At 40.0% G+C, this 62,349-nt stretch overlaps 2 protein-coding genes and 1 non-coding gene across 4 annotated transcripts; 1 reads left to right on the top strand and 2 right to left on the bottom strand.

Annotated features, from left to right (window-relative positions):
- Positions 1–4,123: 4,123 nt before the first annotated feature.
- On the bottom strand, positions 4,124–25,979 carry bmt2 (base methyltransferase of 25S rRNA 2 homolog). 2 transcript variants are annotated; one of them, XM_034176009.1, is made up of 5 exons: positions 25,764–25,979; positions 16,709–16,850; positions 15,393–15,521; positions 6,064–6,178; positions 4,124–5,777 (listed from the first exon to the last, which is right to left on the bottom strand). In XM_034176009.1, exons 1-5 carry the CDS (start codon positions 25,921–25,923, stop codon positions 5,145–5,147), a joined length of 1,179 nt encoding a protein of 392 aa, XP_034031900.1. In that variant the 5' UTR covers positions 25,924–25,979; the 3' UTR covers positions 4,124–5,144. The 2 variants fall into 2 exon arrangements, with proteins under 2 accessions (XP_034031900.1, XP_034031901.1); XM_034176010.1 differs by lacking the exon at positions 25,764–25,979 and adding an exon at positions 20,392–20,625.
- A 5,181-nt stretch (positions 25,980–31,160) lies between these two features.
- Positions 31,161–41,322, bottom strand: LOC117514883 (RNA polymerase II elongation factor ELL-like). The gene is made up of 11 exons (XM_034175459.1): positions 41,185–41,322; positions 39,783–39,830; positions 39,158–39,284; positions 38,488–38,643; positions 36,561–36,808; positions 35,278–35,402; positions 34,099–34,250; positions 33,340–33,403; positions 32,246–32,417; positions 31,367–31,411; positions 31,161–31,274 (listed from the first exon to the last, which is right to left on the bottom strand). The coding sequence occupies exons 1-11, from the start codon at positions 41,320–41,322 to the stop codon at positions 31,161–31,163; spliced, it is 1,389 nt and encodes a 462-aa protein (XP_034031350.1).
- Positions 41,323–46,614: 5,292 nt separating this feature from the next.
- Positions 46,615–46,729, top strand: LOC117516426. Its single transcript, XR_004562404.1, has one exon. It is a non-coding gene; the product is annotated as a U5 spliceosomal RNA (small nuclear RNA).
- Positions 46,730–62,349: the final 15,620 nt, after the last annotated feature.

Genomic DNA, 62,349 nt, shown 5'->3' with positions numbered 1-62,349 from the left:
TGAGGGAAGCTGGTGTCGCCAACCAAACAGTCTCCCCTAAAAATTGGTCCTCCCTGTCTTCACTGTGCATGCATCATTTCGGAGCGTCAGCAGCGATTCACTGATTATTACCTTGTTTCTGCTTAAAACTGCACTCCAGTCATTTCCACATAAATTAAACATTATTTCATAAAAGACGAAGAGAGCAATCAGAGCACCACAGCAGCGCGAGACTCACTCTCTACACCCAAAGAGATCAAAGGGAATAATGTGATTATTAACCATCAGATGACAAATTAAAACCTCTTAAATCATTCTAAAGTCAGCTTTAAGGAGAAGCAAGGCGATAATCGGTGAATTGCTACTGACGCTTCGAAATGATGCATGCGCAGTGAAGGCAGGGCATTTTTCATTAAGCTGATCATTGTGTGTGCAATTAAATTAGTCTATAATGGGCTACAAAAATGTCTTTCAAATTTTCAGACAATTTTAAAGAACTTGTTTCGTGCAATAAACAGTACAACCCTAAATTTAGTTTATTTTTTTAAGTGAATGAATCCCCATACGTGATACAAAAAGTCAAAATTGACTTTATTTCTTAATACCTTACAACAGCTATGAAAACTTGGAATTTGTGACCAATTTCACAAAATTCTAAACCCACTTATTCCAGTTAAGGCAGGGGTGGTGACCAGGCAGTTAGTGTGCTTGTTTCCAGTGAGGAAGGTTCCTGTTTCAAAGCCACCCCAGCTCATTCTCTGTGTGGAGTTGCATTAGAAAGGGTATCTGGTGTAACACGTGTGCCAAAATCAACACTCAGATCCACCTCGGATCTGCTGTTTTCAACCCCGAGTGAAACAAGGGAGACGTTAAAGGGACTTACTTTTATTCCATTTAAGGGTTGGGGCTGGAGCCTATCACACAGGGGTCACTGGGCAAGAAGTGGGGTACACTGTGCAAGGGGCGACACATATAGAGACAAACACATTCGCACTAACACTGACGGTGAATTTAGTGTCACCAATTCACCAAACCTGCATGGCTTTGGAAGTGGGAGGAAGTCGTAGCACCCAGAGTAAACCCACACAATCACAGGGAGAACATGCAAACTCCACCCAGAAAGGACCAGGTGGGAAGCGAACCTTGGACCTTCTCACTGTGAGACAGCAGTGCTAACCACCAAGCCACCATAGTAGTTGCTTGCACACAGCTGGTAAAATAAGTAAATTGAACATGTCACTATTTTTCTCAGCAAATATATTTCTAAAGGTGCTATTGATGTGAAATTATCACCAGATGTCAGTATCAACCCAAGTAATCCACACATACAAAGAAATCAAGCCATAGATGTCCATAATTGTGTAATAATGTGAAATGACACAGGGAAAAAGTACTGAATACCTTAGGGAGATGCAAGAAGGCATGGAAAGCCAAGACACCAGCTGAAATCTATCACTTATTAGAAAGCAATCCTGTCCCTTGTCACTGCAAATTAATATTGACTGGTTGAGTACCAACTAATGGCCTCTAAAAAGGTGTCTTATTACCAAGGTGTCACACAAGAAACATCTCATGATGGGTAAAGGCAAAGCGCTCTCAAGATCTTTGCAACCTTATTGTTGCAAAACATACGAATGGTATTGGTTACAGAAGGATTTCTAAACTTCTGAACGTTCCAGTGAGCACTGTTGGGGCCATAATAAGGAAGTGGAAAGAACGTAATTTCACCATAAACAGGCCATGACCAGGTACTCCTTGCAAGATTTCTGACAGGAGTGAAAAGAAGTATCAGAAAAGTTGTCCAAGAGCCAAGGACCACTTGTGGAAAGAGCAGAAATTAGCAGGTACAATTGTTTCAAAGAAAACAAGTAACCTACTCTACCGCCACGTATGGACACTCACCACACAAGACTCCATTGCTGAAGAAAAAGCATGCTTGTTTATAGTTTGCTGCAGAACATTTAGACAAGTCTATGACATGTAAGCCTCTTCGGCTGCTCCCTTGTTTTGCACTTGGGGTCGCCACAGCAAATCCAAGGTGGATCTGCATGTTGAACTGGCATAAGTTTTAGACTGGATGCCCTTCCTGATGCAACTCTACATTACATGGAGAAATGTGGCAGGGGTTGGCTTTGAAATGGAAACCTTCCACACTGAATTGCTAGAATAGCCCAGCCAGTCACCTTGAATGACTTGACTTGAATCCGGTAGAAAATCTATGGAAAGAACTAAAGATCAGAGTTCATAGAAGTCCACGGAACCTTCAAGAATTGAAGACTGTTTTTGTGGAGGAATGGGCCAAAATCCCACCTGAGCAATGTGTGGGACTAGTTTCTCCATACATGAGGCCTCTTGAAGCTGTGGTTACCAACAAAGGCTTTTGTACAAAGTACTAAATAAATTTTAGCGAGCATGTTCAATACTTTCCCCTGTGTCACTCAATTGTATTACACATAGCTTATTTTCTGTACTTGTTTTGGTTTCTTTGCATGTGTATAGATTACTTTGGTTGTTACCGACGTCTGGTCAAAAATTCATGTCAATAGCACCTTTAGAAAGAGATTTACTGGGAAAAATAGTGAAGTGCTCAATACTCATTTCACCCTTATTTTTATACCAACATATTTTATATTAACATATAATGTACAGTGGTATATGTTGTTGGAAACCTTTTGTGATCAACAAACTTGTCACTCTCTGTATGTGCTGACAAATATAATGTATTTAAAACACAGCACCAGGAAAAGTCAAATTATCTGCCCTTGAAGATGTTGGACCAGAAATCTTTCCCATCCTGCACTTCTTCATATAGTGCGTTACCAATGTGTGAAGTTTCACTGAAATCCATAAAGTTGTTTAGGTTCCCCGCTTACGCGGTCCCATCATACAGTACCCTTGCGTTTACAAGACTCGTGTACACAGCGATGGACGCGGTGCTTGCCACACACCTTTTTTTTTGGTAAAAATTAACACTACTGACTGACTAAGCAGTTAATCTGCCTTCTATATACGTAACAACCTGCTTTAGGCTATTTCTTGTCCTGTGGCGCAACTAAAAAAATAAAAAATAAAAAAAGGTAAATTACACAATTTTTGGTTATTCAAAAATAAACATACAATATGTAAGAAAAACAGACACATTAGGTCTACAATTATTTATAAAAGAAATACAGCCATACGATAAGCACATATTCATTTCTGAAAATCTCCACAAAGATAAAGATGAACCATCTCATGCAAACAGCTAAAAATTGGAAGACAAAAGCACCAATTTGTCAAAAAACCTGCTTCTTAAGGTCGAAATTATTCGCCTTTCAGTCACCACGTGTTTTAAAAACATTAAAGTTTGGAAGTAAAAATACCTAATAGTCGCTTATATTTTTCAAGTCTCAAACTTGTTTCTGTCCCCGTTCCTACAGGGGGCGCCTTACCTCGTGTGTCACCGCAAACTAGATTATTAGGTGCGTCTCACCAAAAAAGCGTCTTGCTGACACCAAGACAATTATGCAGTCACAGCGTTGTGTAATTGAGGGAATGTTTAACGTGAAACACGGCATAAGCTGTAAAGGTGGCTGCAAAGCTATTTGAAGAATATTTCCCCTTTAAATACTGTAGACAGTATGATGAAATGTTTGTTGGTGATTAAATCGTACTAAGACGCGGATTAATTGGAAAAATAAGATGGAACAGCAACATCACACAAAATTTACATCAACACAACAAACGCTTTTTGTTTGATATTAGTGCAGTGACAGAGCAGAACTCAACATGTAGATAAACGTCTGGCCAGTGAAAACCTGTACGTTTTCTTTTAGTATTAGGTACGATTTGTCTGTCAATGTTTGCTTTCAGCAAAAAACTGGAGAGACAAAAAAAAAAAAAAAGAGAAGGCACCGTAGCATCACTGACAATACATTAGGGGCCCATCCCACTGGCGGTAAACCGGTTACAACAACATAACTAGTTATGACACCTTCAAGATAAAGTGCCACTGACATGAAAAACCTCAGCTTAAGTTTCACCTTCATTCTCACTTGCAAACTCAATCACGCCAGGGACAGAAACGCACCTTAACGTGGTAGTGTCATTAGGTAAAGATACGATATCCTCAAGTCAGAGCTCGCTTACTATTGCTAAAAGTTGTCAACTATTTCCGTACTTAAGTGCAAATATCCGTCGAAAATTATCTGACTGCGAAGAGCTCAGATGTAGTTTTTTTTTTTTTTTTTTAAGACGGATGACATATTTTCACAGTAACATTATAAAATGGTGTCCTAGGTCACGGGTGCTATATTGGATGTGGGGCACTGCTTTGCAGTTTTTTATCGTTTGTATACTAAAACATCCTTAACATTCACTAAGAAACACATCTGTGTTAATATCAGACAACCACCAGGAGGGGGGTGGAGTGAAATACCTACTCTGAAACACTCGTACCTTCTTAAAAAAAAAAAGTAAATGGCAAAGACAGTTACAATTTCACATTGGTAAACCTAGTAATACTTCTACTATACAGCTCTGAAAATGTTTAAATGCTACAAATATCACTTTGTTGGAAAAGATACACAAACCATTCAGAGATTAGTTAAAAGGGCACTGCCACACATTTACACTGGACAACACCAATGTTTTGACTGTTTAGTACACACTATATATTTGAAAACAATCAACTTTTTTGTTTTTCCTGGTTAACTGAAATCACAACAGCAATATAATAAAGTCAAGTTGCAGGACTGTCAGAAGCAAGCGCACCAGTTGTTCCGTCTCAGTCTCTCCAGTGCAATCAAACACCTTCCAGGCTGCTTGGGGTGCTGGATTTGGTTTAGGCAGCCTGTCGTACTAACTTATTCAAAGTGAGACTGAGCAGACAATGCAGATCAGGTGACTTTTGTTATTGACAGCTGTTCAGACATGAGAGGATAAACAGATACATCTTCAGGGCTCTTCAGAAAAAAAAATCCAACTATCAAAATACATCCATTTCAGTATCTTGTTTGTCTGTGTGTGCATGTACGTGCAAGAGAAGAGCACAGACATCGGCAAACTCTTCTCTTTCACACTGTGCAAACTGCATTTTATGAGGAGAGGGCAGAGAAGAGGGAAGAGAATGCAGCAGGTTAAATTTGGCAGCGCAGCAGTTGAAGGGGTGCAGACAGGTGGCTGGTCTAGCTCTGCAGCAGGATGGGGTCCTCCAGTTCCTGGAAGCCAGGCACCGAGCTGCTCTGGCTTTCTCCGGAATCAGAATCATACAGCGTGTCGGGGAGCTCGGTGAAGCCCCAAGCCAGCTGGTCATCCTCGAGATCAGAGCGCACCTGCTCAGGCATGTCGGCACAGTCTTCCTCCTCAGTGGAGTGGAAGTCCTGAGGGATGAAGAGCATCTCGGGGTAGTTACGAGACACCAGGTCGGTGGTGGTGGCCACAGACACCTTACGGAACGCAATCAGGTGCATGTGGGAATATTTGACGTATTTGTAACGCTTGAAGCCCAGCGACTCCACTGCCACGCGCCAGCTGCGCATCATGAGCGCGTGGCGGTTTTGATGGGAGGAGTCGGGCGTGATGATGAGCAGGAGGCCGTGCAGTTCCAGCAGCTCGTGGGCCTTCTTGCAGCAGATCCAGCGTTGGTATGGTGAGGGGAAGTAGGAAAGGAGCAGGGAGAAGACCACCACGTGGAAAAGCTGAGCTGGCAGAGCGTCGATAGGGTTGTGGAGATGGCGGAGGAAGGTCTCTACGGCATCACCCGCCAGCTGGAGGGGCTGCTGGAGCTGAAGGTTGAGGAAGTCACACTTGTACACACTCTGAAGAAAGAAGATGGGAATTTTAGCACATAATTTTGTTCCGCATGAATCCCATTTTTTCCTCAGCTGCAAACATCCAGACACTTTTTGTACTGCTTTCTGCTGAAACTGTTTAAATCATTTAACCGCAACACTCACACAGGACAACTCACTTCTACGTGTGCACTCGACAGTACTGAGCCACCAGAAACAAAATAAATAAAGAAAACCCTGTGTGTTTTAATCATAAAGCAAATTAAAAACAATTCAAACATGCCATCAAACCAACGAAGGATATAACTCCTACCTCAACTGCAGGCACAATGTCGATGCCGACTGTAAGAAACTCATCAAACTTCAAGAAAGGGTTGAAGCAGCTTCCTACATCAAGAAGGCGCATTTTGCCCAGCGTGGGTATTGAACTGTAACACAAAATTGGAAGAAATATTAACTGTAGAATTGTTATAGTTCACAGTGCCAACTTTTTGTGTACAGTGGTCCCTCACTATAACGCGGTTCACCTTTCGCAGACTCGCAGTTTCGTGGATTTTTTTAGTCCAATTTTGCATGCTTTTTTTTTTTTTTTTTTTTTTTTTTTAACAGTGCATTGTGTTCTGCGTCCTCATCAAGCAGGCCAGTCACGGCACCGCGAAGGGAGAGTACGCGTATTGTGTCCTGCGTGTCTGTTTATAAGAATCTTCTCGCCCAGAAGAAAAAAAGAACGCCAACAACTACCCATAACTCTGTTCTTCACTCAGAAAAGGACACCTGCACCGAGGTGTCACTCAGTGGAAAAAGACGCGACAGCAGAGTGGCGCCAGGATGCAGAGGCGCGATCAGAGGAACTGAAATACTGGTCAGTCACTATTAATAATTTCTTATGTGTCCAACCTCGTAGGTTGACTGTTAAAATTTAATTCCTTAGTTCTAAAAGCCATCATATTATTTATAGGAAAACGTTCTATTTTTATTTCTCAAACAAATGTTTGGGCCTGAAAACAGGTTGGTCTTATTTTTCTACTAAGGTTTGAACTTTGAGTGTGTTTACACACGAGAGAAAAGTGAGAAAATGTTAATGCCTGTTTGAGAAAAGTGTATAAAGTGTGTAGTGAGGGGTTTTACAGCCTTAAAACGTCTATAATAAGTGTAAAAAATAACGCTGACTACTTTGCGGATTTCGCCTATTGCGGGCTATTTTTAGAACGTAACTCCCGTGATAAACGAGGGACCACTGTATTTCTATAATAATCTGAAACCTGTTCATATGGGTGGGGAGGTAGTCAAGCACAGACAACAGAAGGCCTACAAAATTTTGATACTCTGATAGAATTCCCTCTTTTTCTCCAATTATGAAAAATCTCCAAAAATGAAAAATAAAGAAAAGTTCTTATCTGACATTTTGCCGAGATGTTTCCACAATACATAGGGCAGAACGAGAGCAACATATTTGACATTTTTATGTCCAGCACCCATGTTCTTTCATATATGAATAAAAATAACACATACAAAAATAAGGTGTAGTCACACACGACTGGTAAATCATGAGGCCACAGAAAGCCATTTAACCATAGATCAATGTTTCTCAAACTGTTTCAAACCAAGGACCACAGAAAAAAAACATCACATGGACCACCAAACTCCCCAAATATCCCAAAACGTCACCACTCCAAGATACAAACTAATATTGATAGCTTTAAAAAAAAAAAAGGGTTTGTTTACTCAGTCACATATATGCCAACTATCTGTTAGACTTTAGAGTTATTTTTAAACAGTTTGAGAAACACTTAGAATGTAATTTAAAATGTGATTTGTAACAATATACTCACAAACGACTAGGGGTCACTCACAGACAACCAGTGCTCCACAGACTACTCTTTGAGAAAGACTGCCATGGATCAACAACCCCTGGGGTCTGTTCCATAAAACCAGGCTTATTTTATTAATCTGTCTTATAAACCAGACTAATGAAATAAGCCTGGACTCAGCTTTTTCACACTGCAAGGTACATTACTACTCATTTTGCTCCTGTTCACTCAAACTAAAACAAACAGGATGCTACGGGATGGTTCATGATTCACATCCCATCATGTGTAGCCCCATGGGCTGTAGAGGAGATGAGTGGATGCAAATGGAGGGGATGTTGCAGGAAGGATGTGGTTAACTGCTTCACCTCACTGAGCTGAAGTAGATCCTGCTCCTGTAAATTCTAGCATGCATGACTCTTAAATGAAAGACTGTAAGCTGATTAGTGTAGTCCATGCCATGTTCACGACCCACTTAAAACACACACACTTTGATTTGCAGTTATTCAGATTACACTCTATGTAAATAGTAAAGTGGAGCTGAACAGGCCCCAAATGCACTTGTACACTGTCTTAAAGAGTAGATCATGAGACAGGGCCTTGAGTGGTTTTGTGTCATGAAGTGCACACATTTTCATTATTTTAGCCACACAAAATTCATCACCAAGAACAGCAAAATTTGATTATTTATTTTGAGACATCCTCACAACATCTCAATCCCCTGACATTTCATTATGCTATACATGGAACAGCTGGAGCTACAGTAGTGTTCAGAATAATAGTAGTGCTATGTGACTAAATAGATTAATCCAGGTTTTGAGTATATTTCTTATTGTTACATGGGAAACAAGGTACCAAAAGATTCAGTAGATTCTCACAAATCCAACAAGACCAAGCATTCATGATATGCACACTCTTAAGACTATGAAATTGGGCTATTAGTAACAAAAAGTAGAAAAGGGGGTGTTCACAATAATAGCAATGTGGCATTCAGTCAGTGAGTTCGTCAATTTTGTGGAACAAACAGGTGTGAATCAGGTGTCCCCTATTTAAGGATGAAGCCAGCACCTGTTGAACATGCTTTTCTCTTTGAAAGCCTGAGGAAAATGGGACATTCAAGACATTGTTCAGAAGAACAGCGTAGTTTGATTAAAAAGTTGATCTCCAATGCTTTAAAATGGACAAAAAAAAACAGAGACGCGTGGAAGAAAACGGAAAACAACCATCAAAATGGATAGAAGAATAATCAGAATGGCAAAGGCTCACCCATTGATCAGCTCCAGGATGATCAAAGACAGTCTGGAGCAGGGCTGTGAAATCTCAGCGGATCCGCGAGATTCCGCGGATTTCTTCATGGGGAGGGGGGTGGGATGTTAGTGATGTACTCTTTAATCGTGATCAGCACTGAGTTTTTAAAATGCTTATCGCAAAGCGTTCTCTTTTGTTACAACATCGTGCAAGTTTTCTAAGTCTGCGGACACTCATCTGTGTGTTACAGATACAAATCAGTTTCCTCGGATCTGCGGAGATTCGCAGAGGAAAAATGCCACTCAAAGCGTAGCTGTTACGACAGTTGTCATAAAGCAGGACTGGTTGGTTGCTGCGGTGACGCTGTGTGGCTCCTGTGCGGCGCTTAAGCTAAACTTAGCATGTGGATATCCCAAACTTTTAGAGCTTTCAAGTTTTTAAAAGAAGATTTATGCAGCATGTCTGTCACGGACCGACATCGCACAGAGAGAAGATGGCAAGAAAGGTTGTTTGAAAAAGTCTTTTAAGGACAAGAATCCGTGGAATCGTCGCTGGCTTCATCAACACACCTGAAAGATAAAAGAAATGGGAAAAGTGAACTGTGTTCTCTCAGGAAACATGGTAAGAATTTTTCTCTCCCTGGAAAATAAACATTCTGCTGTTCAAACAGGATTTTAGACAAGATTATGTGACTTTTTTCACTAATCTAGCCTTTCTTTCATTGTAAAATAGACATTGTGGCTTAGAATGGATTTAGGCTGCATGAATTTACACAAGAATATGTGACTTTTTACTATAAGGTATGTTATTGATATTTTACCATGATTTTCCAAATATTCTACAAGCTTTAGCTGTGGTTTTTGAAATGCTGTAACAGTCTTTTCAGTCTTCATAAATTTCATGTAGCTTAACTGTTCTGAGTTAATGCATAATTTGGTTTACAATTAAAAAGAAAAATCATTCCAGGTCTTACTTCCATGTTATATTCTGTTATTTCAACATCATCATTGACAGGTCAAATAAAAGGTTGAATACAGGATCATTTAAATATCGACTAATTTTGAGATTTGTTCTTCCAGGAGATGCTGAAAAAGTATCATTAGATAAAAATTAAAATCTGGGGCCCCACAGGGCCCTAGACCCCGGCTCCTGGGGAGCTGCCCCCCCCCTGCAAATTTTCCTCGGATTTCACAATTTAACCCTGGTCTGGAGTTAACTGTAAGTGCTGTGACAGTTAGAAGACAAAGAAGCCAAAGTTAGAAGCCAAAGAACACATCAACTGTCCTAAAGAGAAATGGAGGAATATTTTGTGGACTGATGAGAGTAAAATTGTTCTTTTTGGGTCCAAGGGCCGCAGACAGTTTGTGAGATGACCCCAAACTCTGAATTCAAGCCACAGTTCACAGTGAAGACAGTGAAGCATGGTGGTGCAAGCATCATGATATGGGCATGTTTCTCCTACTATGGTGTTGGGCCTATATATCGCATACTAGGTATCATGGATCAGATTGGATATGCCAAAATACTTGAAGAGGTCATGTTGCCTTATGCTGAAGAGGACATGCCCTTGAAATGGGTGTTTCAACAAGACAATGACCCCAAGCACACTAGTAAACCAGCAAAATCTTGGTTCCAAACCAACAAAATTAATGCCTCGCAGATGTAAAGAAATCATGAAAAACTGTGGTTATACAACTAAATAGTAGTTTAGTGATTCACAGGATTGCTAAAAAAAGCAGTTTGAACATAATAGTTTTGAGTTTGCAGCGTCAACAGCAGATGCTACTATTATTGTGAACACCCCCCTTTCTACTTTTTTTTTTACTAATAGCCCAATTTCATAGCCTTAAGAGCGTGCATATCATGAATGCTTGGTCTTGTTGGATTTGTGAGAATCTACTGGTACCTTGTTTCCCATGTAACAATAAGAAATATACTCAAAACCTGGATTCATCTTTTTAGTCACATAGCACTACTATTATTCTGAACACTACTGTATATTTGAATACAGTATCACCTGCAAAACCAGGCACTTTACCCTCATTATAACATACCAGTTTAATTCAAATCAAGGTGCAATTATTTATTATTTAGTGATGAATGTCAATGTGCTCACAGACAAGAAAAAGCTTACTGTCACTGTACAACAGCGCCTCTGTGTCATATGTACCAGATCATTAAAATGACATAACATGATGTGAGACTGGTGTGAGACTTTGAAGTTCTGATAACCTTTGGTGTAAATAATGCAGTACACTGTACTGCACATTGGTGGTACTGTGCTTGAGTGGTTCTGGTCCTATCTGACAGACAGGATGTTTTCTGTGAATATCGGTGGCTTTGAATCTTCTGTAGTCCCTTTGTCATGTGGTGTTCCACAGGGCTCTATCTTGGGCCTTTGTTGTTCTCTTGCTTCTCTCTCGTTGTTCGCTTCTGGGGACTATTTTTAGAGGACATGGAATTTCATTCCACTGCAATGCAGATGACTGCCAGATTTATTTGCCTGTGACTCAGAGGGATGTTCAGTCATTGAAACAGCTCCTGACATATTTAGAGGATATTAAAGCCTGGCTTGCCTTGAATTTTCTAAGTTTTAATGAAAAGAAAAATGTGGCGGTTTTTGGACCGAGTAGTCTTTGCGAGCCCTCTGCTGTCAATTTGGGACCCCTGGAAGCATATTTTAAACCGGTAATTCTTAATCTTGTTTTTAAGATGGCTGGTGATCTTAAATTGGACAGTCAAATTGCAGGGGTGGTGAAATCTGTTTTTTTAATCATTTGAGGCATTTGGTAACAGTGGAACCTTTTCTTTCCAGGCAGCATTTTGAGATGGCTAGTCATGCTTTTGTGTCATCACGTTTGGATTACTGCAATTCGCTCTATGTGGGAGTAAATCAGGCACTTCTCTCCCATCTGCAGTTGGTCTAAAATGCTGCAGCGCTGCTTTTGACATGAGCTCAGAGGAGGGAGCATATGATTCCTGTCCTGGTCACACTTCACTGGTTGCTGGTTCATTTTAAAATTCTTATGTTCGTTTTTAAGTTGCTCCATGGTTTAGCTCCATCTGACCCTTCTGGCCTTATTCAGCCTTATGTACCTAGTCGGTCTCTCAGGTTTGGCTGACCGGCTGCTCCTGCAAGTGCCTAGGTCGAAGAGAAAGCTCAGTGGTGACAGGGCTTTTTCAGTTGTTGCTCCCAAAATGTGGAACAGCTTGCCTCTGGGTGTTAGGGAGGCACCCTCATTGGTCATTTTTAAAGTTCGTTTAAAAACCTATCTTTTGTCCTTGGCTTTTGACACCAGTGAGACTTAGTTTAATAATCTTTTTATTTTTTAAATTGCATTTTAGTGGTTCTTTTTATTTTATTGTGTTTTAACTTGTATTATGTTTATAGTGTATAGCACCTTGTGTCAGTGCTGGCTGTTTTAAGGTGCTTTATAAATTAAGTTGGTATGGTACATGGACACATTATTTCACCATTGATGATTGATGTCTCATTGCATAGCCCTTTGTCATTTTTATTTATTTTTTTTTCTCATCAAAGAGTCAGTCTTAAAAAAGGTGCACAGTGACATTTTTCAAACTGGAGTTTTAGATGTTTTGGGGTTCGTCTTCTCATTAGTGCTAAAAATGAATGTAACTGGTGCAATACTGATTTATACTACAAACACAGCCTAACCGGCTGTGTAATATTATTGTGTGCCGCATGCTAACAACACAAGAAGAAACTGTTCCTGTCGCCACTGGACTGGCAAAAATGTCATGAGAAGCATTTGCCAGAATGTATAGGATTCCAACATACGGATAAACAGATAAACAGAAACTTTTGGAGGTGACCGATTGCACAGTTAGCTGGTTCAGTCAGTAGCGCTGCACTCCACTGAGTTATGACAAGACGACTGTCGATGAGGGGCGTTCATCCAGCAGCAACAAGTGGTTTAATGTATTTTTGTTTGCCCCGTAAAATCACATCATGTAGCCAGAGCATCTGTGATGATGCTTGTATTTTAAAGCAATTTTGCACCAATTATACTGAGTAAAAAGATGAACCCCAAAATATCTAAAAACAGAGCCCAGGTGGAAAAATGGCAGCATTCCCTTTTAAGGACGACTGGAGTTTGCAGTAATTTTATTTTATTTAAACAGGGACAAATACATTAAATATCATTTCATATGAAATATAAAACAGATGTCATGCATGCAGGTTTCTAACCAAGGCTACCCCTGTCCCTGGTTAGGCTTTTAATATTTAAACAAAAGGATTAAGAACCAAGTTAAAACAGTAGAGAATATAAAACATATGAAGACCAAAGCAATAACACAAAACAGATAAGAGGAGGAAGCGAAAATAGCACAATAAAATATTTAAGTCAGTATTCACTGACTTTTTAATTCAAAGCAGTGTCACATTGCAGCACAATGTGTTCTGGAGAGGATAGTGGACATCAATGATTTTCCATCGGAGGGTTAGAGAAGACTTTCCGATTTCATAAGTGTAATACATTTTGTTCAACAGTGCTGATTCAGGGCAGCATGGGGCTTAGTGGTTAGCACTGTTGCCTCATAGCAAGATGGGATCGATTCCCATCTGTGGCCTTTCTGTGTGGAGTTTGCATGTTCTCCCCGTGTTTGCGTGGGTTCCCTCCGGGTGCTACAGCAGCTTGTGGCTTATCTTATATGAATATAGCATCTCCCTGCAGCTCTTGATTAAGTTTTGTTCAAAATAACATTAGCTTGAAATCAACAAAGAGCTTAAAGTGGGGCAATGTTTGTCCTCCTTTTTTGGTCTCTTAAAAAAAATACAATAATAATAACAACAAAAACAGCAATAAATGTTTTCACATTAGGTAGTGATCCTGCTTATTTCAGCAAGACCATGCCATGCCACATTCTGCACGTGTTACAACAGCGTGGCTTCGTAGCAAAAGAGTGCAGGTACTAGACTGGCCTGCATGCAGTCCAGACCTGTCGCCCACTGAAAATATGTGGCACATTATGAAGCTGAAAATATGACAATGGTGACCCCTTCCTGTTGAACAACTGAAGTCATACATCAAGCAAGAATGGGAAAGAATTCCACCTACAAAGCTTCAACAATTAGTGTCCTCAGTTCCCAAACACTTAGAGTTTTGTTAGAAGGAAAGGTGATGTAACACAGTGGTAAACATACCACTGTCCCAGCTTTTTTGAAACGTGTTGCAGGCATCCATTTCAAAATGAGCAAATGTTTGCACATTAAATATCTTGTCTTTGTGGTGTATTCAATTGAATATAGGTTGAAGAGAATTTGTAAATCACTGTATTCTGTTTTTATTTACATTTTACACAACGTCCCAACTTCACTGGAATTGGGGTTGTATGTGTGTGTGTAAAGATGCATTTATGTATCTGTGTTTATGTGTGCATACATTTCTTATTTTTATAAAGAGTGGGTATTTCTAAGCTTTGCTTCTGTCCTCACCCTTTCGGTTACAGGGTATGTTGTTGAGTTGTTTTGTTATCAGTTTTTGTTATTGTTGATTTGTGTGCCGAATAAATTCATTCATTCAAGTCTACCTGGAGTAAATTTAGTTGATTAGCATGATTTGGAAAGGTACACATCTGTGTACATATAAGGTCCCACAGTTGACAGTGAACATCAGAGCACAAACCAAGCATGAAGTCAAAGGAATTGTCTGTTGACCTCTGAGACAGGATTGTCTTGAGGCACAAATCTGGGGAAGGGTACAGAAAGGGTTCAGATCCACCAGGAGACTCTTGCAAGAGCTGACCGCCCATCTAAACTGAGCGATCGGACGAAAAGGACCTTAGTCAGGGTAGTGACCAAGAACCTGATGGTCACTCTGGCAGAGCTTCAGCATTCTTCTGTGGAGAGATGAGAACCTTCCAGACGGACAACCATCTCTGAAGCAATCCACCAATCAGGCCTGTATGGTGGAGTGGCCAGACGGACGCCACTCCCACGGTTTTCTGCAACACAACACTGTACAACTGTGCTCGCTTGCCCCCTCTCTCACTCTCTCTTTAGAATGCTGAAACAACAACTGGAATGTTGAATGCTTGTGAGTATATGGCAATGTTTTCTTCTTTTTTTGTTTGTGTGTGTGTGGGGGGGCACACAACAGACTCTCAACTTTGCGATCCGATGTAACGAGCCCTGACAAGACAGCAGTGTGTCCCTCTGTACGTCTGGAAATGTGAGTGCAGTTTGCTTTTCATGTACCGTTTTGAGAACAGAGCACATTTTCACAATGCCACAAAACCCCCCAAAATGTAGGCAGAAGCGGACTGTGAGAGGCAGAAAAATAGGTTTATATAGCGGCACGGGCTACATACGTGACAGTAAGCAACCATACGCTTATGTAAGGAAGACTAGGAACGCAACCATACGCCATCGTGCACAGGGACTACGCCAAACCTGTGCGAGTTTCAGATATGCATCTGTATGCAAGCTCGGTGTGAAAGGGGCTTAAGTCACCGTGCCACCTACAGACCGTTATATTTACAGACAATGTTACCATCTTTGACAAGTCATGACTCTTTGGCTCATGCGGCAGTGTCTTAGAGCCATGTTGATGTTCTTACTTACCTTTGGACGATACCATTAGGTTCCGCATTTGCCGATGCCTTAGTCACACTCATGGCATGAGCTGCATTTTTTGCATCTTTTTCAAGCATTCTTTTCATTCCACCATCCAAAAAATACTCTTGACAGACACTGGGAAAGTAGAAGAAAACATCACTTGTAAAATACTGGGGGAGCAATGATTATATGTTGCAAAAATGCATCACACAGGTTAGGGACGTGCCATATTGTATTATTAACTGACATACTGGTAGAAATTCTCCCCACAACAGAAATTTGTCATCTCGCAATATTACCTACATACTTGAACGTTTTGTATATGCTACATGTGAATAGCTCATGCAGAATGAAAAGAAGCATGGTGGTAAGTGGAGATCAAAGCGGGTGAGAAAGAAGAGTTAAGGAGGCCATAAACTAAATGTTAATATAATGTGATGTAGCAGTATCTCAAATGTATAAACGTGATGATGAGTTGGTAAAATGACAGAAGATGTGTCAGTGTGCACTAGGGTGGTCCTTATTTTGCAAAGTTTTGAAATTTAATACTCTGTTCCCCTGAATAGGTTCCAATTGATGAGAAAAGATGCCGTGTAAAATTCTGTTTGTACAAGTTAATTTTTAGAGGTAGCCCAAAAGCCATGAAATTTTGCTATTTTCATGTTATATAACACTATACAAACTAAAGCTGGAAAAATCTCCTGCAAAGGCCATCTTAAATTTTAAGTGAGCACCAGGAGGCTTCATCGGGATATGTTGTTTGGGATGGGTTGGGGCACCATTAAGCTTTAGTTTGTATAGCGTTATATAGCTGAAAATAGCAAATTTTCAATGCTTTTGAGCTACCTCCAAAAATGAATTTATACAAACAAAATTTTACACAGCATGTTTTTTTTTTCCATCAATTGGAACCTTTTCAGGGGTCAGAGTATTAAATTTTAAAACTTTGCAAAATAAGGACCATCCTAGTGTGCGAGGAGAACAGGAGGTCTGAAGCAGGCCAGTCCCATTTATGCTCCATGCAGATGTCCAGAGTGAGGGGGGAAAACAAAACAAAACAAAAAAAATTATATCCACATCCATTTTCTAAACCAGCTAACACCTTGGCTGGATGCACTGAAAGATGTTAAATTATTTAAGTTGTACGCACAAATCAAACCAAATCAAACGATGGAAAAGGATATACGTTATGCATTTATATCATTATCACCAAAAATACTGTGATGTCTATATCATCCCAATTAAAGTCACTCTTCACTTTGATGTGTCTAAAATTGTACATGAAAGACATTTAAAGTCCCATCATTTTCAGTTAGCCATACCTTCGACACCATTCAATACGTCCTTCTCCTTCACAGTTTTTGGCCCAGTGGTTGTCAGCAAGATTTTTCATGGCAAAAGCATATTCACTAAGTGTCTGCTCATCCTCACAGTGCTCCCGCCAGATCTTCTCAAAGTCACCCACTGTAAAAACACAGAAGGATCAGGACAGAATTCATTCAAAAGGTCTCCAAATCAAACTAAACTTCTAACTGTAGATGTTAATAGGTATGTTTTTAGGTTTCTAATCCCTCATCGTGAATGCCATTATGGTAATGTTAGGCTTACAGTAATTTCTTTGAATGGTTGTTTTGAGGGCAGAATGATTGTACATCTTCACATCAAACAATCCAACTCCAGTTTGAAGGTATTCAAACCGAATGTGGTTTGACTCTTCAGAAAAATGGAAATATCTGAATTAAACACCGCCTACAATTTTGTACTTACCTCTCTCTCAAATTGTTGCTACTACATACTTATATTTTTTAACTTGTGCTTTGACCATACCCTTTTCATTCTGCTAAATGTTATGTTTATTGTCTTTTCTTCCCTAGACCTTTTAAGTCTCCATGTAGTTTACTCAGGTTTATATTTGCACTGAAAAGCCTTGCACCTTACTTTTCTCTGTATTTGTTACAATGACAATAAAGAATGTGTATCTGTAAAACAGCTAAAGAAAGTGATCATCTCCCAGGTTTGAAAACTTGCATAAAATTCAAATACTGCACTGCAGAATACAGCAGGGAAACAGTGGAATGACAGCTAAGGATGCTAAACTACGTTACCACTGTCAGTCCCAAAAAGGATAAGATGGAGTGCTCCCAGAAGTTCAATCAACAAAAACATAACACTGTAGTACATACACCAGGCCTGTATGTGACGCTGTAACGCTTCCACAACAAAAAAAACAAAAAAAAACAAAACAAAATGGAGAAGACGACCATAGAGCATGCGCATAACTAATGTAAGAGCTAATCAGTATAGCAGGCGACGCTACAAGTTTACAAAGCTGCATGCTGAGTAAAATAAAGCCTTTTAAGAGAAAGACTCCACGCTGATAGTCTGAAATGGATTTATTGCACATTTAAAGTGAAACAATGTGTTTGTATACATTTTTTAAAAACACGGTTTGGTCCACTGGCTGCTCTCCACCTCCGTAGATGAAGCAAAAGACCGCCCACTTTAAGTGAATCATGTTGAACTGTAAAAAAAAAAAAAAAAAAAAAAAAAAAAAAAAAAAAAATGCAATTCAGATTTGAATTTGAAAAAAAAAATCTAATTCAGATTTGAAAAGAGTTTTTAATCAAGAGGATGTACAGTTGATTTATCAGTGCAGCAGTCCAGTAGATGGCAGTGTTCTATGCATTTTGATCCATCTACTGGCTCCTTTCAGCTGCCTGACTGCAAAATACGTAGCAGACAGGAACCAACGTGTATGATTTTAGGGTTTACAAATGTTTTTCACTGTTACCAATTCTGAAAACGCTAGCAGACTAAATTAGCGGAACTAAATTTAGCAGAAGCTAATTTGGCCGCTGATGGTCTTTTTGAAATTAACTGAGAAGCTAATCCACTAACAAAACAAGTTAGTGTCACTAATTAGCAGTTAGCGGAACCGTGCCCACCACTGATGGTTTGGCAAAACTCCAAAACTCTTAATGTGAACAAATAAATAATTACCCGGGAAAACAGAGAACGAGGAAACACCCTAAACTTAAAAATCTGCATGATGGCACAGCACCATTGTGCCACTGCTTAGGGAGAGCCCTGCCACTATGGATATTGTTTAAAAACACAAGAGTACTTTTTATCCGATTAATGGATAAAATAATCAATAGAACTGTCATGTTCTGCCTTTGTCTGCCTGCCTGTCCTGTCTGTTTTTAACCTTGAGTGTAGTTTGCAAGTTTTTCCACCCCAGATGGTGCAGTCAGAGCCGAGGAACACCTGCTGCTCATCACCACCACACACCTGACGTGCATGAGCGGCTCATCAGCAGCGGGCTACTTAAACCCAGGCTTTCTGCTTATTCACTGCCAGATTCTTGGTGGTTTTCCATGCAGTGAAGCCAGATTCTACACTATGATCCATCCCTGATCATTCCTTGACCTCGTCTTTCCTGCCGCTTCCATGCACTCAGACGACAGAGCTTTCCACAGCTATATTCAAGGTAACCTGGCCAAATCTAATTACCGTATTAGAGCATGTTGATTTCCCTGGTGTTTCTATACACTGGCCTGCTTAGCTTCCAAGCTGCATCATCCTGGCTCTACAGCTACCTGCACAACGTCACTTTGGAACTCTCCGGCTTGCAGCTCAGAGCACGTAGCTCTGCCCCGCTTCAGTTAAGTACCTTCATGTTCTGTGGGATTCCGCTCTCATGTACTCCTGCCTGTGACTGTGCACGTCTAAGAACTGTTCCAAGAACTGTATGAACTCTGATATCAAACCACTAAAAACTTTCCAAGCTGTTTCTAAAGTCAGGTTCTGCTTAATTGGCTCTGTGCATCCCACCTGGCCCTGGATCCAGTATCCATATCCTCCAGGATTTCAGTTCTCTTTCAAGACTGGCTCAGGAACCTGCAGCACCCTAATTTCCACCACTGTTAGCGGGCTAACTCTCCACTCAGCAGACCGCCTAACCAGTGTAGCATTGTTCTTGTGTTTATTGTAAATAAAATTGCTTTTCGTTCACAACCAGTTCAGTTCCTTGCTCCCAGCGTGTAAGTCCATCACCAAGTACTGGCCAGGTCCTATCCGGACGTGTAACCATAACAACAATACTCAATTCCAAAAATATTCAATAGCTGCAGCCCTACTTACCTATTTATTGTTGACACAAACAAAACCAATGAGGAGTGCTTTTTTCTTTTCAACAAGTGCTGAGATTAAGGATTTCTGGGTGCCATCTCAACACTTTTTTGGCAGGAAAACACACACACACACACACACACACACACACACACACACACACACACACACACACACACACACACACACACACACACACAAGGCTTAACTCCAATTGGCAGCTTCTCTATGCCAACAAAGAAAGGGTGTGTTTGAGTCACTGAGCTGGCCAAGTCAGTACGATGGGAATGTCGAAAGAGCTCAGGGCTAATCTGAGGACTATCTCAGAATTCACTAACAAAACCTCAAATCATATGGATTTTTGAATTGTGGTCACAATTGAGTGTTCCAACATGACAATGACCCCAAACACACTTCAAACATGGCTATAGAATGGATAAAGAAGCTGAACATTAAGATTTTTGGAATGACCTTTCTCAAGTCCTTGATGTCAACCCTATCAAAAAACACAGACTGTGATTTAAAGTTGGATTTGTGCTAGGAAATCAACAAATTTAAATAAACTACAGCAATTATGCCATGAAGAGTGGTCCAATATCCATCCACAATTCTACCAGAAGCTTGTCGATGGGTCCCACTAGGTCAAAATGAAACTTCCAAATGACATTTAACCAAATATTGTGTGTTGCATGTACAATTTTGATCCTGTGCTGAATTCAGAAACGCTAAAATAAATTAAAAGTTGTGCACAATTTCATTATTATTCTATTAAAAACATATGCTGGACAATCATTCAAGATAGTGATACAATCTCACCATCATCTTCTGAACAGCTTTCACTGATTGCTGCCTTAGTAAATCAATCACAACTTACTTGCCGACTATGGTTTACCCAGTTGGTACAAACATTTCAAAAAGTAATCCTCCAGGCAAAGCTGCTGTTCAAACTCCACTTCATTGTTATTTCAACAAAATGCCAACATGGGTATCCAGTAGACGTGTCAAACTCAAAAATGCCATCCTCAAATGGTCATTTCATCATAATAATGCCCACAAAATCCCCTCCAGCTCATCTTCACAAACACTTACAGCTTGGATCACAGACAGTCAGTAAGAAATCCCATGACTAAGAGAAAGAGAGAAGGGGGGGGGGGGGGACTGCAGATTTACAGAAATGAAACAAGATCAGCGGTGGTAAACAACAGCACTATAATGCCAGGCCTACCAGTTCATGCCTTTCTTGTTAATTAATCATCCTAATTGTTGGTAGGACAATGTCTCTATTCTGCTCTACTGCTGTTTCCAAAACAACCAATTAGTCTCCCTTATCTCATTACAGATGGTACATTTGTGCCAATACGTATATTACTTTAATAAAAACAACAGATGCAACAACGCACAGCACCAGTCCCAAGGGCGTAGGTTTGGTCTCAGCTTTGGTAGGGACAATACCACCACCCCCAGCCCCCCTGCCCACCACCACCACCCCCTAACCCACTCATACCATTAGACGCACAAGTACAGCATAATACATAACATATGGCGACATAATGCTGAATAATTTAACACTTTATTTACATTATTAAGTGTGTAGGCAAACAAACAAATAGCTTAAATAACAAAATTGCATCCAAAATCACGAATCTATTCTATAGGCCTACACCTGAGAGAACAAGACAACAAAAAAAAAAAATACTTGTGGAGCTAACAAAAAAAAAAACAAAAAAAAGTTTTTGCAACCAAGATGTATAATCTATTCTCTTCAATAATGCAGTTGTAGGCATCTGGCAACCTAATTTGCCAAAAAAAAAAAAAAAGAAAAAAGGGGCTTTCCAATGATATATGGTGTATTACGGTAAACGTAAAATTTCAACACTGACAGCAAGCCAAGAACCCGTGCTTTCCAACAGTATGCTATATGTTGCATATATTACTGTAAAGTACGTTCGTGACTTTTGAAACGAGGGAAAAGTATGAAAAAGAGCACAAAAGTGACAGAAAAGTACAGAGACAGATAGCAAACATAAATGTAGTAATTTTTGAGGAAAAGGCAGGGTGTTAGTGTCATTTGTGATTCACAAATGACACTAACACTAAGATGTATAAACACACACACACACCTTCACAAGGTGTGTGTGCATGTTTGTGTGGGTGTGCACTGTGCAGTTTATTTTAAGTGTGGCGCACAGCATTGTTCGCAAGCCCCCCCGCCCTTCTTGTTTTTCTACACTGGAGCAGTGTTGCCAGATATGAAATATGAAACTATCGTACCAAAACCTCAAAATTATCGTATTTTGGGAGAAATTATCGTACACAAACAAAACGCATACAACGTAGCTATTTTAGCGTGTTTTTTTTTAATTTACAAAGAATTTTGTCACATTTTTAAACAGTAATTATAGTAATGGGGAAACTATGGCACAAAAAGAACGCAAATGCACAAGCAAATGCACTACCAGACTAGAAAGATTTTTTTTTTCTGTGAAGGGACACAAACGTGTTAATTACCAGACTAGAAAGAATCGAATTCAACCTCGAGGTCGCTGTCGTCATTCGATGCCATGGCTACTTGTGCAGATTTTGTTGAACACAGAAAAAATGTTGACACCTCCATAAGGAACTTGAACTTGTATATCTCTTTGCTCTTGTGTTTTGTTCGTTTGTTATTGCATTTGTTGAAATAAAGTTTCGAAAAAAAAAAAAAGATGTTGGTTGGGGAATCTTCCTGTCACGGCAGAGATTGGATGGGAACTCATTACTTTGTATGGAGAGGGGGTGGGCTTTCAAATGACTTTGTCCCGGGCGGCCAAAGCCAGCAGCAGCCCTGTGTGTGGTGTGTCTTTGATGCCGCCTGAGTGCAACGCCTGCAAAATTATTCTTGGGTGTCAGAGAGAGATGCGTGTTTGGGCAACCAACTGAAATTATCGTACATATTGGATTTTTTCCCATTATTGATCGTACATCGTAAAGAGGGCAAAACTATCATACAAATATGATAATTATCGTACATCTGGCAACACTGCACCGGAGCCACCCATCCTCTGCGCTCCGGGAGCTCCCACTTTACAAATTAAGCACTGCCTGCCACGAGATGCGCTTTGTTTACGTCCATGTGAGAAGAACGTGAGCCAATGAAATTGCAACATGGGTAACCCTGTCACTCTGGCATGTCGAAAACACAAAATGTGACGACTAAAATTATAGTATCAAGTTCGCAAAAAAATAGTGAATGATTTTGTTATATTAAAAAAATGCTAAATATTGGTAGGGACTATTTTGCCATCCCAAAATATTGGTTGTGACTTGTCCCTATGGTACATATGCAAACCTACGCCCCTGACCAGTCCATTATGCTAGATCTGATAAGCAAAAATAATTGGCAGTATAACCCACACAATCCAAAATTTATGCAAAGGGGCGACTATTACTCAGTCGGCACAGGGAGCGGACTATTAACAAAAGGATTGGTGTAAATAGTAACTGATTTCGACAGAGTGCCAAAGTGACATTGAGCAAGCTGCTGAATGCCAAATCTGGTTGATGTTGGGGCACAAGTTGACAAAGAAGAATGTTATCAAAGATATTTAATTTTTATCATAGGTACACTTCAACTGTGTGAGACAGAATCTTAAAAAATTTCAGAAAATCACATTCTATGAATTTTAAATAATTAATTTGCATTTTATTGCATGAAATAAGTATTTAATCACCTACCAATCAGCAATAATTCTGGCTCTCGCAGACCTGTTTTTTTTTTTTTTTTTTAAGAAGCCCTCCTATTGTGCACTCTTTACCTGTATTAATTGCACCTGTTTGAACTTATTGCCTGTATAAAATACACCTGTCCACACACTCAATCAATCACACTCCAACCTATCCACCATGGCCAAGACCAAAGAGCTGTCTAAGGACACCAGGGACAAAACTGTAGACCTGCACAAGGCTGGGATGGGCTACAGGACTATATACCATATATACAGGACTCCTATCTTGTTGCAGTCAAGAAACGAGAATCATCCTCTGTTCTGTTTGCAGAGCTCCAAACGCTGTGCCGATCTCTGCTGAGTCAAGTTAAAGTCCGGTCGGAATTAATAACTCCAAAGCGACTCGCCGCTTTAAATAAAATGACACCTCTTTCCGGACATTGTAACACAGACAACAAACTACAATCTAAAATTTTTTTTCCTCCCAAAATGAGACGTCCTGCATTCTTTATGAATTACAGTGATGCTGACATGCAGCGCAGCCGGCAGCAAGAGCTCAGCTCAGCGGTATGGAGTGACATTCATGCCAGTAATGTCTGAAAGGAAATGCTTTTGACAAAAACTACAGATTTTGTTTATTTCTATTTGTGGCCAGAGATCAAGGATCCACCATGTAGAGTTTATTTATGTCCAGAGTTTAAGGATCCAGTGACCAATTTCATATTTATTTACTTTAAGACTCAATAAAATGTTATTGACATAGAAAACCTGTAAAGCCTACTTTTAGTATACAGAAAATTCACAAGAGGTATTGATAAGGAATCGGGTCGATAAGCAGAATCAATAATGGTATTGATAAAATCTTATCAATACCCATCCCTAATCCTGTCCATTCTCGTCACTCCCACAGAGAATCGCAACATCTTCAGCTCCGCCACCTCCTGTCTTTTTGTTAGCGCTGCGATCTCTAAGCCGTACAACATAGCTGGTCTCACTACTGAGACCAGCTTTCTCCACCCACTACACCCTGCCTGTACTCTCTTCTTCACCTTTCTACTACACTCCATTACTTTGGATAGTTGACCCCAAGTACTTAAACTCACCTATGTTGCACTTCTCTGATGCAGTCTCGCTTATATTCCTTTATCAGCTATACCAGGGCCACCACAAGTTAAAGACTTGGAAGCAATGCTTTATAATCTGGTATATAATTTTTTAAATGATAGCGTTGAGTTGGAGTGTGATATACCCTTTTTATCATATACCTATAAATGATACGCCAATATGATTGGATAAAACACTAAAGAATAAATAGCAACACACCCTTTTCGCAGACGGATAATATTTTTCATACCACCCGAGTAATCAGCCAATCCGAACATCGGAGGGGCGCCACGACAAAGAGGTGCGGTCAGAGGAACTGTGAAATACTGGTGAGTCACTATTAATAATTTCTTACGTGTCCAACCTCGTAGCTTGATCATTAAAATTAAATTTGTTAGTTCTAAAAGCCATCATAATTATTTATAGGAAAACTTTCTATTTTTTTCTACTAAGGTTTGAACTTTGAGTGTTTACACAGGAGAGAAAAGTGAGAAAATGTTAATGCCTGTTTGAGAAAAGTGAATAAAGTGTGTAGTGAGGGGTTTTACAGCCTTAAAACATCTATAATAATTGTAAAAAATAACGCTGACTACTTCGGATTTCGCCTATCCCGGGTTATTTTTAGAACGTAACTCCTGCGGTAAACGAGGGACCACTGTATATGATAAAATCGTTATCAAGTTGTTCACCAATGAATATGGCTTTTTAGACCCTTCAGAAAACCATACAACATTCACCATTTATAGGTATATGATAAAATCGTTATCAAGTTGTTTTACCAATGAATATGGCTTTTTATGCCCTTCGGCCTCAGGGTGTATGGTTTTCTTCAGGGTGTATAAAGCCATATTCATTGGTGAACAACTTGATAACTGATAATACACAAGTGGCTGCAGCTGTGCACAGTATTTATTACATGCCAGATATTTGACAAGTAGCAATACATTAGTAGGTTTTCCATTTAACTGTGCCTTCAACTGTTACTCCAAGTTGCACAGCATTCACCTTGTTCAGTCCCCCCAATGTACAGGGAATAGCTGTACACTGGGTTGGGGTTAACAGATTGTTTGATAATAGATTTAAAAACAAAAGTTTAGCTTGTTGTGAATTAGGACAGCTTTTAATGTTAACAGTTATCTCTTGCACACGTTTGGTTTTCTTATTGCCAGCACAGTGTTTCTTTTAATAATTTATTAGAAGTTATTTGTAGCTCACCTTTTGGTGTTATTACTGATTTACAAACAGCCACAACATGCGGACCTTACTGAATAAAACTAATTTGCTTATTAGCTAATCAGCAGCTAAACACCGCTGTTAGGTCCAGAGTAATACTTAAATAAGAGGACTGGATATTTTTGCAGGAATTATGAGAGGTTTTTAGGTATTATAGCTAATGTTTAGCCACATAGCTCCAAACAGGCCCGCTCAGGCTGCTTACCTTCTATATATTTCCTGCGCAGTTTCCTGTGGACGCTTTTCACCACGCCTGACAACTTCTCCTGCTCCTTCTTACACGGCATTTGATCTGGAATCGGCAAGTAAAACCGCTCTTCGTTGTTTTTCGTCTCTCCCGTGTCGGCACTGTTCATGGAGTCCATAATCCTCCACCGAAACTGCTGCCACTTTCCAGTCGCAAACCCGACCGGCGAACCAGAGGACCGTTCAACAACGCGTACGGTGATTGGCTGTCTTTGACAAGCACGCCACAGAAATGACATGTGAACAACCAATCACTGTCCTGGAAGTGAATCAGAGGCGCTGTGTGGCGTTTAAGCACATCTTGTAAACGACACATTCTCAAAAGCATGCAAGCAAACTCATCTTCATTTATTACAGCACGACCGATTCTTCAGTTTGAAGTTGTTTAAAGCTTGTACCAGCAGATGGCAACATTTCTCAGGCTGAAGCTCATGTTCAAAGGACACAAACAATGACTGTGTGCGGAAAGACAAACTCGTGAAGAAAAATCCAAAGCTTCATGAGGCTTAACGTCAAAAGGATAATGTTCAGCGGCACTGGAGCTGAAGAAGTTGCTGTGACAGCAGTTTATGAGTAATGTTGATGCATTTTGATGAGCTTCAGAAAAATTATTTAAATTAACAGGACTTCTTTAGTAACTAAAGCCACATGCATGTATTTTAAAAAATGTGATTTTTTTTTAACAACATGTAATCATATTTGAATAACTTTCTCCTCCACAAAATAGTTTTTTTTAAATAATTATTATTACTTGCATTTCACTGCAACATTAAGTGATGTCTGCTGTACAAGCTCCGCCCCCTGCCAGTTTTGTCGAGGTAATATTGATAAAATGTACAAATGTTTTGTCAGGTACAAGCCAAGAATACAACAAAGAAACAAGCTATAGAAGTCTTCCAGCATCCACTAATCATCCAACAGGTGGCACTGTTCAGCAGGTGGCAGGCAGGCCAATGGGATATTATAAAGGCCCGGTCCCACTGGGGAGAGGATTAATTGCGCATGAATTGAGTATACAAATTTCAGGCGTTCGTTGTCATCCGCAACAAAATTGGCCAAAAATGACAAATTTCTCAGTATGAATTACGGATATATTAAGAATGTATAGCGAATATATGATGAACAATCATGGATGTATAACGCATGTATTGAGGAAACGGATTGGACGTATTGCAATTATCACAGAAGTATTTTGGATAGTATTACAGTATTACGGATGTATTGAGAATGCATTGCACACGTGTTACAGAAACAGCGGTTGTATTGCGCATGCGCGGCATCTGTATTGCGGTCAAAAAAAGCGCACTCGGGCCTTTCGGCATCACTATTCACACCAACACCACAGCCTCTGGAGCAATTGCTGGACTTGGAGAAGTTGATTGGTATGTTGTTGGATGGCAGCAACTATCACACTACATCTTTGGGGATCCAAAACTACATCTGTACATCTCCACAGCTGGACTGGCAATGACTGGCAAGTATGTCGATTTTTGTTTGTTATACATTAGCAAATTGTTCGCAAATCAGATGCAAAGTAGATGTAATACAAGCGCTTTATCTGTGGCCAATCTGTATGCATTCACTACAGCTTATTTTAGTTTGTGAAGTGAACGTGATAGGCACGCTATACGAGTATATCCATTTTACACACTGTCCCATTCCTCTGCCAATCTGCAGTACCCCGTCAGTTGCGGATATCAGTGGATAACGCGGATATACAGTGCATAGATTGAGTATGTATTAAGTATTGCGTATGTAAGGCAGCTGTCATCCGCAACCAAAATTTTGTGCAGCTCAGAAATCCTGGCAATGGAAAAACATGCCTCTGCGGATAATTGTGGACGTGTGCGGATGCCGGCCGACTCATACAAGCATGTTTCACGGATATTGCGGATGTTTAGCGAATATAAACCAATTTTGTGCACAATTCAGATGCAAATCTTCCTAAACGCCAATGGGACCGGGCCTAGTAAAAGGCACCATCATTTACATTTGTTAAACGCACTAAAAATCACTATAGTGGTTGATATGATAAGTAAGAATACATATATTTATCATTGCTCTTTGTCTGCAGTTCAACAAATCCAGTCTCGATTTCTTTCATATTATATTCTGAATGGTGAGCTCATCAACACACTACTTGATGAATTTATATTGCAGGGCCATAAGTCATTGCATTGTTTTTATAATTTTAGGAAATGATCCTTTATATCTCAGTGTAATGGCACCATTGATTCTTTAAGATATCTTTTATTCCATGATAATTTTGTAAAACCATGGTCTGCTGAGTTCACTCTTGCCAACTTACTTACTCTATCATTTTAACTGTTTTATAGTTTTTACTATACATTTTTATTGATGCATTTTACTCTTGTTTGTATGGATAGTATTTTCCCCAATATTGGGGGTTTTAATAAAGAAATGAAAATAAATAAAAAATATTGGTCAGAGGCAGTTTTGCTGGTGGCATGTAGTTGTTTAGTATTACCCCAGAGGTGTATCTTTACAATAACTTATTTTTTTGTGCATTTCAAATTCAAATACCATAATTACTCTATTAAACGTCCCGGGGGCCTGTAATTTTTGAAAAGGGAGCGTTTATTGACTGTCGTTTGCGTGTGTGTGTGCTTGCATGCATGCTGCGCACAGTACAGCCTTACTTTACGTACAGACGTGCACTGCGTGCAAGAGAAGCAGCGCAGACTCAAAACAAATGTTTTTGCATGCAATAGCTGGTACACAATTACATAAAATGACTTTGCACAAACATTGCTACTCCACAGTGTTCAAGCTAAAGGCAATGAAAGAAGCAGAAGAGAAGGGAAGCACCATGCTGCGCGCATTTTCCTAGTTGGTAGCAAATATGTCCAGGAGTGGTGTAGGAACAAATATAAGCTTGCAACCCTGGCCAAAACAGCAGAACAGCTGCCGAGTGGGGGGAGAAAAGTGCATTATCAGGACATTGAAGAGGAGCTGATAAAATGGTTCCAGGAAAGGAGAACGGCAAGCATCCACGTCACAGGGAAGAGTCTGAAATACGAGGCACTGTGGCTGCATACACAACATGGAAACCAGAACTTCAGCACCTCAAATGACTGGTGTTTGACAATTTGTGGAATGACATATCAAGTTCACGATGCACTCATGTTGATCAGCACCCAAAAGAACTGACGGATAGCAAGGTCACTTCGACTGAGTAGGACGCAGAGACTTTGGCAGAGGAGGACAATGACAGTCCTGGACACGAGCCACGAATTGTGAATTTTATGGATTGTTTGTGGTTTGTCGTGACAATTTCACTACTTGCAATGTGCCGAAAAAAAATTGGGGGGGGTTAATAGGGAGGAGGCCTTTAATAAAGTAAATACGGTAATCCAAACCTTTCAGTTTCAACTAGGAAAATAAACCCAATTATTATCAGAAATCTTAAATTGAGCACATCTACAACCCCTGGCAAAAATTATGGAATCACCGGCCTCGGAGGATGTTCATTCAGTTGTTTAATTTTGTAGAAAAAAAGCAGATTACAGACATGACACAAAACTAAAGTCATTTCAAATGGCAACTTTCTGGCTTTAAGAAACACTATAAGAAATCAGGAAAAATAATTGTGGCAGTTAGTAACGGTTACTTTTTTAGACCAAGCAGAGGGAAAAAAATATGGAATCACTCAATTCTGAGGAAAAAATTATGGAATCATGAAAAACAAAAGAACGCTCCAACACATCACGAGTATTTTGTTGCACCACCTCTGGCTTTTATAACAGCTTGCAGTCTCTGAGGCATGGACTTAATGAGTGACAAACAGTACTCTTCATCAATCTGGCTCCAATTTTCTCTGATTGCTGTTGTCAGATCAGCTTTGCAGGTTGGAGCCTTGTCATGGACCATTTTCTTCAACTTCCACCAAAGATTTTCAATTGGATTAAGATCCGGACTATTTGCAGGCCATGACATTGACCCTATGTGTCTTTTTGCAAGGAATGTTTTCACAGTTTTTGCTCTATGGCAAGATGCATTATCATCTTGAAAAATGATTTCATCATCCCCAAACATCTTTTCAATTGATGGGATAAGAAAAGTGTCCAAAATATCAACGTAAACTTGTGCATTTATTGTTGATGTAATGACAGCCATCTCCCCAGTGCCTTTACCTGACATGCAGCCCCATATCATCAATGACTGTGGACATTTACATGTTCTCTTCAGGCAGTCATCTTTATAAATCTCATTGGAACGGCACCAAACAAAAGTTCCAGCATCATCACTTTGCCCAATGCATATTCGAGATTCATCACTGAATATGACTTTCATCCAGTCATCCACAGTCCACAATTGCTTTTCCTTAGCCCATTGTAACCTTGTTTTTTTCTGTTTAGGTGTTAATGATGGCTTTCGTTTAGCTTTTCTGTATGTGAATCCCATTTCCTTTAGGCAGTTTCTTACAGTTCGGTCACAGACGTTGACTCCAGTTTCCTCCCATTCGTTCCTCATTTGTTTTGTTGTGCATTTTCGATTTTTGAGACATATTGCTTTAAGTTTTCTGTCTTGACGCTTTGATGTCTTCCTTGGTCTACCAGTATGTTTGCCTTTAACAACCTTCCCATGTTGTTTGTATTTGGTCCAGAGTTTAGACACAGTTGATTGTGAACAACCAACATCTTTTGCAACATTGCGTGATGATTTACCCTCTTTTAAGAGTTTGATAATCCTCTCCTTTGTTTCAATTGACATCTCTTGTGTTGGAGCCATGATTCATGTCAGTCCACTTGGTGCAACAGCTCTCCAAGGTGTGATCACTCCTTTTTAGATGCAGACTAACGAGCAGATCTGATTTGATGCAGGTGTTAGTTTTGGGGATGAAAATTTACAGGGTGATTCCATAATTTTTTCCTCAGAATTGAGTGATTCCATATTTTTTTCCCTCTGCTTGGTCTAAAAAAGTAACCGTTACTGACTGCCACAATTACTTTTCCTGATTTCTTATAGTGTTTCTTAAAGATAGAAAGTTGCCATTTGAAATGACTTTAGTTTTGTGTCATGTCTGTGATCTGCTTTTTTTCTACAAAATTAAACAACTGAATGAACATCCTCCGAGGCCAGTGATTCCATAATTTTTGCCAGGGGTTGTATAATGCTAATTAGCAAATTTGAGTTTCACATTTTGGTTGCAATTCCATTTAATGCCACACATTATGTTTAAATATAATCTTTAATAAATGGGACACCAATAATTTGCTTTAAAACACTAAAAATACACAAAATAAATATTCTGCTCTTATAAACTTTATGTGCCAAAATAAATAAAAAAATAAGTATTCCAGGCCCGGCTCTTCAGTCTTCCAGTCCAGTCTGATCACATCCTGGTCTCCTGTGCTCGGTCATAGGCTGCAATCCTCTCTTTAATGTGCACCAGTTTATGGTGAAGATGAATGCATTTCTTCTTATCTTCACGATATATGGGAAACCACTTCATAAAAAAAAAAAAAAACAGTGAGACATCAAACTGTGTAATTATGTCTGGTGTCAACAATACTGCAATAAAACAGAAAAAAGTCTTACTTTCTGATAGATCCTGTACTTTTCCAGTACGTCGTCCTGCATTTGCTGTGGAAACAACAGAAAAAAGTGTTAGAGACATAAATGTAATCTGTTGTCTGTCGCGTCCTGGAGAGCACATAGTCAAGTCCACGTCAGTTGATGGATACATGAACATTTCTAAATCAAGAAATATGTTTTGGGCATAATTTACCTCAGTCCCAAAGAAATACAAACAGCATGGTACTGTGTGGTAAATCTGTCTGGAGTGGCAGTTCTCAAAAACTATGTGACCATGCAAGAAGGAGACAAGTGAGGGAAGCCACCAAGGGCAACTCTGAAGATGTTATAGGCTTCTGCGAATGTGATTGAAAAAACTGGGGACAGTGCAACTTGCGTCTGTTGACCTCACCAGTTACTGAAGGAGCTTCATACAAGACAATGGATCAAGTCTCAGCAGATGTCTTTCATGCTTTGTGGCAAACTGAAGCTGAAAGTTCACATCTTTTGATGATGATCCTTTTCTGTGCCCATTTTTGTTAATGAGAGAAGTAAATGAAGTCCAAGACATATTCATTGATTGGAAATGTTCATGTATCCATCCACTGACTTGTCTTAAGAAAACTGCATGTGAAAGTGATTATATTTGTATTCAGAATAATCCTTAATGTCCAATTATTTATGGCCTCAGTAAATGCAGGGACTGGATGTAAAAACTGCTGCAATTCCTAAATGTTCAATGTGATATTTTTGTGAAAACCCTTGAATTAAAGCTAAAAGTCTACAAGCACATCTTGATTTTATTTTAACTCCATTATAGTGGTCTACAGAGATGCAATTAGAAAAACTGTCCCTGTCAAATTTCTTATGGACATGAGAGTTGGCTGCTGGTCCAGACAGTACCTGATAAGCCTCCGTTCCAGGAGGCAGCGTGTCCAGTTCAGAGGTCATCTGAACAAACCTCTCTGAGGCAGCGGCGATCCGGTCATGAATAACTTTGTATTCCTGATACTCGGCATCAAACTCCTCTTCATATTTTTGCCGCTGCTCCAGTGTTTTGACGGTGGTGTATTTGCTGAAAAAACAAAATAGAACTTATTGAAAGATATTATCCTGCTGTCATTTTTTTTTTTACCTTAATCTGTCAACAAAAAATCAACACTATTTCAACTGAAGTGTAATCAAATTATCAACGGAAAATAAATAAATGAAATAAAATAAAAAAGACTTAATTTCTTTATAGTTGTACGGCCTAGTATATGACAAAGTCACTTCCTGATTCACATTCATGAATAAAATGATTTTTAGACTCAGATTTAAAAAGCCAATGTTTCTTATGAATATAAAGATACTGTACTGTACAGGTACACCTAAAATTTATTTTAAAAGTGCTCCAGTCATGTTCTTATTGATAAATGAAATCATAGCATCTTTTTATTATTTTGTAGATGGATAAAAATGATCAGTTATTCTGGTTGTGTTGCTAATATCTCCACTAGATGGCACTGCAGAATAGTTCTGAGTCTATTATAATGCTTTTTATTAATTGATATATAGATATTCCTTGATTTGGGTTGTATTCCTATAATGACACTGCAGAACTGTTTTGAGATGTGTTTTTATTTCTAAACAACAGTTTTTCTTTTTTTCATATAAAAACTAATGATTGATTAGGTTTATATTATTCCTAATATTTCCAATTGATGTCACTGCAGAATGGTTTTATGAGTTGCCATAAAACAACATGATGTGTGTTGACCAGATGCACACATGTAAGACATGTGCTTCTGTTTTTTATTTTTTAATAAGTCACTCGGTCAGGTCAGTTGAGGAAAAGTAGGTGAGATTTTTCAGCACATCCAGAAAAGATCAAAAACAACTTGTTGATTCTGTCACTCAAACTCCATTTCTGCAGCTGATTTCTAAGTTCAAATGCCTCCTGATATGGGGAATGTAGAGTGTGTACGAGGCTGAAACACAACGTTAATTAAACTTACTTGACATAGTCGGGGAGTGGAGTCGCTGAGGTTGAAGTAACCGTCGCTTTCTCTCCCGTGTGTCCTGAGGAGAGAAAGAAAAAACACAGACACAAATGGTTCAGTCAGTCCGCCAATAAGAATGTTGTAAACACCAGCTGCATCAAGTCTAATGGAATTATTGATCACTATCTGTGATTAGAGGCCTGATCCAGGGCAGGCGGCGACATCAGCAACCTGCGAGGCAGGAGGCAACGCTGCCTGCTGAGTCTCAGGGTCAAAGGTCACCCAGATGTGGAGGCAGCGTTACACTCCTCACTTGTTACACTCTTGAATGAAACAGGATGAAATGATGAACTCTTCTTTACAGGTGTTGTCATCAACGTGTACAATTCATTCGGTTCACTGTCCCTTTTCAACTATGTGTTTGTCTGTTTTTCAACAAGATGACTCACAAACAAAGCCACTAATTTTCAACAAACTTGGTGACACGGTTTGTCCAAATGGGGCCTCATTTATACATTTATAACAGCTGTGCACACATAAAACAAGAACTGAATGATCTGCGGGCAGCACGGTGGCTTAGTGGTTAGCACTGTTGCCTCACAGCGAGAAGGTCATGGGTTCAATTCCCGCCTGTGTTTTTTCTGTGTGGAGTTTGCATGGGTTTCCTCCCACATCCAAAGACATGCGGGTTAGGTGGATTGGAATCTTTAAATTGTCCATAGGTATGTGAGTGTGCTACACTCTGTGAAGGGTTTGGTCAAACCAGAAACAGACCTTTGTGGACGTTTCCAGGGTACAGGGCTGAGCTGTGGGGGTTGGTGCACTGAGCTCCATGAGAGGGCATCTGTGGAGGCACAGGCTCAAGTGATGTCCTCTGTTTTTTCGGGTTCAGATCGTTGGACAGGTCTGACTCCGATAGGCGTTTCCTGGAAAAAAAAAGAAGTCAGTCAGTCATTTTAAAACGAGGTGTCAAGAAAAAGATAAACAACGAAATATATATGAGTCACAAAGTAAGTGGATCAGGAAGAATTATTCATTTTCATGTTGCTGCCACGAGAAAATATCTGAATATGAAAACACGCTGGAGAAAAAAAAATACTGATTTTTTATGTTCTGTTTTATGGCTTTGGAGAAATGATCTACAAAAGTCAGCCATGAAGACTGAACACAGTCCAGTCAGGGAACAAAAGAACAGAACAATCGCAGCAGATTTCACCTGTGTTGGACCAAACCTTCTGTCAATCTGCTTCCTGCAGCTCCTTCCTCAAAAAACACCACAGAACAAGCCACAATCACCCCCCCACAAACTGGTTCACACAACACTCTCGCCCATGTGATTGTCACTGAGCTGAGAACCCCCCATCTCAAATCTCTGAAATAAGACGTAGGGTGTCCTGAGAAATCAAATCCAGTTTACAACATGTATCTCAGTAGTACGATATCACACTTGGTACTCTGTTTTCTGAGTACAGCTGTAAGTGTTTTAAACTTAGCAGGGATTGTTAACAGAGAGGGGTTGTGTGTTTTGCAAACGCTGCTGGCACTTTTTCCCTCTCAAACAGAGAAAAGGTACGAGTGAGGTTGTGAAGCTCAACCTGAAGAGCTCGGCCCTGCTACTCTGAACCGTCCATGCTAATGCCGCGGAGGCAAACATTTTCCGATGCTTTGAAGTGTCCAGTAACAGATTCATCAGTGCAGAGACGGAGTCATTTAGAAGCTCCACTTTCAACGTGATCACAGCAGACTTCTACATTAACTCGGTGGCCTTTCTGTGCCAACGACAGCACCGTCAAAACACATCAATCCTTTAGTCTCTCACAAAAAGTACGATTCAAAACTCCAAAATGTTCTGCTGTAAAGCTAAAAGCAGAGTATTTCAATAAAACTAACTAAGCATCAGAGAGCATTTGTATGGGAGATGATTTTTTTTTGGGGGGGGGGGGTGACACTCACCTACTCAGCAGCCTGTCAATGAGCTGCTTTTCCTCCCTCTTGTATCCAGGCCAGTCTGTCTGGACGTGCGTGAAGAGCTCAGGCTTCAGAGCGTAGCAGTCAGCAGCTGGGTTCCAATTGCTGACCTAAAGGTCAAAGAAAAAAGAAACAATGTTATTCCAACAGCAGTAGACAGAACACAGCATCGTCTCAGAGAGAGTCTGGTTGAGGTTCTGGAAGTGTTGTACAGTCATAAACCCACGTTAAAGTTAAAAACACACCGTTCTGCCCTCAGTGTCTCTACTGAACTGGATCTATATTGTTTAACAAAATTTTATTCCTCCAGAATGATACAAACCATCCACTTTAAATTTTCAGACATCAGATCCCAGCTGGAGACACCCCACTGCTCTCCTGTCAAAACACAGTCTTCTCCTCCACAGGTAGTTAACGTACAGCCTTAATTACAGTGAACAGCGGCACAGTCTCCACCTGAAGACTGTTTTGGGACGCCAAAACAATGTGAACAAGATCACAGAAAATACAGCAAAAATAAAACTAAATCGACAAACTTTTGAGATTAGAGTTTTCAGCTGCACAACAATGATAATCTGCTAGTTAGACCAAGATTATTTGCAACAGCAGTGGTGATGGGCAGCACTGTAGTTATAAATCCTTGACCCAACATCACCGGAGTCAAAACACAGCTGAATTTTACATGAAGTTCTTTTATTTAACCAGTACGATAAATGTTCCTTTTTATATTTTCTCTTCCCTCCTCTGGTGTTTTGAGACATTCTGTTTTCTGAGAAGGTAACAAAGGTATCTGTTGTCTGTCTATTTGTCAGCTGGACTGCTCAGAACCCTGTCACCTGATGTTCACAAAGCCTGGTGACACGGTTGACATCAGACTCTAGAGTGCATCAACATTGTCACGCCCTGGATCTTCATTTATTTTAATGACAAGACCGACATAATAATGGAACCAATTTTTACAAAACCTTTGGAAAAATTGGAAGAACTAACAAAGAACCAACAAAGGAGTAGTACGTCATCACTTCAGCCCATTCTTGACACCAAAGACCACCTGCCACATGCTAACATGACAAAGTGCTACTAGTTAACATCTTGGAATAATGTGTTGGACGATGTGTTTTTGGTGTTTGAGGAGGTATGCACTATGCAGTCATATTAATGTTTCTACCTGTGGAAGGTATCTTGGCGTTTTCCTTAATGCTTGCATTTGAAAGTATTTAGTGTCTTGTCAGCAGTGTATTTACACAGCAATGTGCCAGATGTCTCACCTCCTCCAACACTGAGCTCATCTCAGCCATGTCCTCTGAATCGGCTCGCTCTCTCTCCAACCACAGCACCAGATCAGGCTTCTTGTGTGGCCTTAAAGCGAGCCGATGGATAATCCGATCTTTCAAGGGGCAGTGTGCCACCGGGCTGAGAACCTGGCTCCTCTTACATCGGGAGGGCTTGCTGCTGCTGCTGCTGCTGCATGAGCCTGGCATTAGACTCCTCTTCCTCTGGACCTTTCCAAATCTACCTGAAATCAAAACAAAAGAGGGCCAGACTGTGAATTTCAACATGAAATTTGTGAAAGATAAGGACAAGATTCTTTGAACACAGATGAGCAAAACGTTAAAGAAGTATGTCATCTACAGCCTGGCCAACATGTCCTTCCTAATCCAAGCCTAAATCCAGTTATATAAATCACACCCTAACGTTGAAGAGCAAAGACAGACAGATCTACACAGATCTGAATAGACCCCTTTCCATTCTTCTTTTTTTCCTCCTCCTCTTGATGCATCACGCAATGCAGTTTTGTTGGTCGGGCACCTGTAAAGCTGAAGCGGGATTGTTCAAATTGTCTTTTAAAAACGATGTAAACGCCTTCATTTTGCGCTATGAGGATTCTTTGGATGAAGTTACATTTGCTCACTACAATATGAAGCTGAATGGGATTGAATGGCATCGATCCTTACGAGGTAGAAGCTGGTCTTGTTGGTCACAGAAACAGCAAAACCAAAACACCAGATCAACAACTGAGCTAAATTTCACACTATAAAGATATTCAAACACATTAAATCAATTTTCACTGTTTTTACATCTTGCAATAGTTTGTATATTATTGAATCCTATATTACTTGACTCATTCTATAATTATCTACAAAAAATACTGACCAGCGATTAAATGTTCAGAGCCTTTGTAATGCTGATTGCCCGGGTCAGAGTTGACCTGAGCCAACCACAGCCTGTGTGACACGCTACAAAGCTCCTCCCTCCGAACACCACCCATGAATTCACCATTGTCCCACTTATTTCTAACTGATGCTTCACTGCTCACCGGCGCTCTATGTTTACGTTCTCTGCCTTACAACATGGAGAGACACTGGGAATCATGGGTAAACACGGCCAGAATGGAAAGGTGTCTCGTGTCATGCCAATCTCTCTACTGCTGCCATGCAAAGACTCATTTACAGTGACAAGCTGCTGTGTTGGTGTTAAAAGCTACGTTACTGAGAGTGGAAACCAGTGACGGGCTTGACAGCAGGCAGAGGGGCACAGAAACTAAAAGTCTGTTTCATCCTCTTAATTCAACTGGAAGCAGGCAGGAAATAGTTGTGCTCATACAATCGATATCTGCAGCTGAACTCTGAGCATTATACTGTAGTGATGGTTTGCATCACGTTTCCATTCAGTAAATCTAATTTACACATTTAAATTCATCGTGGCTGGATCATTTATTAAGTGCAGCACTGTCAATTTAATAGATAGTGGCACTGATGTCATGACTCAAAGAAGGACAGGCAGTAAAATAAATAAGCAAATAAATAAAACTGCCTGCAAAAAAAACACTATAATTACATCTTTAAGTAAAACTTCATCAGCATGAGACTTGTTAGTGTGATTCTGACAAAACCAAACTCACAAATGGTACTAAGAGGCAGGCTGGCACGCTGTCCAAAATAATGTGATCAAAATGACACACCGAAAGCATGAATAGCTGCAATTCAGCACTTTGATCAATTATGTGATAACTTCCACATCGTATGACAATTATACCAGCAGGATATCAGCAGGATGCAATAGTTTGGAAACTTTCTGGCAACATGAAAACTCCCTGTTATTTGTCCTTGATCCCTTCATCCTTGGAAACGACCACGTAAACTGAGATTAGAACACATAACAGCTTGGAGAGAAACACATTCATAAACATCTTACTTGGCATCCACTTGATCTGAATCGCTGAGTGTTTCCGGCTGGCTTTCTTCATCTGGGACCAGCGTTCCCGCATTTCCTGGTAGGACTGTTGTGTGGCACAAAATGTCATCTTGCCCTGAATATGGCCCTTGTTCTCCAGGTGGTCCCTGTCGTCCCTTTGGGGAGAAGCAAGAAAAGGGGGAAAAAACTTTTAAAGTTTAAATTTACAAATTGTCTGGTTCAGCTCAGTCAATTTGCCAAATGTAGTCGAGATTCTGGCAGTGCTGCGATAAAACGTGGCATCATATGACACATGCACGAATGCACACACAGATGCTGGTTATGCAAATTCAAACCCATGTTTATAAATCATCTCTTCAAATAACTATGTGTCCAGTTAAGGAGCTTAAAACACTTCTGAGCTACGGCCCAAATACAGCAGCACTAATGTTACTTTTTCATTGACCCTTTGACCCCACATAGCCACAAACGCTGCCTCGCTGTTCTCAGTTATTACTGGTCACACCTTTGTGGCAGAAGCCTCTGGGTGTTATTGGAGTCATGTCTGAATAGAACCTAATGTGTGTTATTTGCCCTAAAAGAGGGGTGAGTGACTGGTACAGCCTTGTGGTGTCAGTCTTTGAATTCCATTTGCAGATGAGTGTGAAAGCAGTTGTGAGTGCTGCTTATCCTGAGACGTACTGCTGAATGCACTCAAAGCTGGACTGTGAGTTCTCGCTGCCATCACTGGACAAGTTGAACTTGAAGATTCTTGTTGCATCAGGGTTGTCCGGGGTCGGTGCTGGAATCTTCATGTACTACACAAGAGAAAAAATGAAAAACACTTAGGAAAGTGAAATATGTATGACAAGAGTCTAAGAAAAAAGATAAAGACACTGATATGTCTGGAAAAAAGGCGTCTGAAATCATTATCATCATCATTGACCTGAATTTCTCAAAGATGTAATCTGATGTGATGTAGTCTGTAATTTAAGATCTTAAAAACTGTTCACGAATTTAATCAACTCAGCAACGTACTTACTGAAACAGATGAGTGCCACCTTAAAAAAAAAAAACTAATGCAGTACTGAAGAATAAGAATGTATAGAAAATATCCATTCATAGAAGCCACATCCTCTGCTATATCTTGAAGTTTTAATGTCTTGTTAATTAAAAGTGGATGTGTGCACATCTCAGTGGATGCTTAATAATCACATACATAGAGAAACTGTCACGAGTGTGCTCCACCACAAATCAGAACTCATTACAGTGTTCAGTTTCAGAGGCATTATGGGGAGAATGCATAAACAACTTACCACCTGGTTCTCCTTGAAGCAAATCATTGGCTGATTTGATAGTGATGTCTAAGAAGACAGAGAGGAAGAACAAAGTTATTATGAAGTCAAACATCACAGTAAAACAGTGCTCATATTTAACTTGAGCAGCTCATAGAGTGAAAATATTAAGCCTTATTCAGGAGATTTCTCAGTAACAAATGATACATGGTTGGTAAACTTTCTCATGAACTGTCAAACGGTGTTCTTATTGCTCGTCCCAGCAGACTTTAAAATGACAGCTGTGGTGATCTTTAAGTATACAGCCGCAGGTCACCAACCCAACTCCTGGAGAGCTCCTGCCTTGCATGTTGAGCAATGTTATGGTAACGGTCTGAAGAAAACTCGCAATAAAACTGATTATTCACAGGTATTATACCAAAGTGTTCCATTACTTATGCAACCCATCATCTTGGCTTTTATATTTGAATTAATTAATATCAAGTTATAGAGATTTGCTTTCAATTTGAGTTTAAGGAAGATAATTTTAGAATTATTTCTTTTTTCTATTTGAAGTGGCATAAACAAATTCAAATGTGTGAAATACCAAGCGTTCCCATACTTTTGGAGGGCACTGTATGTTAACAAATGAAACCAACCACACAAAACGAAATATATTTGGTTCATATGCTGCACGCAATAAAAGAAGTCAAAGTACATGTAAGAATCATAATGTTGTTTTGTTTGTTTTTTGCACATTTTCCATACATTCCAACCCTTTCTGATTTGGGGTGGTACCATAAAGCACAAACTTAAAAAATTTATTGTTAAGAGGATTTTGGGATAGTGTGACCCGAAACACTGTCTGTGATACTTAAATATTAATCAAAATATTCATGAACACTATCCCACGGTGGAAAACTGTGGAACCAACTGGTGCACAATGGAAATCAGATTGTCTCTGTCGTGTCCAGGTCCATCCAGGCTCTCACACCGTCTGCACCTGCTGCAGGCAGACCAGCCCTTTTATTGACTAGAGAGCGCTGCCCCCTAGTGGTCTTTTCCAGACATCATAGTCTCACCATCAGCTGTATGTTTTGTAGAATTACGGTTCAAATTAAATGAATAAATCAATCAAATCCAGGTCCTGATGACAGCTTCTTTACTCAGTTTCAGCAGCGAAATTACACAAAAATTATCTTTTAAAAATCAATTCAATGACTGTTATCCAAAATCACAGACTTTTACAGGTTTGGGTATTTTTATTCATTAATTAAAAAAAAAAAGTTTCCCTTTTTAACCTTTTTAAAAACCTGTTTACTCGTAACTGGCAAGTAAAATCCCTTTATTTTCACAGCAAAACAACAAACAGGTGGAGATATTTTCTTCAGAGTTGTTGGGAGTTGGAAATAAAATGGAAAGTTGAAGCTACAGTGCTTCTTACCTTCAGGTTCTGATAAGTTTCTAGTGTCTGGATTGCGCTGTCAGTCAGTGTAACGTGGTACATAGTTTGGTTGGTGGTGTTTTTGCTGGTTTGGGCACCAGAGAGACCATAAATGTGCTGCTGCCTCAATGCTGCCATTTTCCAACTGTTTCTTCTGGCCTCTGCTTCTGAGCACTAACGTCTGTTTTTATTACTTTGTTCAGTTACGTGCTCATACGTCACGAGCAGAGGAGGGCGGGGGTGCGTGTGGGCGGAGCTAAAACAGCGCACGTGCACACACATACGGAGCCTACTGGCCAATTAAATAAAGAACCTGATTTATCTTCAGCAGATTGCGCACAACCTGACTATTTTTGTGAGATTTTCCAGTCTGTAATCAGTCCACATAATCAAGTTGTGTGGATCAAACATAGACGACTTATTAGAACATCAACAATTTCGAGTAATAATCGAGCTGATTCTCTCATTTCCTTCTTTTTGTTCTCCAGTTAATGTAACCTTCATCCCTCCTAATCTGTGTTTGCCATGATTAGATATTTGATTTATTTCCTTTGTTTCTTTTAGTAGTTTGACTCATTCTCCCCTCTTCTATTCTGTTACTCAGATCTCACTGGAACAAATACTCAATTCAAAAAATGATGATTCTTTAATCAAAGTTTATACAAGTTGTGTGTAATTATTAGCAAACTTTTACCATAAATTTGTTCACCATTGTCATGAACAAAAGTGAACAAGAACAAAAGTGGATGGTTAACAACAGTCATGATGGATCATATAGCAATAGTGGAATTTGTAATAGTTGCATTTAAGAATAAAACATCACTTAACTAGCAACAGGAGAGTTGGTTTCCCTTTGCAATGACAATATTATTACACATAGTTTGATGAGCTTCAGCCTCATATTAGCAAAGCTCGAAGCAGCAAACACCTAAAGCTCCAAAACTATGCACAAGTAGACCGAATGAATGTCTTAAAATAGTTTGTCCAACACAAAACTCAACATGTGGCTTCACACAAGCCATCCCACTTATTATTATTATTATTATTATTATTATTATTATTATTATTATTATTATTATTATTATTATTATTATTATCTATGCCTGTATGCTGGAATACAGCATACAGGCATAGATAATTTCTTCATTACTTTCCATTTCAATCATATTCACAGGTGAAATGATCATCCACAGCCTTTGAACTGACGATTTGTGCAGTTTATAGCTGCACATGAAGGTGTTTTTTTTGGCAAAATCACAAAGAATAAAGTGGCATGCACCTGGTTAAAGAAAAGACCGTTGAGGAGCGGTACATGCGAGTGGTTATATGGTGGCCGATTTGCTTCAGGCCAGTGAGCTATCCACTGGGTCATTTCTGAGGGGAACGATTAGCCAACACCAACTGTGGTCTGAACAGTCCCCCTTTTGATCAGTCCCCCTGCTTTCACTGCGCATGTAGCATGTCGGATTTATATAGCGCGTTTCCATCTGCATCAGACGCTCAAAGCGCTTAACAAATAATGCCTCACATTCACCCCGATGTGAGGGTGCTGCCATACATAGATTTTTACAGGGGTCCCTTCAGTCTGTGACACCAGCACCAGACACAGATTTGCAGAGGAACCTTGCATTGCTCTGAGGGGCACTTTTTTTTTAGGCCAAAAGTGTAAAGTAGAGCCCAGCATGGGACTACTTTGTCCCTCAGCCACTCCTGCACACCCCGCAACCGCAGTGTGTGTGTCGCCTTTCACACCGAATGCTCCGCTGGGAGCGCACACTGTCGCTTGTCATCAGGCCTTGACGAAGCCGCCGCAGTAAAAGTTTAACCTAATCTTTTATTTATTTATTTACAAATATGAACAATACAGGTTAAACAGAACAATGGTTTGAGGTGTGCATACATAACAAAGCGGCGGGACCAGATATTTTTTGTTGGGGGGGGCTGAGGGGGAGCTGGGGTAAAAGTTGGAGGGGCTCCACAAAATGTCGTCAAAATGAACAATATATAGTAAATTGCTTTATAAATACCAAGGTGTATGTTTTAGTCACCCGTGCTTCTCTAAAATGTGGTATCAATGCACACACATATCACTTAGAATGATTGCAAGTTCAGTAAACTTGTACATAGGTATACAAACTGAATTCATTGAAATGGTGCTCAAGACAATGCATGGAATCAACCTTACACAAATTGTCTCTATCAAAGATTTATTGCCAATTTAACACAGAGGTCATAACCATTCGATAAAAGTAAGTAAAATATATAGCCTGAGAAACTTTGCTGTAAACAATATACAAAAAAGTGATTCTTTATGAAGTTTGTATACAATCTAGCCCAAGTTACATGTAAGCAAACAGCCAAAGAACACGTTACTTCAAAACTATGTGCCTGTTCTGGTGGTTGGCAGCAAATATAAGCGAAGTGCGCATCGCATCCACGCATGCGTGGGTCAAACGGGGGCAAAAATTCCAGCTCCCAAACTCACACCGCTCCCATTGAATTTCGTATACAGTAGCATTAGCGGACTGTAAAAGTTACGGCTTTTACAGGGATTGTTTCAAAGGCTTTAAGCCTTAAGCGACGCATACTCGTACAATAATGACAGGGGCGCATTGTGCTGTTTTCAAATGCTCGAACGGAATTTATAGGCTTGAAAGTTGGCTGAAAACACACGATTGCACAGCTTCGCCGAGTCCACACAAAGACGGAATGAAGAAGAAATGTGGTCGTAAACCTCTGTTCGTTCTACACAATTTCGCCACAGAAAAGAAAGATCCAGACGGACGTAAAAGACGGACTAAAATGGTAAGTTTCTTGCACACATTTATTTTGTCAATATCCTGAAACCGTGCCACCATTTTCGTGCATCGGCTTATGACTGTAATGTCGTGCCATGAATGACGTGGCGCGTAATATTGTAAAATTGACATGTTCTATAAACAAACTGCATGCATGCACATATCAGTGTATGTCTGTCAACTTATCAAAACAAACGTGACACCAAAGAAGTTATATGTGAGACTCACCGTCATTGTCGTCATTACGAAGCCGGCGGAGTAGCGATTTCTCAGTCCTGTTTAGCAAATATTGTGCAATATCCACAGTTTCAGACTCTGGACTTTGTCTACCCATCCGTCAGTTGCCTTCAAGGGGTCAGAAATTTGTTTGTCTCCAACTATCAACAAGGACTGGTCATTATCGACAGCAAGGCGCTCTTCCTCCTTTGTCGGTACTAATGGTACTTTCTGTACAGATGCAGCACACGCAAGCAAAACCAGCTCTTCTTTCCATTTCTGTCCACTGCCGTACGTAGTCCTGGTTGTAAGAGGCAATCCGTGGAGCTTCCAAAAACGCTTTAAATCGTCAACTTTCCAGCAGTTGAAATGATCCAAATCACAGCACTCCTCGCTGCTTTCTGCCACCATAGCTTGTGGGTTGGTAGCTGAAAGATTTAGCCTACCCATAATGCACCGCGCGGCCTGAGATGCGCACTTTGCTTATTGAGACATTCTCAGCGCAAAACTGTAGTTGAGATCCATAAATATGTCAGTCGCTATTCACATTATTGGCAGAATTATTGGGGAGGCTGAGGGGGGGCTTGGCTCATTATTAAGCCCCCCCTTGGCACCGCCACTGTAACAAAGAAAGGCATTAAAATAAAGAGCTTACATAAAAGGGATACATAAAGACAGATTAGAAGTTAAATTCTCTTAATATTTTGGTTTTTACAGCTTTTCCGTTAGTGCAATGTTTTAAGGTCTCTGAATAAGATTTAAAATAAGACATAAAAACAACAAAACTGTGTGTGTATATGAAATCTGGCTAAAATAATAACAAGGTTAATCAGATATGTTTTTTAATGGGGGATTCATCATTAAAGTACCTGAATAACACAAATTCCACTTTAAATTGAAGATGAATAACCAGATTTCTGTTTAAAATAAGAGAAATATTGTTGCAAAAGGCAGAACAAAAAGTACAATCAAAGAAAAGGTGAACAATGAATTCCTCAGAGAGCTGACAAAATGTACAAAGGGGTCCACATCAGGTCTGTATTTCCGCCAAGGATTTTTGACCCCCTGAAAAGAAATCTTATTGGGTACTCTTGTAGCGGAAAATTTTGATACTGTTTTACATAATACTATGTATTTTAATTATATTTTTGACTATCATTCTCATATTTGTGAAAAGGTTTGACAGTTAATTGGTCAGGGAAGCACTGAAAATACAACAAAATTCATTTACATATAATTATTTGCTGCAAGACTGATACTCCAGACTGACAAAATACATATATGTCGCTGGATGTTACTATTTAATCTTCTGATTTTCAGAAAATGTAAACATTTCTCTAATTGGATTGAGAGCAATAACCCAGTCTGCACACATTATAATTTGTCTGTCTATTAGCAAGACTATCTCAAAACTACTGTACGGATTTTGGCAAAATTTTCCCCCCACAGATAGATATTAGACCAAGAAAGACCATTAAATTTTGGAGGTGATCTGGATTCTGTATCAATATTTCACTTTAAATAGGTTTTGTAGGATTACGCCAAAACCACTTCACGGATTCTCACCAAATTTTCACCACAGATAGATATAAGAGCATGGAAGGCTCCACTGAATTTTGGAGGTGATCCGGATTCTGAATGAAGATTTCTCTTTCTATAGACTAAGTGATTTGGATCCAGATTGGCGACATCATAAATCTCTGATTGCTCTTGTTCTACATTGGTTAATGAAAATAAAAACACCTTCACATGCATGGCTACTTCTGATATCTGGGTTACAGTTTTTTTTAGCTTCATGTTTTGTTTAACTTTGTCCACAAAGAGCATCCTCACATACGTGCCCTCCGCCTCCAGATGTCAGGACTGTGTGAAGAGCTACAGAGAGATGGCATCATCTGTATATCCATTTGCTCTGAATGCAAACTGGTGTGAGTGCATTCGTAACTTCATTTTTGCTTATTGTGATGACTCTTTCTCTTTTAAAAGTTAATCATTATGAATTAAGTGAACACAGGCTTTGTTGAAACAGAATTTCATGAAAGCGAAAGGTTTAGCTGATAAAAAGTGGGAATATTTACTTCAAAGGTGTTATTCATTATAAAATAAGGGTAAAAGCACATTTGGATGAAGCACATTTTGTTATGATTTAAATTTACAAAAAGAACTGAGTTGACTGGAAAAACTGCAAATGAAAGTGTAATCCCACAATGCTTTGCGCAAAGCCATGAAGCCATTATTGTAGTTTTTAACGCGTTTTATTTATGTCATACAAACTCGCAACTCATAGATGTTTGCTTTATTGTTTACACATTTTTGTGTGGGATTCTGTTGTTATGACAAACAAATTAGAAGCAACCATCAGTGAGATTTGTGTGCTCAGCGGTGTGTAGCGCCTGTTGGAATCCAGAAAACAATGTGCTCTTATTTCTCTTCAAACCATATAAATCTTTCACCTTTTACTAAAGATTTCTGTGGAGAGAAATTAAAAGAGTTTGTTTGAATTTTTTGATGCTTTACTCATCAGTAGGGCTTTCTTATGTGTTAAAAATAATTAATATGTTAGAAGTATGGTGTTTCAATATTTCTGTTATATTCCTGATTAACTTGTGTGAGAAAAAAAGCTCTTTAACATGCACGGCTTGCTTCTGATATGTTTGTTTTTTTGGGGTGGGGGTTTCGGTTTTTATTTTGTTTTGTTTAGTTACTGGACTAATTGTCAATTTTCAACTAATCAGTACAACATAAGGTTATTAAATCATGAATTTGCCATGGTCTCCAGAAAATCTACAGTAACCCCCCCCAGGTAGGGTTCATTGAACAATTACACAGGAGTCACATTCTGAAAAATGTTCCAATCATGTTGAATTATTTGTCTGAACACAGATTCTAAAAAGGCATATTGTTTTACCTAACCTCAGGAAGTGGTCTCCTGCTGGTTCCCAGAGTCAGGACTAAACACGGAGAGGCTGCGTTTCAGTTTTATGCAGCTAAAATCTGGAACAAACTTCCGGAAATGGTTTGACAGGCCTCAACTCTGACAGTGTTCAAATCTAGGCTGAAAACAGTTTATTTTACCTGTGTATATGATGACTGAAAGTATTTTATCTGCACTTTTTCCTTTTAATGTAATTTTAATGATTATTTAGATTTTGTGAATTGACTATATCTGACTGTAAATTTATGTAACTGTAAATCACTTTGAATTGCCTTATGTATGAATTGTGCTCTATAAAGAAACTTGCCTTCCCTTCTACCTACGGTCTAATGACATATGTGACTACGTAATGCAACAACTAAGCATAACAGGTGTGAAAACCCTTCATTTATTAAACCAAATAATTTGAATCACTTGTTGCCTAGATTGGCACATCTTTGATCTGTGGAAATTTTAGAAATTGAAATTGACCTTTGTCACTATTTTTTGCTGTTTTATCCCATGATATAACTGAGCAGGCATCCGTAGCATCAGGAGGGACATCTGGCTGATGCTCATATACTTTCCCATGTCCACGCAGAAAAGAACTCCTCTAAAGAACTGAGGAAAGGCGAGTAGGAGAGGAGGAAAAGAGGTACCATGGGGCCTGTAAACCACATGCCTTTGTGTCTGATTCAGACTGGAATCAGGCTGTGTGGTGCTATTTACCCAACAAAACAATGTGTGTCAGTTATTCAGTGATCAGTTTATTATCAGCTGCTTTACTGTTATTTCTGAGCTGATGTCATGTCGAAGTAGAGGTTTAATACAGTATCTAAGGTTTGGAATATTAGGTGTTCAACTCTGGTATGCTGTGTGTAAACATTTGTAAATCAGACAAACATGATACATAATTTTGGTTTTGGGTACAACTTATCTGTTAACAAAAGGCATCTTAGAAATGTGTTTGCTGGCTGCATATTGTGTGAAAACGACATGAACTGTGTTAAAGGTATGGCAGCAATAGACCGATGCTGTGTTAACGGTACAGTGGCTTGCAAAAGTATTCAGCCCCTTGATAGTTCACGCATTTTAATTTGTTTATGACATTTCAAACAGAAAAAGTAAATCAGGCTTCTCAATATAAAAAAAAAATCTAAAATTATCTTCCTTAGATTCAAACTGAAAAAAATGTTTACAACTGATATAAATGAATTAAAAACCTAAAAGACAAGAAGATGGGTTGCATAAGTCATGCCCCCCTTTGGTATAATACCAGTAAGTAATCAATTTAATTGCCAGTTTTCTTCAGACAAGTCAGGGGATGGAAACATGAACATTTCCAAATCACTGAATATGTCTTATACAACTTCATGATGAAAAAAAGACATATGCTATGGCATATAGATAAATGTATGAATTAATTGATTTTATAATTTAGTAAAGAAACAACTTTGGGTTGTTCATTTGAATTTCTCTCTCTCTCTCTCTCTCTCTCTCTTTGTGAACTACAGACACTACAGATGACTAAAGCATGAAATGATGGAAAGAATTGTGAAACAAAAGCGCATAACAAGTGGATGGAAATGCGCATAAATGCACTCTTCCTTTTGCGGCATTAATGAAAATTCATTAGCTGTTTTTCCATCCATAGTATTACAACTCTTAAGTGAATTTTCACTAATGCGGTAAAAGGAAGAGTGTATTTGTGTGTTTCCATCCACTTGTTATGCACTTTTGTTTCACAATTCTTTGGAATTGAGAACCATCATTTCATGCTTTAGTCATTTGTGGTGTCTGTGTAACCCGTGCGAAAAATCAGGTCACTAACCCTATTTATGTAATTTAGATGCTTTCAGTGCACCTCCAGTAGGGGGCAGTGTCCCAAAACACTTAAATCAGGCATCACGTGAAGTCTGCACCTGTGTGAGACTCAACCTTGGCATTCTTCCAAGAATCTGTGGAAAAATATGGCTTTCCGTTGAGGTACTATGGATTTAAATGTTGCTAACTCAATCTGGGCACAGCAACAAGAGCTGTGCAGCACTATCCCGCCCCCCCCCAAAAAATAACACTTGGCAATGAACAGCTGTATTGGCTTGGTTTCTCAGGTGAATTCCAACAGGGAGCAGTTGGCCTGTAGTCTGGCATATTTTTTGTTAAATCTTGTGCAATTCAAACTATCTAATATTAAAATGTATGTTAGCTTTTTATGCCACATCCATAATGTTTGAGAGAAATTAACCCTTGCCAAATTATTTCTGCCAATTTTACAGGATTGAGAGAGATGTGTACATGGCAGTGACAAATGTCTTCTACAGTGTTCTTCACACGATGAAGGACATTGTGATCTGTCCAGTGAACTACACTTGTTCTGTTGCCACTATGTCTTCATTCCATGGCTCCAGGCCTCCCTTGATGTATTCCATGATGGGTGGGACAACCATTCATTGAAATCCGAGCAGAACATGTCACCCAACCAACTGTGAGAAATAGGACAACTGCAGTGTCCAGTACCGGAGCCTGATGTCCCAAATGTATGTAAAATCGGTGGTCCCAACTTCAGGTCAACATTGGGGGTTGGGGTTCATAAAAATTTGAGTCAAATGTGTTGAACCAAAAAGTAGCCATCAGTTCTCCAAAAGCTCCCATCCTTTCAGAATTTAAGATTCGGAACAGTAGTTCAAGAATTATCTATTTATTATTTATCTTAAATGTATTTGATTAATTCCAAATTGTGGTTGCAATGTTGTATGAAATAACTGATTCCATCATTTGACAAATGCATTTTACAAGTCCATTAAGAGTGGCAGAGGTGAACTTGTGTATTTTCCATAAACATACCCACATAAATGAGAGTTGTTAATTACAAACTGCATTTCAGCCAATAATTTTGTTGAATTTTAAAACACCTATTGACTGGTACACTACTGTATCTCACTATGCAACATTAACATAACACAAAAGTGTGTGTGTGTGTGTGTGTGTGTGTGTGTGTGTGGGGGGGGGGGGGGGGGTGTGTGTCAAATTTTGATTCACCAAGAGATGGCACCAGTCACTAAAATTATATAACTGCTCTGTACTACAAACATGAAAATACTTTGAGTTGAGAGATTGTTAAATTTTCCCCAATGTAAATTGTGTTAAAATGGAAACCTTCCTTTTTTGAGCCAGTTGCAAAACATGCTATTCATGTCAAAAATTGTGGGCTCTCATGTTGCTACTACTATTCACATGCAAATTTTAAATTTTAAATTAAACAGAAAATTCACTAAAGAATAACAAGCAGAGCATTGTGTATCCTTATGTCACCAACATTTCTTTGTTTCAATAGGAGCTGCACATATACCAGAGAGTCTAGTGGCTTTTAAGCTGACCACAGACCTGGTATCCATGTGCCCGTCCTTATGAGCCCACTGGATGAACCAGAAATGGACTACCTCAATAGATCCTTGTGCCCCCTCTGACTGTCATGGAATTGACATTTACATCAACACAGTTGAATGTGTGCAGGATCTCATTAACACCAGATGATGTTTCTCTGTTCCTTAACACTCAGGTTAGTTTTGGCCATTACACCCAGCTGATTATGTACATCCTGCGACAGACTGGCATCCTGTTCAGAGTGTGCCCCGCCTCACGCACTGACTGCTGGGATAGGCTCCAGCCCCTGTGACTCTTAATTGGAATAAGTGGTTTAAAGATGATTATGTGCATCATGTGAAATGCTAAGAGACTCATAGGCCTTGTCGTGATAAACTGTGTGCGTTCACTGAAGCTAAGAAAATGTTGCACCTTAAATAAATGTACAGATAAGCGTTTTCCTTTTCACCACTTAATTTTATTGCCAACAAGGGTATGGTGCTGGAAAAACATACAGTAACTGCACCAGCGTAGTCACAGCTGCCAACATACAAATGATTTAATTAAGGGGAAAAGTAAATACCCCCACAAATTCCTAATCTATGGAACTGTATTGCATTCACTGGATTTAAAAAACAAAGCAAAACAGATCAATCTTGTAATTATGAGATCAGGCAATTTTTGTGTGTTAAATCACTTCTGTACAATGGGCTTCCATACTTCCAGTCCCTCAGGAAAGATGAGCATGAGAATTCCTGAGTCATAATTGAAAATCAGCCAATTTGTAACCGCTGACACTGCACTCGCACACAAAATGTGGATTTCCCACTAAACTCTTCCTGGATGAATGACACTACTCCAGCAAGGCGGGGTATGAGGCACCCAGACTGGCATACGCCCGGCTGGGAGTGAGCGCTGCTTTGTCCCTCCAGTGGTTGGTGGGGCTGTGTGAGTAAAAGCTGGAAGTCTGGAGAGCAGCAACACGTCTCATTTTGGTGAGACACCCAGTGGTCCTCCTTGGACATTCATCCAGGAGCACTTCAGGGGAAAATCCACACCGATTAGTGTGTTATCATCGGTTCACCTCAGTCCACTTCTTTACTGAGGGACAGAAAGTGTGTGTATCTATCTATCTAACTAAATTTAGACAAGTGATCTTTTCTCGTAATTACGAGATCAGCAGTTGAATTTTTTTTATCCAGTGAATGCAATATGCTTCTGTACTAATCCTTACTTAAATACAACTAAGTTTAAGCTTTTGAGTGAAAAATCAACTTTTGAGAACTAAACGTACTGCTAAGCATTTCAAGCAATTATACTGACCACGCCTGAGTCAGTCATATGACAGGAAGTTAACCAGAATGAAATTAGTCGGGAAGAAACACTGCAAATGAATAACTACCTAATGTGAACTAATTCTGTGTAAAGTAAATCCCAACTTGTCAAGAGCCATAATTATGAAATGTTTCACTCACTGAGAACTTTTGAGCATGTCAATAAAACAATCCATGTAGGATTTTTTTTTGCTAAAATTGATTTTCTTGCCGTTTTGGATTCAATAGGGACCAGACTGTCAGAAAATGATGGGGTTCAAATTTTCAGACTGCTGCTCCCTTCTTCATGGAAGGAAAATGTTAGTACAGGAGAAAATTTGAAATAGAATTGAATAGTGTTTTAATGTACACCAACATGTTCCTTATAAGGATTGTAAAAAAGTATATATTTGCCTAGGTTCCAACCTCTAGTTAAAGTGGTATAGCCCCATAATGGTTTGTCATCCTGGAGTAAAATCTACCTGATGCTCAGATTTTCAGTTTACCCCTGTACTAATGTTTGCCCCCTTGCAAAAGAGAAGTAGGGGTCTGAGTTTTCTGGCGTTTGATACAACCAAGCACTGCATGAAACAACACCATACGTATATTAACGTTACATAATCTTGGCATTACGGTGGTACTGCTTATCGGGTAGTATTTTAACTTAACTGTGCTTTTATACAAGCTCCGCGCCACTGTGCGGCACAGAGCTCGTAGTTCCTCATAGCCAAACCGTCCGCTCCGAGTGACAACACAAAGTAGTTAAAAATAATTGAGGGCCACTTTTTCATGTCATCTTCCCACTCTGTTATGACCAGTGGGTGAGTCAGAGTTCATCCCTTTGAGCTTTTCAAAAAGGTTTTGTTTCTACCCATGTAATATCTTCCATTGTTCTATATTTAAAACACCACTCACCAGAAGTCCTAAGACAAAATGGAAATGCCTCTGTTGTAAAAGTGGGCAGGGTGTTATGTGTCGGACGCAGCTCGGAGAACCGACCAGCGTTTGAAGGACCCAGTATGAAATAAGCAGAGCACGGTACAAAGGCTAACTGAATTTAATACATAACAGTGATACAAAAGAAAGTGCGGTCTGGCGTGGTGCGCTCCCAGCAGCGCTAACGGTCCGGAGCCAGAAGCTGTTCGGACCCAAGGACCCCGCCGACACCCCCCAGGTGGCCGCAACAAACCGAGTCTGTGAAAGAAGGAACCATTATGCGAGTCCACACTCTACACACAGAGAGAACACTTAAAGGTGTACACAAACAGCAAACACTTCCTGGCTTGATTACTAATCAGCTTCCCAACCTGCAGGCATGGAACATCCAGTTCACAAAACTCCACTGCAGTGGAAGCCGATACATGACTAACATACAGCTCAATATAAAAGGTGTGAGGGACACCACATTTACTGACTGTATAAATGTTAGTCACAAAATCTAACGTACCTCAGGAAGTGTGCTGACGAGCGTGAGACCTCACCCCCTCCTCTTTCACAGACCGTGCATCAAACCCTGGACGTTCTCTGCATCCACTGATGATGAGATGGCTCCCGAGACGACGATCTCACCCGTCTGGTCACAAGGTCGAGTCTCTGGCAAATACACACTGTATACTCCAGTCTTAAATGCCACCATGTTCCAATCCATATAGATGCACCTCAGCTGTGAGTCCTGACGAGCCGCAGGTGATCAGGGTGAGGTCCTGATAACCTCAGCAACACAGCCACTCAGTCCCAAATGCAAGCCACCTGGAAGGAGAAACAAAGGACAGAAATAAAAAGGCAGCCAGGCCCCCCCAGCCATATAACAGTACCCCACCCTCACGGGAAGCCTCCCGGCGACCACACAAACCTGGCCCAGGAGAAACACCCCCCTCCAGGGACCATGGCTGGAAACCGCATCTGCATTCGTCTTCCAACAGAATGGTTGATGTCCTCTCCTCTGGCTGCATCCTGCCTTTGTTTCAGTCAGTCCCTTAGCACAGGTGTGGCCAGGAGTTCTTAAACCTGTGCAGTCAGCCTTTATCCAACCATGTTCGGTCTTTAGTCATAAAACAAAAAAGACAAACACAAACAACCAAAACATCCCCCCTCCCCAGGGGACCGTCCCATCAAACCCCGGGAAGAGGAGAAAAGAAAAACCCCAAACTTAAGCTTACAAACAAAAGTGCTAAAACACCCCCCCCCCCCCCCCCAAACGACATGTAGGGACCAACACCCCCCAGAGGACTTCCCGCCAGCTCCAGGAGTAATAACCACAGCCGAGGTCCCTCTGGGATCCAACGTCACCCACGGGGACTCCCAGCGCCTCCCAGAGGACCACTCGTCAACCCCAGGAGACGCCTCCCCTCATGACCAACGGACCCAGCCTCGGCCGACTATGGCTAGATGGACCCACAGCCCTTTCCCCCCCCAGAGGACACCACAGTCAAACCCTGAGGGCGGAAACTGGGGGGAAAAAACAAAAGGAGAAAAACACCCTGCCCCCCAGGTGCAGAGGTTACCTGGGAAACGCCCAGCATAACCAAACTGCACCACTCCAGCAACGCCGACTCTACGGCTCACCCGGCTGGAGTCAGAGGAGAAGAAAAACAAAACAAAAAAAAAAAAAGAGAAAAAAAAACCAACCCAATTACCCCCCCATGACCCCCCAGGGGACTGTCCCATCAAACCCTGGGAGGTGAAACTGAAAGAAATAAAAAGAAAGACTAACAGACTAACATACAGTTGCTCGGGTCCTTTTTTTTTTTTTTTTCCTGTTTGTTTTTTGGCAGAACTGCAGGGTCACGACCCCAGACACTAAATAGTGAAAAACAAAAAATAAAATCCCACACAAAAACCAACTCAAAAAACACCCACACAGAATGAACTAACACAAAACAAGTAAGTGATTTATACCGTCAAGCTCCAACAAATGGAACACACCTGTTCCAACTTAAGAGCTTGACGGTAATGTGACTCAGTCACCAAAAGAGGGAGCCAAAGTGCTAAAAATGAAAAACCCCCTTTGGTGACAAAAAACAGAGCTGCATCTCCGTGCGCAGCTGTGTGCAACACAACCAAAATGTGCTCAACTAAATAACGCCGGAGCTGATACAACAGACGCAGTAGTTATCTTTATCCGGGGAAACGGGGCTACAACTGTAACAGGAAGCTCAGCGACCCGTGCCACAGAGCTCCGCCGTGCGCGTTCACCCATTACAGACACACTCTTGCAGCTCCCGTTTAAACCTCTTATCCGGTCGGAGCGTGACGCGAAGCCGTCGCCAGTCACACTCCACCACGACCCACGGATAAGGCACAAACACAGGAACACGGCTGCAAGAGAGCACAAATCAGTATTCAGTAATGGGTCTCAAACACGCACCATCCGGGCGGAGAGCACCCGCAACTGATCCGGATAACTTCTGAACGTCTGCTGCCGCCTTCCCGGCGCGTTACCGTCTCTGCTACCGCTGGGTCCGTGATGTTTGGCCAGAGACTACTGTTATGTGTCGGACGCAGCTCGGAGAACCGACCAGCGTTTGAAGGACCCACTATGAAATAAGCAGAGCATGGTACAAAGGCTAACTGAATTTAATACATAACAGTGATACAAAAGAAAGTGCGGTCTGGCGTGGTGCGCTCCCAGCAGCGCTAACGGTCCGGAGCCAGAAGCTGTTCGGACCCAAGGACCCCGCCGACACCCCCCAGGTGGCCGCAACAAACCGAGTCTGTGAAAGAAGGAACCATTATGTGAGTCCACACTCTACACACAGAGAGAACACTTAAAGGTGTACACAAACAGCAAACACTTCCTGGCTTGATTACTAATCAGCTTCCCAACCTGCAGGCATGGAACATCCAGTTCACAAAACTCCACTGCAGTGGAAGCCGATACATGACTAACATACAGCTCAATATAATAAAGGTGTGAGGGACACCACATTTACTGACTGTATAAATGTTAGTCACAAAATCTAACGTACCTCAGGAAGTGTGCTGACGAGCGTGAGACCTCACCCCCTCCTCTTTCACAGACCGTGCATCAAACCCTGGACGTTCTCTGCATCCACTGATGATGAGATGGCTCCCGAGACGACGATCTCACCCGTCTGGTCACAAGGTCGAGTCTCTGGCAAATACACACTGTATACTCCAGTCTTAATGCCACCATGTTCCAATCCATATAGATGCACCTCAGCTGTGAGTCCTGACGAGCCGCAGGTGATCAGGGTGAGGTCCTGATAACCTCAGCAACACAGCCACTCAGTCCCAAATGCAAGCCACCTGGAAGGAAAAACAAAAGACAGAAACAAAAAGGCAGCCAGGCCCCCCCAGCCATATAACATAGGGCTGAATAAGGTCTGTAACTGCTTCACTTGTTTTGCTGATCAATCCAGAACCTGTGTAAAAGAGCATTAGAAGTCTGGATAAACAAAAACAGTTATTTAATAACCAAATTGGTTACAACTAATCAAATTGTTAACGGGGCAGAAGGACTGAAATTTTACCACATGAAAATTCAGTAAGGTATGTCTTCTATAATATATATATTCCAGTTCTAAGGTAGAACTATACTAGTGTATACTAAGGTATATCTAAAAAAGGAAGAGTAGAATAGAAGAGTAGAGCCACTTACACTGAAAAAAGAGAATGTTTGAACCAACTTAAAAAAGTGTTACAATTTGTAAAAACCTGAATGAATTAAGTTGGTTGAACTTAAGTTTGTAAGTTAGAGTTGATTTACGGTACGGTACAAATTTTTCTCTCTGGAAAATAAACATTGTACTGGTCAAACAGAATTTTAGACAAGATTATGTGACTTTTTTCATTAATCTAGAGTTTTTATTAATGTAGACTTTTTTCATGGGAAAAAGACACTGCGGCTTTGAGTGGATTTACAGGAATTTACATAAGAATATGTGGCTTTTTTACTATAAGGTGTGTTATTGATATTTTACCACAATTTTCAAAATATTCTACAAGCTTTACCTATGGTTTTTGAAATGCTGTAACAGTCATTTCAGTCTTCATGAATTTCATGTAGTTTAACTGTTCTGAGTTAATGCATTATTTGGTTTACAATTAAAAGGAAAATCATTCCAGGTCCTACTTCCACATCATATTCTGTTATTTCAACATGATCATTGATGGTTCAAATGAAAGGTTGAATATAGGATCATTTAAATATGCACAAATTTTGAGACTTTTTGTTCCAGGAGATGCTGAAAATGTATCATTAGATAAAAAATTAATTTGGTTTCTGGGATCCTACAGGGCCCGAGACCCCAGCTCCTGGGGGCCTGTGCCCCCCAGACCCCCTGCAAATTTTCTTCGGATTTCACAATTTTCATTTCACAGCCCTGAAAGATGCAAATAAAAATCCAAGTACCCAAAAGCTATGGACTTAAAAAGGTGTAAAAGGAGAAGCCAAACAAATACATAAATAAACAAAAAATACTAAGTGAATGTCTCTAACAGAAAAGCAAATGGGGCTCAGCAAAGAACTAAAAATGCTACAATACATAATGCGCAGTGTTGCCAACTCTCACGCATCTAACGTGAGACTCTCGCTTTCAGCATCAATCTCACGCTGTCACGCTCAAGAAATGTCACGCCAAAATAAAAATATCTCCAGTTTTTTTGGTTGACGACTAGATTAGACCAGACCAGACCACAGCACATTGTTTCTTAAAAGAGAGGATTGTAAGGCGTGCACCCAAAACAGCTGTTAACATCTGCTGACAACATTCTCACTGCAGTATTCTGTGATCACTGATTCGTTGAAAACCTGTCAACAACATCATTCAGTGTAGTAACGAGTATTAAGTTTGCAAAGCATATTCCTCTAAACTGCACTATCACCATAGCAGATTTTCTGCACTAATTTCCCCGCTAAGCTAATGGATTCCACATCCACATTTGTCATAAGCCTTGCAGGGTCTCTAATCACCTGCTCCGTGGCCTGCTGTAAAGTGTTAATGTTATCCGGAGTACCTGGAGGAGTAACAGGAAGACAGAGGTCGGGAAGGAGAGGAACAGGAGTAGCCAGTAAACCAGTAACGATCAGTATGTCTGGTAGTTCTATTTGTATTTTCAAATTGTTTTTGTTGTTGTTGTTGTTGTTTACTTTCACTTATATGCTCTGTGTGCTTCTTACCCTGTGTGCTGCTATACATTGCTGCTGGAACCTCAATTTCCCTGAGGGTGTCTTCCCAAGGGACTAATACAGTTCTATCTAATCTAATTTAATCTAACATCCTGCTGACCTCTGATTTACGCGACTGATCTTTGTCAGGGCTCTGTCTTTGCTCTGTTCCTGCGGCCAACTGTTAAACCAAAGGGGGGTATCTGATTGACGTTTCCCCCTGACAACAGAATATAAAACATGCCTGAGGAGGAGCCTACTGTATAAATGTCTCCCCAGACAGACATTTCTTGGTCATAAGTCAGTTATGATGTTAAATGGTCAGTGATGATGTTTCACCACACAACAAGCCATAGCATTCCAAATGTTTGCAATAAAATACTCCAAAATGACAAACACAGAATCCACAACAGCTAGCAGCCTCTGCCAGTGGACTCTGAGGTTTACGGTTGGGTGCTACAAGAGGCAGAGTCGCTCAGCTGAGCTGCTGTCACTCAAGGCAACTCCGCCCAAAATGATAAAGAACGTTACTGATTAAAACATCTTAAAGTAACGAGATGGAAAAAAATTCACCCCTGTACACTTGTCATGGAGGAGGAAACTACCTATAGAGATCAAAAACGCTTTTTGTACCAGGCTGTAAACATGTTTAATTCTGCTCTAAATTTGGAGATTTTAACATGGACTCCTATGGGAACGTGCTCTGTTTGGAGCCAGCATCAAGCAGCCAGTCAAGGAACTGCAACTTTTTCTTCTTCTGGTAGTACTTCATCTGAGATCATTGAAGCTTCCGCTTGGTTCGTGTATGTAATGGATACCAGTGCAGGTTTGTCCAACAAGTACTTTAGAGTTCAGTGTGAAGTTAAAATAGTTGCAGTAACATCTTAAACTAAATGTATGCCTCCTAAAAATAAAACAGCACATGATGGTTGTGCTGATTATTTAGCCTGCTGCTGCATGTGGCACTGCTACTCGATCACAGCACAGGATATATTTACACCATACCACCATAGAAATCATGGTGAATCTCATCAGCTGAGGGCTTGTACATTAGTAGTCATAAATATTTGTGAAACAAATGAATGTCTTACTGACTTTTTATTTCACCAATATGGTCTGACCAAAACAACTCAACAACAGTTTTAATCAGATTTGGACAAAATTAGTGAAAATCTTTGAGTGTTAGTGAAGTACAAAGTTTGTTTTGAAAAAAAAAAGTTACAGGTCAAGGTCAAACTCTGGACCCAAAGCTTAGAGTATACTAAGAATGATTATTTTGAGTAATTGGTTAAATAAACACTTATGGTTACTATTAAACACTAATATGAAGTACATTATATCACCTTTTGATTGGACACCTGAATACACCCTGACCTTGGGTGACCTTGAAAAGTCAAAGTCACAGCTGTTTAATCCAGTATGGAGTAAACATGGTGGAATGGTTGTGTGTTAAGGCCCCTTTGACACTTGCACACAATCTTGCGTGCCAATGAGTAAAGGTGTTGTGAACTATTGTAAACTGTACGTGAACTATACACGGCTGTGTGCCAATGTGCAAAGAAAATTTTGAAATGTTCAAACTTTGTGGCATGCATTAATTTCGTGCCACTTGCCTGAACTAGTCGTGAAGATTGCGCAACCTATTGGAAATGTTACATCTATAATAAACATAGCTTTACAGATACATTATTGAACTCATAAGAAAGGATGAAAATGTAACTGTTTTTCCAATCCACGACAGTATACAGTAGTGTTCAGAATAATAGTAGTGCTATGTGACTAAAAAGATTAATCCAGGTTTTGAGTATATTTCTTATTAACAGAGACGTGTGGAAGAAAACAGAAAACAACCATCAAAATGGATAGAAGAATAACCAGAATGGCAAAGGCTCACCCATTGATCAGCTCCAGGATGATCAAAGACAGTCTAGAGTTACCTGTAAGTGCTGTGACACTTAGAAGACGCCTGTGTGAAGCTAATTTATTAGCAAGAATCCCCCACAAAATCCCTCTGTTAAATAAAAGACATGTGCAGAAGAGGATACAATTTGCCAAAAAACACATCAACTGGCCTAAAGAGAAATGGAGGAATATTTTGTGGACTGATAAGAGTAAAATTGTTCTTTTGGGGTCCAAGGGCCGCAGACAGTTTGTGAGACGACCCCCAAACTCTGAATTCAAGCCACAGTTCACAGTGAAGACAGTGAAGCATGGTGGTGCAAGCATCATGATATGGGCATGTTTCTCCTACTATGGTGTTGAACCTATATATCGCATACCATGTATCATGGTTCAGTTTGGATATGTCAGAATACAAGACAATGACCCCAAGCACACTAGTAAACCAGCAAAATCTTGGTTCCAAACCAACAAAATTAATGCCTCACAGATGTGAAGAAATCATGAAAAACTGTGGTTATTCAACTAAATACTAGTTTAGTGATTCACAGGATTGCTAAAAAAGCAGTTTGAACATAATAGTTTTGAGTTTGTAGCATCAACAACAGATGCTACTATTATTGTGAACACCCCTTTTCTACTTTTTTTTTTTTACTAATAGCCCAATTTCATATCCTTAAGAGTGTGCATATCATGGATGCTTGGTCTTGTTGGATTTGTGAGAATCTACTAAATCTACTGGTACCTTGTTTCCCATGTAACAATAAGAAATATACTCAAAACCTGGATTAATCTTTTTAGTCACATAGCACTACTATTATTCTGAACACTACTGTATTCTATATAATTACCTTTTAGACAAGATTCCAAATGCGTTCTCCACCACACGATGAGCATGAGACACCCTGCAACTCTAGATAATTTCTCTGTGATTCTGGGAGCAATGAGAGAATGGTCTCATCAGCCACGTTCTGAGAGCAAATGTGTCAGCGGCTATGAAATTATTATTTTCTATAGCGTGGCATCAAGCAGGACAAAGCGGGACACACTGGCACAACGAATTGTGCGGCAGCATGGGGATCAGATTCGTACAAGTGTCAAGGTGCCATTAGTCAAGAATAAAGTTGTTTCATTTTGGAAAGAACTAATCAAATGTCAAGGACTCGTCCATCCATCCATTTTCTATACCAGCTTATTCCAGTTAAGGGTCATGGGGGTCAAGGCCTCACGAAAACATAAATTACAATATCACTGAATCACAAAGAATTAATTTACATGACTCGGTGTCAAAAGTGGCGTTGCACTCTGTGTGTGCCCATGCTCAGTGTAGTGTTTGTGCTTTCAAAACTGCAAAAAAAAACAAAAAAAAAAACAGTTTCAGTGATTTATTTAGTCAATATAAGCTGTTGAACACTTATAAAATGCATTAACACTCTGCAGACGTAATCTGTGTGAGCAATGGTCCAGTCTGCCAATTCACACAGTAGTAACTGGTTTCTACTCTAACAACAGGGTTAAAGTTTGAAATATAACGTGAACTTTGATGGCAAAAAGAGAAGTTGGTGAACAGTAAAATAAGTGAGAAAGAGAAGACCCTTTACAAGAGCATCCAGAGTGTGTAAAAGTCCAACCACATATTTGTTTGATGAATTCATTAAGGGTAGCGTGCGAATGACATTCACAAGGGAATTCACAAATTTTTACAAAATGCGTGTGGAGGTTCGTATATTCTCCTTGCCTGAGTCGCAGGGCATCACTTTTGTGCCAATTGAATTTTGAACTCTTCAAAAAATTCCCATGACACATTTTCTCTCTAAATAGTCACAGAGGCCTCGCAGGCATCTCAAAGTCTTCTGAATTTAGTTTCCGTGAGTCAGAAAGTGGCAACACGTGAGACAACTTCTGAGGGGTTGACAGCGCACTCCTCCTTTTATATGATCGGAGAGGAACTACGCTTCCGGAAGGGGCCGTGCAAGTCCAGGAGCCTCCAGCAAGGCAGGGTCAGCGAGCTGCAGGAGACATGTCCAATGGCGGAAGATGAGGCGCGCAATCCAGATGTATTATTTTGCTTTATTTTTTTGGGAGGACCAAAGTGCAAATACATTGAATGCTTTGTTGTGTTATTCTCTGCAGTTTCATATACTGTACTGTTTAGTTTGTGTACATGAAACCTAATAAATTAGATCACATCAAAAGACGCACACCCCCGAAGTGCTGCTGGACATAGGAAATTAGCTTTGAGTTAGCGGAAATTAGCGTGCATGATAACATCCACAAAATATCTTGTAAACATAAGTACATTCCCAATTCCAATAAAGTCGGCACGTTATGTGAAATGTCAATAAAAACAGAATACAATGATTTGCAAATCCTCTTCAACCTATATTCAGTTGAATACACCACAAAGACAAGATACGAGGTCTGTTAGAAAACTATCCGACCTTTTTATTTTTTTTAAAAAACCATATGGATTTGAATCATGTGCGCTTGCATCAGCCAAGCTTGAACCTTCGTGCACATGCGTGAGTTTTT

The sequence above is a fragment of the Thalassophryne amazonica genome, chromosome 8, assembly GCF_902500255.1.
Source record: "Thalassophryne amazonica chromosome 8, fThaAma1.1, whole genome shotgun sequence".
Taxonomy (NCBI): Eukaryota; Metazoa; Chordata; class Actinopteri; order Batrachoidiformes; family Batrachoididae; genus Thalassophryne; species Thalassophryne amazonica.
The sequence above is the reverse complement of the archived record's forward strand: the minus strand, read 5'-3'. Positions and strand labels throughout refer to the sequence as shown.

Coding starts and splice junctions, on each gene's coding strand:
- bmt2 (XM_034176009.1), bottom strand. CDS start 25,923: ATGGACTCCATGAACAGTGCCGACACGGGAGAGACGAAAAACAACGAA. Junction 15,522..16,708: donor CGTATTGAATGGTGTCGAAG/GTATGGCTAACT, acceptor CTACTTTCCCAG/TGTCTGTCAAGAGTATTTTT. Junction 5,778..6,063: donor ACATTGTGCCTGCAGTTGAG/GTAGGAGTTATA, acceptor TTCTTTCTTCAG/AGTGTGTACAAGTGTGACTT.
- LOC117514883 (XM_034175459.1), bottom strand. CDS start 41,322: ATGGCAGCATTGAGGCAGCAGCACATTTATGGTCTCTCTGGTGCCCAA. Junction 39,285..39,782: donor GCTTCAAGGAGAACCAGGTG/GTAAGTTGTTTA, acceptor TCTCTTGTGTAG/TACATGAAGATTCCAGCACC. Junction 31,275..31,366: donor AGTACAGGATCTATCAGAAA/GTAAGACTTTTT, acceptor TTTTTTATGAAG/TGGTTTCCCATATATCGTGA.